Source organism: Galendromus occidentalis, unplaced genomic scaffold, assembly GCF_000255335.2.
Source record: "Galendromus occidentalis unplaced genomic scaffold, Mocc_1.1 scf7180000077431, whole genome shotgun sequence".
Classification (NCBI taxonomy): domain Eukaryota; kingdom Metazoa; phylum Arthropoda; class Arachnida; order Mesostigmata; family Phytoseiidae; genus Galendromus; species Galendromus occidentalis.
The window spans coordinates 619,318-691,216 of NW_003805419.1; the positions used below are offsets into that span (position 1 = coordinate 619,318).

Genomic DNA, 71,899 nt, shown 5'->3' on the forward strand with positions numbered 1-71,899 from the left:
GTTTGAGTCAACGATGTACATAACATCTTCCCTCAGGGATTTCTCACGGATCCGGTGAGGAAGCGCTAGGGAACACCTTGCGACGAATGGAGTACAGAGTATCCACAGTAGAGAACATTCGCGTAAACATATTTGTGAGACGGGGAAAATACTTCTTCGAGGATGGAGTCTGGTGGCGTTCTGGCATGGGAAACGAATGGAGGAGAAAACTTCTCGGCAGGAGTCTGAGAGCTCCGGGCAGGAGCATTCCCAGCATCATTTAGAGGAGGGTTTTCTTTACGATGAGAGGGCTCGGGGGCTTCCACGTAGTGTTTCGACTTCTTTCGGGTTTTGTTTGATACATGCCGAACCTTGGTTCCTGAATAAGTTCCCTGCATATTCAAATTTCCCTCGCTCGAGTATCGCCAGGGTTTCTCACAAGCACCGTTGGGGAGTTGAAACCCGTTCTCCTGCTCTCCGAATCTCCACGAGGGTTCGGCGAGTGAACAAACGAGATGGAGTTTCCCCTGTATTTCTTTTCTCGTGGAAGATGAGCATTGGGATGCTACCAATCTTCCCTGATATCAAACTTCAGTGTCGCATCTGCTTTCCGTAACTGCGGGGTTGCGAAGGCAAGCGGGGCTCGATCCGCAAACGCAGTAAATAAATGTCTCGTCCCAGATGTAGATGGAGCCGGGGAGCGATCTTTTCCAGTATACACAGGGAGGAAAACGGAAATTCATTTCCATTCTGAAGAGACTCCTCGAAAGACGTAACAGACATGAAGTGACCATGGACAAAATCAAAAGTGCAGGTTGAAGCGAAAGGGACCAGAGGGAGCGAAGGAAACGAGAGAATAAGAAAGACTGATGGTACACTGAAGACTTTTTTGCATTCTGCTCTTCCGGATGACAAGCTGCTATCGCCATCATCGTCGATGTACTTTTCGTATCATTCAATTTGGAGCGTTTTCTTCCGTCCCCTTACCGTTCACTCGATCGGTGGTCGTACCTCTCTCCTGGCTTCGTTCAATTTGGCTCTCCGAACACAAAATTGGCTTATTCGTCTTTTTTCGTTCCGTTCCTCGGCGAGCACTCATTCCTTTCTCGCAATCAGGCTCGCCCTCCATAAATCTCTTTCTTTCCCACTCCATTCTTCTCGGTTTCCCACTCTTTTGGCAACCTCCTCAGACCTGAAGATCTGTTTCAGGTGGTTCTCGTCTTTTTCATTTCATCGAGGATGAAGACGAAAACGTCACCGACGATCTCGGCGAGGGAAACAGTAAAAACGACACAGGGCTTTCGGAAGTGGTTTCGCAATGCGTGTTTCGTGATGCGTCGCGCATCACACCGCTGACGGAGAGTAATTCGGACGACACCGTCCAAGCGGAGTCCCACCGTCCGAGCGGAGTCCCACCACCGTCTCCCCACCACCTGGACGACTGCGTAAGCTTACGAAAGAAAGTATAAAACGGCGTCGGAGAGCGGATGGGAAGGGAAAAGAAAAAGGCGCATTTGCTCGCTCACTTGCCTGACTCACCGGCTCCGTGACCGCCCGAATCGCTGTGGGTCCCGACGTCCGCTGGCCTGCAAATATATTAGCAAGCTGTTGCCTTCCGGAAACTGACCCCCAGGAGCAGCAGCGGTGGCGGCGACGGCGTGGCGGTGACGGGCATGGCGAGAGCCCGTCAGGAGTACCCCTTCAAACCGATATAGTCCACGTCGAGCTGCGCGTAGGTATGGAGCGTTCGTCTGTCAGTCCGGCTGTCTACCCGCCCGACCTGCCCGCCCGACTAAATATGGATATGAATGCAAAAGGCTCTTTTTTTCGCGACGGTTTTCTTTTCTTATATGCGCCTCGTCCGTCGCCTGTTGAAGGCTGCATGTTGCCGTCCAGAAGGTCACACATCGCCGCGTCAGCTGGAATTCTTGAAAAGGAAAAAAATGGTATCAGTCCCTCCGAACGTTTCGCTCCGGAAGCTGGAGGAAACGCTTTGTGGCTTCATTGTGGTCGGAAAAAAACCCTCAGGGATCTCCGTTCTGTCTCAGCTTATCCGACAGCTCCATCAGACGCCGTGCCGCATGGTTCTGCTCTGCTGGACCGCCTTTGGGGGCAGACAGAGCGAAGCCGGACCGGGGGGGGGGAGGGCAGGAGGGGGGAGGGGGAGGATGGGCGAGTCGGGAGGACCTTCGTCCGTCAGTCTGCGCGTCTGTCGTTCCGTCAGTCTCTTCGCGTACCCGACTCGAGGAGCACTTTTAAGACGAATGATTCGAGGGAGCCCCCTCCTTTTCGGTGGCGCTAGTCTCATGTGACATAGTAAGATGTTGTGTCGGAAAGACGACAGTCGACACATTAATCAAAGCCGAACGTCTATCGAACGAGGAGAATTCTCCTCCCTTCAGAAGTGTTTGCTAACGGGTAGGGAAAACACTCTCACAGAGGGAACACGACAGACTCTCGAGAGGAGCTGACGCACTCCGTATTCATCGCGTAACTCGCCCGAATCACCAAACAGTACTCTTTTTCCCATCATTCCTGAGATAGCCTCGAAGGCAATCTCGAAAGTTCCATTAAAAACAGTTACGTGGACGATGGTATGCGGGTCTTCAGAGCCATGTTTCATGGGAGTTTCTGGGGCAAGATGGCTCGACTAACTCTTAGTAAGAAAAGAGAATACCGTTAGAAACTTGCTCGGCTGTGAAAGAACTCCACTGAGATTCGCTCGCCTCGTCGCTCGCTCGCTCGTCCGTTAGCTCCAAAAGCCCTTCTTGCCAACCGCAACAGGACCGCCAAAACTCCTTCTTGCTCCATAACCCGATAACACCCACCGGCAGCAGCGGCAGCATGCCGGAGACGCTGTAGCCGCGGGCGAATTTCCACTTTCGCGACAAGCAACACTTTCTCTGCTCTCTCACAACCCCGCTCATTTTCGACCTGCCGCCGCTCGACAAACGGAAACATTCTGTGCTTCTTCTCTCCGAGTGAGATCCTCGGCCACTGATAGTCGCTAGCTTGAGCGATCTACTTGGTGTCCGCTCAATGAGATCAAGGTCGGGCCGTCGAGTTTGTCTTCCCCTCCCCCTCATTCCTTCTTTTATCTCGACTGAAGTCGGTCGCAAGATTTCCTCGCGAAAATGTCTCGGGGTCGTCCGAACTCCATCCACTCTATGCCGACAGCTATGCCGTCCTCGGCAAGCTCAGTCCGCGAAGTCGAGCGTATTTTGTACGATCTCCGAGTTTCCGGGAGGAAATATCCCGAATGCTTCTCCGTGAGGATATTTCGACCTTGTTTGACCCTGGAGACATGTATTACGGGATTCGAGCGGTCGCAGCCATGGCCTGAACTGAGACAACAACAACAACAGGGCTAGACGTCGGCAAAACAGTGCGACGAGCTTGGCCCTAGGCGACTGTAGCGACCAACTGTTGTGATGTTTTCACTACTCACAATATAAACGAGCTCCATTACGGTCCGGTGCTCTACAAGCGAGCGTATGGAACGTCACTAGAATTCCGAGAGCAACGTAGTATTTATTAGTCCGCTGCTCCCCGGAGGGATAGCGGAGAGAAGCAATGATTCATTGGCAATCGACCTCCCTGAGCTCCATCTTTTCGCCCGTCGAATATCTATTCAGTTACTTGGAGCTACGTGATGAATTTCACCCGTTCTTCAACTCAGATTGCTTTCTGACGAATATCCTCTCAGAACATATCACTGGAGGAGTCGAGTATCGAGCCCAGGGTTGGAATCACGCCCCTCATCTAAAGGGCTTTACTCATCGGGAATTGGTCCTGGGAGCCACTCAAACATCAATGAAAGGTTTCCGCGATACATGCCGATCCACGGCGGGTGAAGAGAATGTTCTGGACTCATTGGATGAGGAAAGTTCTCCCAGCCTCGCCACGGGAGAGGTCGAGTGTTCGGCAGGCAGCTGACTAGTTGTCCGACTCAGTCTGAACCCTGAGCTGAGAACAATCTCCTTTTTCCGTATACTTTGTGTGCCGAATGTCTAAGGTTCATCTCCGGCCGAGAAAACGGCTCAGAGGAGCTAGAGAAAGAAAAGTAATTTATCGATCGACGGCGTGGCAGTGGAGAGAAGACGGGCCGACCGACCGACCGGCCGGCGATCTCGCAGCCATCCAGCTCGGGAGCTGAAACAAAGTCTCCGTTCTCAGTCCGCTGCAATGCTTCTTTCCCTCGAGTGTCCCCGTTGATCTCTGTGGAACGACTGCACGAGGACCGGCGACTGATTTCCCAATATAAAAAAAGAACACACAGAACAAAAACGTTCCGTTCGGAGCGTTGTCTTCGAGGGCAGAAAACACTGTTCGTACTAACTTCTAACGATGCAACAATAGCTTGCGTGGCCGTCCATTAGAGTGGAATCATGATGTCTCTCCAGCTCCGAGGCCCCCGCGGATAGATTGTCTTCATTCAAATCGTTCCTTGTCCGAGCTTGATTCCCTCGCCCGATGTATGTGAGGACGCGAAAGGTTCCGAAGTCTGAACAGGACGTTCCACCGTCACCGAATTCCTTCGTGAATTCATTCGGCGAGCTTGCAACCTACAGAACTCGCAACATAAAACTCAGCCCCCGATGAGGCGGCGGATATGCGCACCAATCACCAGTGACCTTCGGGGAACTTGGTCATCAACGAAAAATGACATCAAACAAGTCTTCGGAGAGTGTGTTGGGCTCTGGGAGCGTACTTGAAGCCTGCCTGAAGAATAGAAGGTTGAACCGGGATCTCCGAGAACATGGCGCCACCGCAGCCCGCCGCGCCTGGTCGGGCAGGAGGCATACGTGACTCCTTTCAGAGACGAATGGCGACCCGAGAGAGGGTAGTTCGGGTGCACGTCCCAAGATCTCCATTCGGAACTGTAACGAATTTCTCGCGAGGCCACCTGGAGCAAACTCTATTGATGAGCCACCAATAGAACTTGGGGTAGAGAGAGTCTCAATCAGAAGTCGATTATTTTTCCCGACGGAAAATGTTTCACGTGAAGTGCATCCGCTCCCAAATTCCTTCAGCTAGTGGGCTCGTGAAATTCCTCGAAGAGGCCTGCGGGGGAGATTCGGTTTTCAGTTTGCCTCAATGTGACCGGGCTTCCCGAGGGAGGGGAGGGGGAATATCAGAAGGATCAGAAGAACTCTGATGTCTCAGTGCTCACCTAGAAAGAATCTGACTCGCCTGACAATCCGCGACCTCAAGCTCCGATTCGAGCGATAGGACCCGTCCGGCGAACTAGAGACAAGTCATCGCCGGATTTCTCCAACCCTGAGATGACTCGCCCTTTATCGGAGTCTCTCTGCAAAACACAGCGGACGAAAGTAAGACCCAAGAGCCGGTGCAGATGTCCTCGACGAGTTGCGCAGAGTCCTGGAGTTTTCCGCTTTTATCCAAAACCGCGCGGGCAGAAATATCGAGAGCGCAACATCTTGTCAAGCTGGTGTGAAGTGATCCCGGCTTCCGACTATTCGACTTGCGAACTCTCTGACGAACGGAAACGATCGGCGTCCTTCTCCCCATCCGCTTCCATTGTCAGTCGAGAGTCAGAGATGTCTGGCATAGAACCCCACTGACCCAGCTTTGCCCCGGGGACGGTCGCGGTGCGCCCGTCGTGAAAGAAGTGGGTTACCTTTTTTCTACGAGCTCGATAGCCCCGACACGGTTTCTCGCCGGGAACATCGCGTGGAAAATTCTCTGAACATGGATTGCGCCCTCCGAGACCTTATTTCCTTCGCAGGGACGGTAATTCCACTGGACTCCCCGATGCTATAACTTGCAGCGTAAGGAGCGGGGTCCCCTAGGTTGATTTCTCGAGTCCTCGTTCGGGCCATTCCGCTTCACCGGGAAGATAACCGTCTGGAATAAGGCTCTGGCGAGAGACGTCCGAATATGATCCTCTCCCCTCAGGAATCCGCCGTGCGGGAAAGAATTTTCAGTCCGATCTCAGGAGTTTCTCCCGAGTCCATACTCCCAGGAACAGACCGAATCCCATCTGATTTTATTCTCAGCGTTCAAGGTGACAGCGACGGTTCTAGACGAAAGAACCCAGAATAGAAGGCGGGGGAGGCTAATGAGATATTCGTAAATAAATGTGTCTGCCAAGCTGGGTGCATTTGATGTCTAAAAGTTTTTTATTTCATAAGCTGAGTCCGGATGTTGAGGTCTCGGGTCTCGGGTCTCGGTCGTGTCAGCGTCAGATCGGCTCTTCCAGAACCCAACGAGCGCGTCATGAGCTCTGATCCGAGCTCAAAGTTCCTGATTTTTGTGTCTGTTTCATCACACATACTTGTGTCTGTTCCTCACTCACCGAGTCCCTGTTGGGATTTGTCCTCTACGTTGTCGTTCTAGAGCTGCGCCCTTACAGGCGGCAACGACGTTATAAGAGGACCGAGCGCGGAAATGTCCGCTCCTCCCAGTCCTTCGTTACTCTCCTTCGCCTCTTACTTTCTTTTTCTCTTCCTAACCACAGAACAATCCCTTAGGAAACAACTCGACTGTAACTTTTGGCTCCTCTTCAAACATCTCTACGTCCTCCATTCGGAGGGATGTACGTCCGATTTCGGAGCGAATATTAACTTGTGGTTGGAGATCCCATGTCTCTCTGAGTTCTGTTTCCCTCCATCACCGATTTTTCGTAGCATGGGGCATTTCGTAGGAATTTTCGTTCCGTCGTTTCTCCTCAATGCTGAGCGACGGGTGTATCGTTCTCCTTTCTTTCAACAAATCATCTGCAGCATTCCGGAACGTCTGGACGACCCGGAACGGGAGCAAATGGGATGTTGCGCAAGGAAAGTGATGGTTTCGGATAAACAATTCGGATAAGGCTCGCGTAGGGTTTCAATCAATCAGCTCCGACGATGGAAACTATTTCTCTAGCTACGAGTTCTTCGCTCACAACAGCTGCTCTGATAACAGCAAGCGGCTCGATTCGATCCGGTGCGAAACGCAGGAGAGAAACGGGAAGATGTTGAACTCGTTCGATGGACACCGTAGAATCTCGTTCGACGCTTGTACAGGGAACCTTGCCGGAGGGATTCGCGAAAGGAGGGAAAAATTCTCGGCGCCGCAGCCGATCTCGAGGCCCCGGAACCCCTTGTTGTAATGGAGTGTAAAAAATAACTCCTCGGGTTCCCGAGAACAGCGAGAGACCTCGGTAGTGGGAGCAATCAATTTCGAGCGGAAGTTCAGAAGCCGATCGGACATTTCCGTTGGCTTCACCATCGCCAGCGAAATAATTTCATCGCCCGTGGCCGTGCATCGACTAGGTAGGCAATCATTGTCGACAATGCTCAATAGCACGAATGGGAGCCATCACCATTTCGATTTTGAAGCGATACGGATGTCGTGAATCACTATTCGGGAGCGCCGACGGCAGTTGGTATGCGAACCGTATTACAGTGGGATGAATCCGAGAAAGTGATCCAGAGCAGGCCCGGTCCGGAGGTGGCCACAGTCGACAGAAAATAGCGGAAGAATTAGGAGGGGTAGGAATCCCTTAGCTTCAGATTTCCGGCCGATTCCTGATCGCCCATTTTTCTCTTCGAAGATCTCGATTATCGGCACATCTCTGAGCCTTTCTCTCACTCACTCGGAAGAGAGACTCGATCCGTCGCATATGCACCGACGACAGATCGCAGCTATTACGAGTACGCATGGAATTCCGAATGAGACGGTGACTCCACGTGCCCCTCCCTGCGCGTGTCCGGATCAGATGTCTCGTTCTTCACAAGTCGACGGTAGAACATCGCATGCGAGCATCTCTCACGCAGAAGCATGAGCATCCAGTGTTTGGGAGATTTCTTATGTCTGGCCATAGCAGAACTTCGCTAAGCGCGAAAAGAGTGGTGATCTATCTGGTTTCGGGCATGGACGCGCAGAGATTGCACAATGATCTGCATATCAATCCGAGAAGGGTGGGGAGACAGGGGCGCAAGCAATCCTGCGGACGCGCAAGAGTGCAGTGCCCGCCGATCCTCGCTCGACGACGATGACACAAGGAGGAAAGCTTTGGTGCTTCGCTGTTGTCATCATTGCGATCAAAGGAAACGGGACACACGGGCTTAACGGACGTATCCTCACATCACGAAGAGTAACCAAACGCGTGGAAGGACCACTCGATCCTATGTAAATAAGCTTTATATTGCTTCGTATGCGACTCGGGATCATCGTCGACGGCTCCGATGTCTGTTAGAATCCCTGAGAATAATAAGGGAGAGTGAAGGAATCATGCGACGAACGAGGTTGAGGCATGTATCGAGGAAGGTCGCGAGGCCATTCTGGAGACCCGGAAGCGCCAAGATCGGATGATGAGAATTTATTGGAAGAATTCGAATGCGCGTAGAAAATAGGAACCAAGAATATTTGTACCATGTGATTGTAACTCGGTCGCGTTCCCTAGCGGCTCAATCTTCTTTGGAGGTTTGGATCTCTCTGTCGTCGGCTGAAATCTGCATCTGCCGTACATCGTCATTTTCGATAAAGAGGCAAAACCGAGAATGCGAAAAAGTCGAAAACGAGTGTTGGCCACGGGGTCAAACACGGTTTGGGTATTGCGGAGGGAGGACGAGGAGCCTCCGGTGTGAGCTTCCACGTGCGGAGAAGTTCATATTCGGCTAGCTTCCGGCAGCATGAAGGGACCTCGCGTTTCGCGAGGGAGAAACCGCACGACGACGGCCAAGCAATCCATACGTCCTTGAGCTCGATTCCCTCGCTCGATTCGGCTCAGCATTCCCGACGCCGTACCGATTCTCATGCTCCTGCTGATGTACAACCACAAAATGGCTCAGAGACCTTGCCGAGAAACATCGATGATCCGGTTCTTTCATCCGACTTCTCTGGTCCGAGCAGAAGCGGCCAATCATGCATCGGCCAATTTCATCTTCGGCCAATTTTTATCCGCCCGGCCGAGTTGGAAGGTCGCACCAAGGCTCTGAGTGAAGATGAGCCGAAGCTGCGTCATAGCTCCTATCGAGGTGTCGATCATATCCCCGTTATACCGGGGGCACTCGCTTCCTCGTTGTCTTTGTAAACGGGAGGCTCATTCTAGCAGTGCATTTGCGAGGAGCCCAGGCTCTCCCTCGCTGCTACTACGCGATGAGCTCGATCACTCACTGCAAGCTTTCGCATTCCGCGTTTTTATCCTTGAGAGGTACAACGAGATCGCTAGCGTTCATGCAGAAGACTTTCTTGAAGTTCACTTGTTACAACTCGTGGCCTGTAACAACTCCTCATCGAGGGCAGGACCTCGGCGGATTTGGCTCGGACCGAGGAGGCATGAAGAACTTCTCCTAAAAGAGAGAGAAAAGTCACATTCTCAAATCGTCCTCGGGGTATGAATGGCAAGGGCAGAGTTTCCTTCGCGAGAATATTCTAAGATCTTTCGAGGCGACTTGGTCGCGTAACGCATTCACCGGAATCACAGAGTTTAGCGACGTTTCAGAACACGACTCAGGCCTGTATAATTACTTCAGACCGATGCTGATTGGGTTATTTGGAGCCTGCATTACGATGGTTCCGCTCCTCACCACGATATCCTCTTCTCAGCACATGGTGAAGATGGGACTTCCGTTATCCAACGTCGATTCTCGGTGGATCCTCCCCCGCACTCGGTAATGTCTCTATCGACCGCGGCAGACATGTTATTATTCATCGGCGTTTCCTCGGAGACGGCTCGATCCATGTCGGCTCCCATCCTGGTGTAGCTTCGGATGCTAGGAAATTATCGATTGTTCCCTTGGAGGCTTCGCTCGACTCATCTGCTACGGAATTCAATTTTTCTGCCCTTCCAAAGCTGCAGAGTAGCTCCGCTCGAACGAGGGGTACCTCTGATGGCTGGAAATGCCTAACATGGGAACGGTATCAATTTATTCCTTACATCTAGTCGCTTCGTCGTTACGGACCCCGATTGGCTCTCACATCGAGTCTGAGTTTCTACCTCGAGAGGAATCGACCGTGGAACCCTCCATCCCTAACACACCCAGCCGGCTGTTTCTTTTGAATCTCGATTTGAATACGAGGCGGCCGTGCGGTGGGAACCCGCTGCGAAGGTAGCAGCCATCGGTCTTCTGAACTCACTGATATGTAGGACTCATGACAAGGGCAAGGCCGTTCCGATGCATCGATGGAGACTTCAATGGCTGTCACTCGAAGGCAATCCTTAGATGTGTGTTGATTATTTACGCGGGCTCCCTTGCGAATTCCGTTTGTAGGCTGGGCTTTAACCTCGTTTTGTGTGTCGTACCAGAGCTTGCCAAGATTCGAAATTCTCGTAAATTAGATCATTCGTTGCGGGACGAAAATTCCGACGATCGCTTGGACTCGACTCTGGGAAGAATAATTCGAGAAACGTCGACCTACACGAAGGTCAAACCCAAGAGCAACGTCGTCGGCGGAACCATCGAGCAGGGAAGAGTATTCCATGAGCGCGGATAGCCATTACCTCGCTTCTGGAATAAATTGGGGAATAACTTGGACCCCAGTGTTCTCTCTCTCTTCGAACACAGCTTGGAGATCACCGCGGACGAATCTTTACCTTCCTCGTGAGCAGGGTTCATTGAGCGGAGCCCCCGACGGGTGACCCGAGTCTGTCGGAGCACGTAGCTTTGAGTGAGCATAATCCTGATTCAGAAGCTCAGAAAAAGCTCTCGAGGCTCGGTCCGCACGCGACTCATTGTTGCTCTTGCGATCATGATATACGTACGTACATATAAAGGAGCGTGGCTAGGAAACTCACCAATGAGAATGAGCGGCATTTGAGCTCCCCGGAACAAGTGAATATAGGCTGATGATTCCCAAGATCAGCGAGATCATTTTTTTGTTCGGTTCTCTAGCTGAGGTTTCCCTTACTCAGTAGTTCCCATCGTTTCGCAAAGCTCTGACGACCGCTGAGCCCAAAAGCCCGGATCAGACATCATCCGTTCCATTCTCATACTCGTGGCATCTTGAGGAGAGCTCCCCATGACTGTGAGCTGAATTTTATTCCTTACGTTCGTGTCGCGGGAGAAACGTCTCCAAGCTCAAGTGTCGGTCTTGTCTTCGGCAAGCGTCGAACTTGTTGTGCAACTTCAGCCCTACCGCGGATCGGGAGTATCGTGAGGTAGTTTCGAGACGATCCGGGAAGCCGTCCCGTGGAGGAAGTTCCTCCGTCACCCGGGAGTGCTCCATATTCGAAGAGGGAATTCGGCGAAGTCGGCTTTCCTATCCGATGGACTCTTCCGCGTTTCCAAAAAGCGGAAACGCGTAAAATGCTTCCGCGCGGCCGACGGAGCAACAAAGAGTTGGATAGATGATCAGTTGGCGCGACGACCCGTGAAATCACGGCTTGGTCAACTCCTAGGAACCGACTTTTCAATTATTGCGCAATTTCTCTCTCTATCTTTCTTCGGACCCGCTTTTCTTCTGATCGTTTAGGCGCCGACCACGCGACGTGTCCTCGCTAGTCGAGCAGAACATTGCTGTGGCTCACAGAGACCGCTCGATGACACCGCGCAGATAGCCTGCCTGCCGTAGCAGAATGAAATAGCGGTTTTGTCTCCTGCTCCCGCAGGCTCGGGCTCGATCGTTTCCAGAGTCATTTTCGGAAGATATTGGGGACCGTTCGACCGCGCCCAGAGGCATGGAGAGCTTCTGAGTAGATTAGAAAACATCTGGAGCCCTCTCGAGAACACTAAGCTACACGAGTCCACTAGTGGAGTCGCTGTCCGGCTACTTGACTTTCTAATTTCAACATTCTTGAGGTTTTTCGCGAAGAACCATCCCGAGGAAACATCTCCGAATCTCTCTGCGTTATAAGAACCGCAATCACTCACAGTCGTGGATTTGATCGTCCGCCGAGAACGTATAAGTCGGCATGGGATTCTGTTTCTCTTTGCATCGAGTGAACGACTCGGATCGGAACCCATGGGCTCGAGTTACGACCCGCTTGTAAATTGAGCGTGGACGAATGAATGTTGTCTTTGTGACCCACACCCACGTCTACACGTACGTTCCCTTACAAACCTACTCACACCAGTTAACGATTCACTAGCTCAGCGGACCGGAGCGCTGCAGGATCGTCCGGCTCGGATTAGGTTAGCGAGAGAATCGTTGATTCTATTCACAGTCGGCCCTCCATTATCGCACGACGAGATTACCAAAACTGAATAAATCGGATAGCTCCTTTCCTCCGTGGACGTTTTCCGCTCGGAGATGAATCGTGAGTCCCCTCGAGAGGTGCGTCGCATCCGAGGGCGCTGCTCCATCGTCACGATTACTGTTGGAATGTGAACCACCGTGAACAAGCGGTGAACAAGCAGTGTCAATCTCTTCTCTTCGTTATCTTCTCTAGATGGAATAGTATAATGGCGAAGTGCGGCGGGAAGATTCGTAGTGGTGCTGCGCACACCTTCCAACACTCCCCCTTGCGCAGAACCACGAAGATCCTTCGAAGTGGAGCGCGATCTCGAAGGCTCCCCCTTGCTTCAGAACCAGGGAGCTCATTCAAGGTGGATGAGGCACCCTCTAAGAAAATTCAACTTAGGTTCTACTTATCTGAAGTACTCCCATCGCTCGCGAAGTTCTCTGGCATTCCGCAGCACTCCGCGATCCAGTTTTGGTCTTGTATAATCGACGGGTAGTGTTCCGCTGACTTTGATCTCTGTCCTGACCCGGGCACGGTCGGATATTTCCTGTGCTCCCCGAGCCCCCATCCAGTTTTCTCGAATTCCCGACGCTTCCCGAGCAGCCTTTGTCCGCGCTCCGAGCGCTACTAACGCTCCCAGCATTCTCATCTACGCTCTTAGCGTCCTCAACGCTCCCAGCGTTTCCATCTGCGCTCCCAGCGCTCTCAACGACGCTTCCAGCGTTTCCGTCGGCGTTCCGAAAGAGGCTGGCGGGCAATTGAGCCGTGCCTCAGCCATCGCTCGATACTCCATTCCAACATGCCTCAAATGGCATTGGTCTCCCATTTCGACCCTTCAGCTGATCTGAACCTGCCACACATGGCACGTGTTCATCATCTCGACCGACCATCTCATCACGACCAATTCTCGACCCGCCACATTAGGCATTGGTCTTCCGTCGTCCCTGACCTGCCACACATGGCATCGGCCCCTCATCCTGACCTGCACCCATGGCATTGGTCCCCTCATCTCATCACCCGGACCCGCTACATCAAGCATCGGTCCACTCATCTCATCGCCCGGACCCGCTACATCAAGCATCGGTCCACTCATCTCATCGCCCGGACCCGCTACATCAAGCATCGGTCCACTCATCTCATCGCCCGGACCCGCTACATCAAGCATCGGTCCTCTCAAGCTGTCCACCGGACCCGCTACCTTAAGCCTCGGTCCTCCTTCAGATTCTTGCCAAATGATTGACGAAACCATGGTGTGCTCATCGAAGACAACAGTCAGAGCTCTCTCGATACGAGATCTGTCTTTAGCTCTCATCGAGTCCAGCAGCAACCATCATCGACACGCTCTCTTGAATATCGTGTCGATCGCTTTCCAGCTAGTCGTGCATTCACGCCATGTTCATTCTCGGGAGTCGTACATTCACAGTTCTACACTCCAGTAGATCTTTTCTGAACACATATCAACCCAACACAGGTCTTCCTCCACCTGTGTCTCTCTCCCGTTTCGCCTGTCGCGGTGTTTTCCTCAATAGTCACTTGTTGGAAGATGTACTCATCCTTCCTTGTCCTTGTTGACCATTCTCCCGCCGGGCTCCTTTCCGTCACCGCGGTTTAGGAAATTTCTTTTTTTCACTCGGTTCACTCCTATTGATTTCGCATAGGCACTCGCACAACCTTCGTCAACATTCTATCCTCAATGTTTCGACTCTTTCACACATGGTGGCCTGGGCCCATAACCTGTTGGAATGTGAACCACCGTGAACAAGCGGTGAACAAGCAGTGTCAATCTCTTCTCTTCGTTATCTTCTCTAGATGGAATAGTATAATGGCGAAGTGCGGCGGGAAGATTCGTAGTGGTGCTGCGCACACCTTCCAACAATTACAGACCAAGGACCAGCTGATTAGCCGTCTGATAGCTTGCTCGGTCTGGCTCGCGTCCCTCGGCTGTCGCAGGCTAAGATCGAACAGCCTCCTCGGCAGACATTCGCACTCAGTCGCGAATAGCTCGGGCATTATTAACCAGTAGCGCAATTTATTCACCACTGATGACCTCTGCTCCAGCAGTTCGCGAAAGAGTCAAATTTCAAACATCAGTTAATGCCAACGCCGACGGCATCACCGCTCCCGTCGATGTCCTCGCCGTCGCATTCAACCCTATCGACGCTCTCGTTCCGATCAGCTCCGGATTATTCCCTTCGACCGAGGTCGAAACTTTCGCATCTCGACCCTCCTCCGTTCGGTGTCGTTTCCAGGACCAGCTGGTCACGTATCCCAAGAAAGCTCTCAAATCCGATGGAGGTGGATTTATGTATTTTTCCGATGGTTCAAATGTAGATACCTTCAGTTCCACGTCACCGCAATATTCCCTATGGATTCGAATTACTGGAGGTCGAATCACAGGTTTCGATTCCTCCACGTCGAAATTCGGTGCCAGGGGACGGACCGAGAAAAAGAGAGGGAAAACGCACCGGATGTGTTCAATATGTAGTGGTGGGGAAGTGCTGGACAGGAAAGAATAAATCAGCGCGTTCAGGAGCCCTAGCACCATATCTCATGCAGGAACCTGATCCGACGTCTGGAACGATGGTATTCATTGTATATCACTATCATATTACATCATGTGTAGCGTCCGTGAAAATGCTCCGCCAAGTCATTGACATATCGTTGACAGACGCTTAGGATTTTCTCGGATCTACGGGGTCTCGATCACACATGGCTTCTTTCAGGAGAATTTCCAAGCCTCTTTTTCCCCGCGCGTATGGTACTGAATGAAGGAGAAGTGGATCGGCGCTTCGGTTGAAGGAAAATAATTTGCCTGGAGTTGGAAGCAACTCACTGCGGCAAAAACATCTCGAGGTCGTGCGCATCAATTTCCCTTCATCGAAAGCGGTTGGACTCCTTGACGTGGTGCGTCGGTTCAAGGGTATACCTTTAAGCTGTTACCGAGGCGACCGGTCGAAACTTTGCACCCGACATGGAAGGCTGATGGAGCGTGAATGTATGAGCACGGAGTCTGTGCTCGAGCACTGATCCGGGTCCGAAAGTATCTCCAACTTCGAAGAAAACATAAAATCCATCTTCGGATGTCCTTACCCCGCGGGCGAAAGTCTCCGCGAGCTATATTATATGAAGCTCCCCTATAACGAGGAACCCTCATAATTATCTCATGTTTTCTCGATGGAACGCGCGAAATTCGAAACACCTTCGGCTGCCTCGCTGTGTATGTAGCCAAATCGGAAGGGAACCAGCGGTCCATCGTAATTCTCTTAAAGTTCATCTCTCGAGATGACGAATATGCCCCCGGAAGAATCTCCCACTCTCGATCGTTTCCGAGCGTGGGAGAGGAGTAGTTCATCTCGCCGTCCGCCTGCTATGTGTACCCTTCGAGTGTCCTACGGGTAGCTCCTGCGTCGCTGGAATGTTATTATTTCGGGATCCTGACCCGTAGCCCAAACCGCGTGCTTGCGTCAATTCACTTATGAGAGGACTACATGAGCGGGCGAGCCGGAAACACGATACGAAGTTGACTCAACGCACGCTCTAGCAGACTCGTCAGAGTGAATCATCTCTCGAATGGCGACGACTGCGCGAGTTTCACAGCGGAAGAATCAACGAGGCATCGGAGGAATTTCCGGAGGCGGAGAAGTCTGACGTTTTTGAGGTTTGCAGGCCGGAGGGATAATTCGCGAGCTAATGTTCGCCACCATGCTGCTAGTGATCGTTACCGACAATCGAGCTCAAATATTCCTTAATTGACCAGTGCTCCACATGTTTGAGCAACTGGTGCTCCGAATACGGACGATGCCACTCAACACACAGTCGGGTCGGATACACTCGATACGACTTGGCTTACGACTCCGTATTGAGCGAACGCTCCAAGTCGTCGGTACGTAGGTACTCTGACACGTGGCCGGAATTCCACTATCGCCATCAGCAGCCTCGAGCGACCGAGTCAGACCGTGGTAATTGGAATTAGTGAAGGTCTATTCGTTCTGAAGGCTTCCACCGGCGCTACGTGGCCTCAGAGTTGCTCCACATACGTAGATAACGACCCTGAGTTCGCTCTCGTGCTCGATGCGCTTTAATCACACATTCTGTTGACCTTGAGCACTTCGCACCATGATCAGGCGCTCCAAAAATAAAGAACGCCATCGGGACGAATAGCCTCCACTTCCGCAACGCTTCCTGCGCCGAACTATAACGAACCGAGTCTCCGATTTCTTCAAAGGGCTCTAACGAAATGCGCAGACTTGCGCCTGAGTCTTGGTGAACGACCATAATCGATGCAATAATAATCTATCTATCTATCTATCTATCTATATATATAAAAACGTATGTCTGTCTGTTTGTCTGTATGTCCGGGGTACCCTATAGACTCGAAAACGGCTGAACCGATCGTCGTGAAAATTTAGGAGCATGTTCTGGGGGATCCAGCGGTGGTTATAGGGGGGTCGGTTCTCCGATGCGATGAGTCCTTCTACCTTAAAAAAATTATTTGAGTGCTCCACCCACGAAAATTCGAAAACTCGGAAAAAATTAAAAAATCCGATATTCGCAGAATTCACAAACGCCTGAACCGATCGCCGCAAAAATTCAGGGGTGGGTTCCCGGGAGCTTCAGGAAGGTCATGTGAGGGTCGTCGTTCTCATGTGATGGGTCCTCCCACCATAAAAAAATTATTTGAGAGGTCCTCTCATCGAGAATCAAAGATTTCATAAAGGGAAACACGTGAATTCGCAGGACTTTCAACGGCTGGAGCACTATGAGGGGGCGCATTCTCGGGAGCTCCTAAGAAGGCTATCGGGGGTTGCCGTCATCATTGGCCTCTGTCTTTCTACTAATGAATCTCGCTGAAAATTGCTGTAGCCGTGAAGGGTATAGATTTTCCGAAGAACATATGGAATAGAAGCGGGGGTACGGAGAGTGGGGGAACGGGGAAGCGGGGAAACGGGAAAGCGGGGAAACGGGGAAGTGGGGAACCGGGGAAGCGGGTTAACGGGAAAGCGGGGTAACGGGAAAGCTGGGGAACGGGAAAGCTGGGGAACGGGAAACCTGGGTAACGGGAAAGCTGGGGGGGAGGGAAAGCTGGGAAACGGGAAAGCGGGGATACGGGAAAGCTTGGAAACGGGAAAGCTGGGAGACGGGAAAGCTGGGAAAACGGGAAAGCTGGGAAACGGGACGGCTGAGAAACGGGACGGCTGAGAAACGGGAAAGCTGGGGAACAGGAAAGCTGGGAAATGGGAACGCTGGGAAACGGGAAAGCTGGGAAACGGGAAGGCGGGGAAACGGGACGCGCACCCACAGCTCAGGCGCCCAAACGCTCGGAGCCAGCGCACCCGGAGCCAGCGCACCCGGAGCCAGCGCACCCGGAGCCAGCGCACCCGGAGCCAGCGCACCCGGAGCCAGCGCACTCGGAGCCAGCGCACTCGGAGCTAGCGCATGTGTAGTGAGTCTAGCGATACCGAGTCGCCGCGAAGCGGCGACCGGGAGCGCTAGTAATATTAATAAAACCAGCGAATCGAATCAGGCAGGATGAGGTATCTCAGGCTATGGTTCAGGTTCCCTCTTCCGGGACTGATCCTTCGGCGAACCTCCCGCTCGAATGCGCGCAGTCTGTCGAACCCGCTGACCGCAAATACTGGAGAAAACGGATATTGGGGAGCTTTTCTAGATTCGCACTCTCTCGGAACGCCATCTCATCAACGTGGGACGAGAGGGAGACTCGATCGGGGAGGAGCGGATAAGGAAAATATTTCATGCTTAAAACCAAAACTCTGGTTATCGGAACAGAGCCGACTATTATATTTGGTTTCTCCTTCACAATGAATAATTCGTCCTATATCCCCGGGAGACTGTTCTGTTTCTGGTATTAGCCACTGCGCCACGGGTCCACAGGCGCTTTGCGGGCATCAATTAGCGTTTTGTTATCTGAACATGGATGTATTGCTTCAGTCTAAAAAAGTCATTCGCTCAAGCTGAACGAAGGAGTTGCAGTCGATTGCCAACAGCTTACGAAATTGAGCACTTCCCACTAATGAGCTCTGAAATCATCAGAGGCGGCACTGGGATGACAGATCTAAAGCTGTGATCTCAAGTCTCTGAAACATGATGAGGCGAGCCTCCTTCTCCTGTACCCGGACACGTGAGCCTAACGGGGGAGTGGCGTTCGCCGCAAATGTCCTGGCCCGTGAGGTATCAAGGAAGCCTCGAGACTTCTGAGAGGTCGGAAATTTTTATTCGGACGGAGCCAGTGGTTCATTGGAATCACTGCATAGATTCCCCTCGCTCCAGGGGTATCGTTCGCGCCGGAACGCGCGGTAACTTCTCGGCACATCGACGCCGACATTCGTCCACTGGGCGTATTGAGTCGAAAAAGAGAGTTTCTTTGGAAAGGAAAACGTTTATGTAGGCGTATACGCGGCAAACTGTTCTGGAAGCTCCCGAAGCGGTCAATAGGTCGAGAGTCGACGTCTTCCTTTCGCAGTCTGCAAGATTGTTTCAATTCAGAACCGTAGGCTCTGCAAGACTCTCGTTTCTCGCCGCGAGGTACTTTTGAAAGAGCTCATTCCACTTTGTCTTCTCGGGAACTGTATGGAACAGGAGGAGTTCCGGTCCGGCTTTGTGGCTTACAAAAGTTCAGGAGCGCCCTATCAAACGAACCGGGTAGGACGGCGAGCAAACGTTTGTTCTCGAAGAATCCAGCTTCCGCGTATGAACTCCCTTCCAGGCCAGTCGTGGTTGACTTTCTTCCAATCCGTGCCGACGTTTGCATTCCGCAGTCGGCCGACGTTCTGAGACTTGGACCACAACACTAACAAGCTGTTTGTCTCGAGGTATTAGTTCGACGAAAGCATCGGGTCTTTACGCATACTCGAACGCAGCCGCGATATCTCGAGGCTCGCATTGCGCATCCCTAGAACGCCCATTGAGAATCTCTTGGAGGACTGAATAGGGTCAGCGCGCGAAGCCGAATTTCCAGCGTGGACTCTGCCGACGTGGGGCCTTGGCCACGGAGTGTTTTTTAGCTTCCCGCATGGCGCCGTAACAAAATCTCCTCATCTGGAGAGAGACTCGGATGTCGTATGATTAGAGCGGTTTGGGTCGGAAATGGATACAAGGGAAGAAAAAGGAGAAAATTGCAGTGTCGTTGCCAAATGCCCGCAAGCTGATGACCGGCACTCATTCATCGCGGGATCGCCAAGTAGGCGCCGTGTCCACTTTACGCCGTCGAGACGGAATTATCCATGTTTCTGGCCTCTGATCAATTTGTCAACGGACATAAATCTTGTCACTAATAATCCAACAGCGCCAATCATTTCACACCGACGTAATTAGTTGTCCAGAAGCGATGAGCCGCTCCTCGATTCCGAGGCCACGCAGCCCTCGAGAAGCATTCACTGGGGTTGTCGCCGGGAGAACCTTTTCGAACGACTTCTCCAGATCCGTACCCCGAAGCTTCCGTCGACGTCGCGTCGTGGACTGGCAGCGGGACAGGACAAAGAGCCCTCCGACGGATAAATTTGGAGTTTCCGCGAAGGATCGGCGCGCGGAGGATGCGATTCGTCACTATGGAAGGAGAGCCAGAAGCTCCCGGGGCCCCTGAAGTTCAAGCCTCGAAAACCTTTTTCCTCCGCAAAAAAACAAAAAACATGAGAAACGAATTGGACCGACATAACGATGTCGCTCGTAGACGTCCAGCGAACGAGCGATATTTCGAGAAGCGAAGTGAAAGCGAGCCACCTACGCCTACTCGAACATATCTGCCTGGGTTGTCAGCATTCGATTCGAAAAACGGAAGGATTGTACGGCATCAATGCCGCTCCTGCTTTTCCGACCTGCGGCAGCGGTCGTATTCCGATAGATGAGGCAGGACCAATGACTCGGCGCTACAGATGCCGACTCCGCCGGAAGAGTCTCGCTCGATAGCTGAGCCAGGGCTTCTTGTCTTACACCAGATCGGTTCTGTGATCGTGGAAGACAGTATTCCCGTGGATCCACAGCATTCCTCGAAAAAAGCGAGCCCCCTCCGACAATACTCCGTTCAAGTAGTGTATCCTCTTTCATCCGTAATCTAAATCTTCTTTTCGAAGGGGGCGGGGGACATGCACGACGTCGAGTCAGTGTAAGGGCAGATAAATATCTGCGGCGGGGACGCCGCAAAGATAAGGCAGAGGTGAATCAGGATGAAGTGATTCATATTACGAACGTTCTAATCTATCGTGCCGAATATCGCCCGTTGCCGGAGGCATCTGAGGAATGTGGTATTGACTCTCGTATCGACATCTGTCCGAGCGTTGCCGACGGCCGGCGCAGAGGCAACTACACGACGGGGAGCTTCGTGCTTGTATGGCAATCTGGACAACGCTACACGAGGGGACCTGAATCGTCGGCGATATCTACCCCATCGGAGAGGCCTTCATTCCGCTCCACGGAAATATGCGCTTGGCGGGTCCATAGCGGGAGTCACTCCTCAGGACTACGATTTTGAACGTCTGTGGGAACCCTCGAGCCTCCGTCGGCGTCGTTCGACCCACCATGCTACTCAGGAATGACCGTGCCATCGAGTCTCGCTCTACATGTAGTACGGAGTAAATTCTGGATGGAAAAATTACAATCCAGGCTCCCGCGAGTAGACCGCTCTGGCTCCTATGGGGGCAGCTGGAGTGACCTCTCGACGCGTGACACGGTTCCGCTAACGGCATTCGGCATCAGCTCAGAACGGCAATCTGCGCGGAAAGTTTTATCATCTACTTAATGAGATGTCCTTCCCGCTATCTCTGTCAACTGCTCATAAGCGTGAGAGTGGTTTCGGAAAACAAAGTTTTCGCTGTCGCATATCCCCATGTGATGGACAGTCTCCGGAGTACCGCAAGCGCGCGCTCCCTCAAAAAACATCGTCCCACCGTTCTACCTGATTAGGATCGTCATACACAGGACACAAAAGACTTATTTCTGTCCCGGCGAGACTTCGACGACTGCTATCGATAGACCGGACTAACCTGTCTGCGGATTCTGCTTCTGTGGACACAGATCTTGTGGATCTCTCCTGAATATTCTCCCAGAGATCCCGAAGCCGTGACTGGAGACGGCGCGACGCCCGCGGCTGGCTTTCCACTGTACATGATTTCATTTTCTCGTTCTCCGCTCGTTGTCGCCGAGCGACTGGGAATTGACATCCGAGCAAGCAGACGCAATGGAGCATCGCAGCCTAATGATGAACGATGTCGAAATGAGCTGCGGATTTTTCCACCCGCGAGTCGAAAGCGTGTCTGACCTTGTTGGCGTGCTCCGTTTAGCTACTTTGACCCGTCAGACTGCGTGAGTGAGTGCAGCGATCGGGAGGCTCCGAGGCTGTGAGTTTATCTATTTCCTGTGCATGTCTGGGGAAAATGTTGTGCTCGATCCGGTGTTTGGTCGTTCATCGTTCCATGAGACGTGATCTCATTTCGAGCTGATAAACGCGTCGTCGCTGAGCATGGTGAAGAGTGATATGATCACTGATGACGGCTCGATGGCGATGTTTATGTACATGTACCGCGACTCGATGGCTCCTGCTCGTTATTGGCTCGGACGAAGTCATTCGTTTTTTAGTGATTCCAACGAGCGCCGCTTAGAGTGACGGTCCCCACGGAACCTGTCAATCCGAGCCGCATTCCGCTTTGATGCGCGGAAACTCATAAATGGCTCAGCGATGAAATTGGATAGCAAGTACCGATGGACAGGTAGCAACTTGTAGCGGCTCACACGGTGAAGTTTATTCGAAAGTACTGCCGGATTTACGGCTCGGGCCACGTTGGGAAAAGACTCGGTGGATTCCGCATCGCACGCGATGCGGAATCACCAGCGGAACTCGGATTCGGCTGGGAGGAAAGGTCCTGAGCTGCCACCCGAGTCACCGAACTTCATAAATCATCCAACTCTCGCGAGAAGAGCGTGACCACGCCTACGATGTCTAACATTCCATTTTCGACTCACTGATTTCCTGAGATACAACCCTCGGTACGAGTTTAATCCGCCAACGACTCCTGCCCGTTGGCCTTAGCGTGTCAGAGAACGTAACCTCGGTCGGAAGACTGATCTCGTCGATATGTGGCAGGAAGTCGGAACCGTGATATTCCTAAGCTCGTCCGGCCGATGAATGTAGAGAGATTTCCGACGGATATTTTAGGAACACCCTCGGAGCCCCCGCAGTCCGAAATTCCTCCGGAGAGATGTCAGAGACGTGATCGGAGATCGTTGAGTATGAGGGGATGGAGCTTCTCGCAAGACCGTATCTTTCACTGATTTTCTAGCTCCTTCATATTCGCTATGATTCATCCGGGATTCAAATACTTTTCCGGATCATCTTGGTGTCGACCGAGTTGTATCGAGTCTCAGATTTCGGAATTTCCGTCCGATCATTGATCCATCCATTCGGGCAGATCAGAACTACGAAAACTGAATCCTACCTCGATCGAGAAGTCGCGTTCGAGGAATCTGTGAGCCAGGGGTCCAAAATGATGAGGCACCCTGTAGTCATGCATTGCGAAAAAAAACTTTTTCGGGGGAAAGAGGGCAGGCCCCCCTCGCCCCCCTGGATACGTCTCTCTCAATGAGGAATCAACAAGGCTCACGCTTCCATTAAAACGCCGCGCCTCATAGTTTTTTCTCCTCATGCTTGCAAAACCTGCCCAAGCCGCTTCCCACGTACGGATTCTCACGAAATGAGAATGAAAGGAGCTTGGGAATTATTCGTCAGAGGCACACTTCGGAAAGCAAGTTCCTTCCGCTGCCAAGGTTGATGATTAATTCCGAATACCGATTAGTGCATCGAGCCTCGAATCCAAGCGGAGCGTCGTCGTCGCAGGAACAAAGTCGGAATCAATCGGAGGGAATTCGCGCCCTCCGCTGTTAGTCTCGCTTCTATTCGCTGGAATGAAGTGATTTCTGCATCCACGCATGATTGGAATGAGGAAAAGCAGACCCTCGAGAGCTGTAAGTATTCCAGATAAGTCGGTGAGATACGGAGAATATTTTTGTTGGTGTCTCGGCTTGCCGAACTTCCGATAAGCGATGTTGCGAAGCCGACTTGCAAGTGACGATGTGTTTGAGTGCTCGGAAGCAGACAAGGCTACTTCTGCGGTCGTAACAGTAGTACTTCTCTCGCGGACAGGTTTTGCGCGGAATGGCGCTCCGACCTACAACATGTACAATGCTGGAACGGTTAGCGAGCTCGCAGCGTCTTAAACCTCTCGCCCTGAGATAAGAAGTGCGGAGCAACACACGAGTCCGCGGGGAATAATTTGTATCCTTCTCCCCTTGAGGAAGCAGAAGCGAGGAGTTTTCAAAAGAATGTACGACCCTGTGTTTAACCTTATTGTGTCCGAAAAATAAGCCTCCATCGGCCTGTAGAGGAAAGCAGCGTAGTCCCTGGAATAATGGGAGACAGGAAGGAAAGCTTCCGATGTACCTGGTTCTTAGTGAGCCACCGAAGTTCTGGAACTCGGACCTCTTCATACCGCATTTTCCACGCCCAACTTTCACTTTTGAGACTTTGAGTTATCGCATTAATTCGCAATGAGACCCGGACAGACTCCTTGCGTTGAATCAGCGAACGCGGAACGGAAAAACACGACAACGAGGCGAAAGTCGCCGGGTAGAAAAAGTTTTCGTAATTACTCAAACAGCAGTGCGTACTGGGAATCGATTGTTCTGTGTAGTTTACAGAGCTTTGGGTAGATGTTTGCGCTCCGCGTAGGAATTCGACTTAGGAGGCAATTCATCTCGAGCACTGTAGCGGAGAGCGCTTGCGAAGAAGCCGGATAGACGGGTGAGAAAACGAGGCAGTGAGCGGGCGGGCGGATCGAGAGACTGGCTACCGTCGATGAGGCGTGGCCGTTATAAAGAATAATCCATCAATGGCGGAAACTTCACACGACTGTATCGATCGATAAGCTCAACTACTCTTTGCGGTACGGACTACGAACACCTGGATCGGTATCCGTTATTCCCACAGACGCTCCCTAGTCGAGCGACTAGATAATTTTCGGAGTCTCAGCTTCCCGAACTTTCGACTACCTAGTCGCCGCGCCGACGGTCATCGTCGGGTCATGGACGGACGTCCTAAAACCATGTCCGGGAATATATTGCCCCATTCGCGGCGAACCGCATTTAATGGCTCCTCCTAGCACGGGAGAACGTTTTTCCCCCTCGTGTGGATTCCCACTAATCGGTGTGACCAGAGCTATGAAATTCCCTGTCTGAGCGCAGTTATAGGTTGGTACGTAGCTTCTCAAGTTAACGCAATTCTATATTTGATTTCCATCCGATTCAACAATTCAATCAAGCGGAGGAAGACTCGATCCGAGGACTCTGCGCACGAATAACAGCGCGAATATTCACTTTCCCGAGCCCATAATCTGACTCTATAACCGACTCCGGTTATGCCAGAGCAGGAAACGCTCCGATTCGTCTCGAATTTCTTCGCGAGAGCATTTTTCTCTATCGAATAACTGCACACCGAGGAGATCCGACGAGCACACCTTAGGAGCTTCCCTCGCACTCCGAACTTTTCTCACGAGATTGGGGAAGTTCGACCGAACATATTAGAACGATCCCCCGCGACCGCTGACGCTCGATTCCTTTCTTTGGAATCGATTCCTAAGGCAGATTAGCAGCTCCCACCCCCTCCCTCGGCGGTCGGTTTGAACTATTGTCGCCTCGATATTGCATCCTCCCCTTCATTCTCTTGACTCAGAAGTTGAAATTCCCTGCGGCGACATAGACCACACCGGTGTAGCCCCATCAGGCTCACGGCGAGTGGCATGAAGATGAAGCCAAATAAAACGAATGGGGAGAATCTCCATGCTGGCGCTGTCGGCACAAGAGAGCAGACAAGAACGAAACTGCAGCGTCTCGCGTAAGACAGACCCAAATATTAAACTGTCGGTCTGCTGAGAGTCCATTATGCCGGGGAATGGATTGAGGCAGAGGAAGCGAGCGAGAAACATCTGGTCTCTGCGAGCGGTTCGCCATCAGCTGACTCTCGACAACTCGGCTCTCGAGTCGTCCAGGCCTCCCTGTCGCTCATTCCCTTGATGTCCGCCGTAAGTTCATTTCTCCGGCTGGAGCGCGTTCCGTCGCGCATCCAGCTCTGATGGAGGGATCGACTCGATTAATCTGTGGAATTCGAGCTATCAGCTCGGGTTTGTTGTGTTTTTAAGTTGCAAATCGATGACGAACGCGCGACCTGTGCGAATGGCTTTCTCGCGATCTCGGTTCGACGGCGAACCGAGCTTCGTCCGTTATTTGAATCGCTTGCATTCATCACCTCGGTCGGTCACCTGTCGTTCAATCAGGCCGAGCGATCGACTGATCCACGCACGAGGATCCGATTACGGACGTCCTGAGCCCAAGACGAGCTCTGGTTGGACTCTTCCCTTCGAAGCAATAGAGAAGAAGGGACGCTGTAGACTCATTACCATGCGTCAATATTGTCGTAGATATTCTCTTCCACAAACGCGTCAAGCGAGATGTGGCAAGTGAGAGGACGCCTCTTCTTGATGGAGTACACCGAGGAATCTGACGACGTCTAGAAAGTTCGGAAATATCGTTATCCTGTCCTAAGAGGAAAGATTGAATGATCTCCGCGTGACCGGATGCCTCATTTGAGTGCGAACTCCATCTCCCCGGGGCTTTCGCGATCTCAGTCCGTGTCAAGACTCGAGACGCGTGAATGGGCGGAACGCCATAGGCTCGTCGTTTGTCGAGAATGAACTCGGCTGTCAGCGTGGATCCTCTGTCCGGTCATCTGACGAGCGACTGGACCAGAATCGTGAGCAGGCTTCAGTTTGTCGAAGGATCGTCTATCGAGAGCATGATATATATTCGTTCCACGGCTGATATGTTGTGTCTAGCCGACGTTCTCGCCTCTGATCTAGCCCAATATTGCAGCCTTTGTGGTAAACGAGGAAGGATGAGCGAGCAGCAAGCGTGCTAAGCTCGCCGAGAGATCTGCCGAAGGTCTCGATGAAGGTTCGGGCCTCGTATCGGATTTACGGTGACTCATGAGTTATGACAATAACTCTAGGCTCTAGGGACTCTAGGGAATGGGTATCGAGGTTGACGAATTTCCGAAAGCAGCCCTCGTGAAGTCGTGACCGACACTTCTCTGAGTGAGCCGCGACCCCATCTCCAATGTCCTCGAGGAAAACATGACTTCCTTGCGTACGTTGCGCTCGCATAAAGAGAAATGAATCGCTCCATGCGTTAGTTCTTGACTCTATGCATAAAACTCCCGAGCTTACGAAAGACTTGGCAAAGAGCTCCAGCCGGAGCTCAGGTAGCGGCACGTCAAGCGGGACGTGTCAGACGTCGTTCGTTCCAGCCGAGACGGAAAGGGGCCATCGGAGAGCGGGGTCAAAGTTAGCCTGGGCAGCCGAGCGGAGAATGATGGGCCGGGAAAAGCTGAAAATAAGCTTGAGAACGGTTTCTCCGACATGAAGCTTCGACAAATAATGGTTTGTGAGATGTGCTCTCCTTCGCTCTCAGAACTCGGTCCATCGACGTAGGGCACTCAGTATATCGAGTAGTTCTCGACAGTATCGATTTTTCCGTCAGATTTTCCGGGCGGGTCCCCGCAAGCGATTAGCTGCGATGTGCCTACGGAAGACGGCGTCAGCGAAAACTCCGTCGCGGGCAGACCTTGCTTCGCAATCGTTCCCTGACTACATCGTTCTGATTTTTCCAATTCTCCTAGGAGGTGATGAACCCTGTAATATGAGCTGTCCGACAAAGGTGGATCTCACGGCGGATCCGGTGAGGTGGATCTGCACGGTCCTGACGGGCTGAGCTCATTACTCCGAATTTGCTCTCGGAAGGCGATAATCCCGGATGATTCGCGTTGAAAGATCGCCAGCGGCGGCTCCGGACAATCGAGGAAGTTTTCATTATGATCGCACGGCTCTCCTCCTCTCCGGGAATCCTCCCTCCCGGGGTCGGAATGCGACGCGTAGTTTCCTCGGTTGCCAGCTTCGAGTCGTTTTGCTCCTTCCGGAGCTGCTGCAGCTGCTGGGGCTGTCGCTTGTTATCTGCCGTTTCCACGAATGAGTAGATAGCGGAACAGCGATGTTCCCCAGATTCATCTTTGATTCAAGGGGTGGAGGGGAAGACGCATAAGCGAACGGAGAGGGAGATAGACGTTGCTAAAGGAAGAAAATGTCAATTGGTGATTGCAGTCAAGAGAGCAACACAACGCATCGAATTCTCCCGAAAGAGAATACCGCTGAACAGTTCTCTCTTCTCCGTACCGAGGTCCCTCGAGTTCCCGCGACCCAGCTGCTCGGACGAGACCAAAAGTTGAATCGAGTCTGGAAAGTCCGGCGTCTGATTTAGTCACGAGGATCCGGTTAGTGACCTCACTGCCCAGAGCAAACGCAATCTGCTCGCTCACTTTGCTGAGGGCTCTCTCGAGAAGTCCATTCGTTTGCCCATTTGTGGGCGGTATCCAAAAGGAAGCTGTCTGGCCTCGACTAGCATTGTTAGCTTCTCTCCGAATTTGAATACGTCAGCCCTGACCCTGATCTTGATGGGGCAAACAAGAGACGGAGAAGGAAGCAAGGGAACGGAGACGAAGAGAACGCTCTTCCCCCTCCCGAAACTTACCGGCTCCTCATCACGCGACAAAGGACTCGGCTCGACGACCTTCACCAGCCTCCTTACTGCGAACGAGCCTGACGAGAAGCTAGCGGGCTCAAAAATCAGTGCTGCAATGATCTGAGCGAGCTACTCCATACAATGTGTTTATGCCCGAACGGAGGGAAGGAACAAGAGGTCCTGAGACAGATCTGCGCATTGAATATCTAACGGAGGCCGAGAAGCCGGTTTCGAAGTCAAAGATTGAAGGTCACTCCTTATTTGTCCCGGAACGACCGTGTATAATAGGTACATACATAGATCCCGAGCGATCCCGTGCCCCTCGTTACTCGGAGCGGTAGTGTTTTATTACAGGTTTTCACTCCCTTGATGAGTCCCCTCTGCCTATGGGTTCAATGAATCCTTAAAAAGCCCACGTCCGCTTTCGGAGCCGCTCAGACGACCAGAAGCAGGTCGGGAGAGATCAGAGCCGGGGCGATAGGCACAGGAACGCTGAGGGGGGGGGAGGGGTCTGCTGTTCGAGAAAATCAGACGTCGCCATATAGTGTCAGACGTGATGTTCCACGGATCTAAATTAGATTAATCGCGGGCCAATAAGTGGCTCCGATTCGACCCCTCCGTCCGCCGACGCTTGGCCTGGAAATCTAACTAACACGCCCACGATTCTCCTCGTCCATAGCCCGAACGGTATCGCTCTCGGAGGCCTGTCCTGCTCTCCTCCAGCTCCCGGAGACCATCTAGTGTACGGTCAGCAATGAGTTGTTCCTGGAAGTTCCCCGACATTTTTATTCCACCAAAAGGGTCCTCACAATTTCAAAATCCTCTTCTGCTCGTCCTTCGCAGACGTGTCGCTCATAATTTCCTAAATGAAATCGGGCTGCCGGCTGGTTCGCGACCGACCACAGCGACAGGAAGCGCTCGATTCATCGCTCTCAAAACACGCGGTTTCCACTCCTGCACCGTCAGAAAGAAGGCTCGTGTATGGTGAAACCTCAAATAATTTATTCCGTAACATTCTCCGGTTCAAGTGGATCACACTTTCGATATACACAGCTCGTATATTATGAAAATCCTTCCAACATGTACACACACTGTTATTGTACAAATACGTACAGCTGAGCAAGATTGCTTTGCCTCGTTGGATGCTTGCGCTTCACTCAATCCCCTTCTCATTTGTTCTCGTTCTCATAATTCTCATGAAGGAGGTGGAGATCGCTATTTTTCGTGGACCTAAGAAACTTTGAGAGAAAAAAGGTATATTCACAGAATTTACACAGCCGGGCTCGCACTTCAGACCCACGCTTTCGAACAAATAATCTGTGTCGCGGTCCGACAACACAAAACCTTCCTGCGAGTATCACACCGATCGCTCGCATTGCCCCTACGAATCATTCGAGCCACTCGGCATCGAAACTGAACAGAGGTGGAGAATCCCGCGGGCGAACCCGGGTCTGATTTTCCTCTTGTCGAGCGGTGTTGGCAGAGAGTTTCTGAGGAATGGGTCAAGAAGGAGACAGGAGACCAGGAGGCTCCGTCTGGAGCTGAGGTCGCCGCTTTGATTTGTCCTTAAAAGTCCTGAGGCGCAGCCCGCTTATCGCCTACCCTCGGGGTGTTTGAGTTGCTGCGAAGGAATCCATGAGGATTGCTTCCGCTTCCCTCGAAGCGCTCCATCGTCTCACATTCATGATGAGGTCAACAGACAAAGCTCGCTATACAGTTGATTCAATGCCGTTGTTCGACTCTATTGCCATGCTGGGATCGATGTCGCCAACGATGGGATATGCAGAGTGGTCCTCGGCGGCGAGCAGGTGCTGACCTGGCACCGGTCGCAGGGTCCGATGGAAGTCGATCCGGGCGAATTCCGTCGGCGGTAGTTTTCCGCGTCTACCCAAAGTTCCCCCGATGGGAGCCGTCTGTGCACTGGTCACCACGGGCAGAGGATCCGGTTGGCCCGGAGGTGGTAGGGCCACGATACTCCTCGCGAAAACCAACTCGGAATAGTCTGCGTTGAGACCGGGATTCGAGGGCCCGCATATCATGTCCTGCGTCTGGAACGGATAATGAACAGAGCGCTTGATACATAGTCGCTGCCGCGACTCCGCGCAGAAAGCGCGACACCTTAGACGGGCCCGTGACGGGACACCGTCCTCGATTCCGTCTAAGGGGTGATAACGTGCCGCTCGCGAGATACTTCATGACACCTATCGATCTTGGATAAAGGCACTCGATAAAGACACTCTGCCTGTTCCGCCTGCGCTTGAGTGAACGTCACGACGAGGAGCCTTCCGTACGAACAACAAACAAAAGGAGCAAAGCCGCAAGTCATTAGCAAACAGTGGCCTTTGTCTCCATGTCAACTCCAAGAAAGAGCGCTTACCAGTTGACTACTGTGTAATGCGGCATCGACACTCGAACGACCAGGGAGGATTGTCGAGTAACGCTCAACCGGGAGAGCGCCCCTTTCGAGATTCACGTAATCTGCAAGAACGTGAGAAGGTTTGCCTCCGTCGTTCGACTGCTGGAACAGCTCCTCGCTGCTGCCCACCACCGACCGTGCGGGAGGAGATTACCCGGTCGCTCGGTCGGTGGTCGGACGACTGATCGAGGAGTCGAATACGACGGCGGAGCGTCTAGTGAATTTATACGTTCGAACTAAAAGCGGAAGCGCGACGTACAGCAGTTACCTTGAAGGCCCTTGTTCGAACTCCCGCGGATCGGGATGATATCGGGGCCTTTACACTCAAGATCGAGTGTTTCACTAATCATGGGATCCTTCTTCAGAAGCACGGCCAGAGGCTTCTCGTCGGGACAAGTTCCCGAGCTCATAACATTGTCCTTCTCGCTGGTTTGCGTCGCAGCTGCAATACGTTCAGTTGTTAGAGGAGGGCACCCGAGAGAACTCCATACAACGACGGACCTTCGAGCAAGAGTCGGGCGTACGGTCACACACACACACACAGAGACGACTTCCTACTAGCTAGTAGCTGCCAGCAGAAGAGTTCCCACCAAACAAAAGACGCCCGCTGTCTAGGACGTGCCGCGGCACGCGCATTTCTGCTGCTGCTGCTGCTGCCGCCGCCGCCGCTGCCGCCGCTACTCCATCAGGATTACACTTCTTCAGGCTCGCGCCGAAGGCTTTATTTTCAGAGCCTGTCCCCGCTGCTGTGGCAGCAGCAGCAGCAGCACATGCAGCACTCGTGAGTACTTCTGTCCGGCGAGCAGCTGCTGCTTGATCTCTGTCTCGGACATGGCGATTGTTTTCAGAAAGACCCGGGTCGTGACTTTCAAATGGCTCGGTGTCTGCTCACGTTTGTGCTTGTTGAGTCCTGTTCGCCGGCAGCGGAGAGCAACGATGAGGCCAACCGTGGTGATGATGAGCGCGATCGCTACTCCGACTATGATTCCGACCAGGGGCCTGAACGCCAGCATGGCGGCGCCGTCAGCTGCAAGAGAAAGAAAATATCCGGTGGCATTCGGTAAACCATTAAATTCTCATCAGAGCGAGCTACAGCCCAGCTACCCGGAGCCACGACCGACCGACCGACCCAAGGACGACCGTCAGCACTCGAAGCAGGCGAGCAAAGGGGAAAATGAGCGATGGAGCCGAGCGACCAATCCGCAATAGTGCGAGGGAACAGGAAAGAGAGAGAAAGCAGACCCCTATGCAAACAGGAAAAGGTCGACCAGTCAACCGACACCCCGACAGCTTCAGCGCTAACGATAAACACGGTCGAGGAATACATGACCACCTTTGATCAGAAGTCACCTCTGAGCCGCTGCAACTTCGTTCGCCAGGAGCGAACGCGGAGCACCGGGACCGGAATGTCGGGAAGAGGATCAGGGAACAAAGGGGGAAGCCGGAGCAGGATCGCTGACGGAGGGCGCTTCGCGGCTCGCGTCTCGTCATATCACCTACCTGTGTATTTTTCGGCGGGTCTCGGCGTTTGAGCCATGACAATGAACTGAGGGCTTCGACCCTTCGCATTGCTGGCTGTGATGACGACCCGAAAACTTTGTCCTCCTGGGATTCCTTTGATGACGAACAGTGGGAGACCTGGAGCGAAAAACCGAAATTATCCATTACACGGCTCCGCTGCGTGAGATCTCTAATCAGGGATCCGCCTCGTCCAGCGAGTCAGGAGAACAAATATCGACTGTGTGTATGCGTAGCAGTAACACGTCGAACGCGTTCGGTGCACCGCTGCCGTAACGGATGCCCGGCGTGAACGCCCGGGCGGAGCGGGACACAGCTTGTTGAGCCATCGACAACTCTGGGCTGATCGTTGAAAGAGGAGCGAAGCAACAGACAGCAGGGATGCGTATTATTAACCGCTTCCCATGCACCGCCGAATAATAATGATGTGCCGTTCGCGTATATGCCACCAAGTCTGGGCTTAGCGAATTGATCGTTGTCATTCGGTCTGAGTGAGTGAGTGAGTGAAAGAGCGGACGGACGGACGACCGAGCAAACGTCCGTCCGTCCGCCGGCCCGTTAGCCCGAACGAATGAGCGGACGATCCCATAAAGCAGCCAGAGACTAAATCAAAACTGGCTGGCTGATTCGAGGGCGGCAGTCACCGAGGTGGCTGATTGAGGGGAGCGAGTGGGTGGACGGACGAATGAATGAATGACTTACCGTGTGTCGTAACGTTCGCAACCGGACCTCTACCGGATCCCTCCGCCTCATAAACTTCGGCCACAAACACAGGATTTGAAAGACCTCCGTCCCAGAGACCTTCCGCGCATTCAATCGCCATTCCGTCCTCGGTCGCGTTCACTTGCGTGCAATTCTGGACAGCGTCTGGCGGTCCTAAAAGTGATGCTATTTAGTTTTAATAGCAAATGCAAAACCGTTTCCACGGAAACACCTCTCGCGGGCGAAGCCCCGCTTCGCGAAAGTTCCCAAAACCTTTTCCAACTCCAAATTATTCTTCCCGTCCGGCTGGCCGGGGAGGGCCACGGCGAGCGGTGAGCCAAAGAGGATCCGCCTGTGCGGGACGATGAAACGAATTTTACCTGCGGTGATGATGGTGTACGGGCACGGATGCCTCTGTATGCCAACAGAATTCGTGGCCCAGCAGAGGAGTTGGCCGTAATCTTCGTCGGAGAGGGGTCGATAAACGAGCGTGCTCTTTCCTCCCGAAGATGTCGTGAAACCTTCGGTGATCTCCTTGAGCTTCCCGTCGCTAGTGTTAAATGCCCATCTGAAAGACACCTGCTCCGGATCCGAATCTACCTGACAATGGATCGCGACGCTTTCGTGCTTCGACACTCCGTACACAAAACGTTGCGGATCCTTGCAAACCGGAGCGACTGGAAATACGTGAAAAAATTCGAGTAAGAACCGATGTTCACGGTCCGGGACAGGATCCCCGAGGGCTCTGACCCTCGGACCGACCCGTAGCCGGCGATTATCTGAGCCTGAATTGAAGCCAGGACACTCACACTTAATCCTAAGGTTGAATTCGGACGAAATGCCTTTGCCTTCTTTGTTGGTCGCGTGGCAGGCATACTTCCCTCTATGAGCTCGAGTCACGCGTTGAAGTACCAACGACTGACTGGATACGATCACTCCCGACGTCTGATTGGAGGAAAGTTCCTCGCCTGCGAAAAGATTCCATGTCGGCAACTTGTTAGCGCAGCGATGCCCAATCTCGTTCACGCTCGTCCGCCGCGATTGCTTTACGACCGGGACACATTCCCACCGCAATGGCGGACCGCGGAATGGGACCGATTCGCCGGAGGGAAAAAGACTGATCTCTGAATATTGCCGTCGCTATCACTGCACATGGGAGTAACATGCATAAAGCTCGAATCGTATGGTGTTCGGAGATGAAGAATTCCCTTTCGCGCTGGCAGACATTCTTAGGGACATGTTCTTCCCGAGACATGCACACACACACTCAGCCGGCTCTTCATGGCGGGCGGTAGTCATCGCTGTCGCCGGAAACATGAAGCAAACAATACGAGGCAACGGGAAACTGAGCGTCGTGTATTTCCCCGGAGAGATTAAATGAAAAAACGCGAGACCGTATTGTCAACTGGCACGGAAACAGACAGCCAGGGACAAGATGCTCTCGACGAACAAACATATATTGCGCTCGAAGACGTTCTCATCGCCCTATTCCCGATCTCGCAAGTTGTTCGCGACACGGCTCCACCGGCGCGCGGGAACGCAAGCGCAGCCGAGCCCACAATCGCACGCTCCCGAGCAGAGCATGGGACATACGGACAGTCGAGCAAGCTCGCAAGAACGCACGCACGCACGCAGGAACGCGGTCAGACATACAGACGTGCAGTAGGAGTGAGGCGGATTTTTTCGGTCGTCTCGTGCCGCTTAGCGACTTTCCGTGAAACGAATCGACGACCGAGTTTTTCTGCGCGGGACTGGAAGCTGCCGATATGGCTGTCCATGCTCTTCCTTCGGTGCCTTTTTTCCCTCTCCTGCAGCTGCCGCGATGCGGAGTGAATTCGGCGTCCATCCAACCGAAGACTTCGTTTCGCAAGGAGGCACCGGGATCGACACGGTCCACTTTCGAGCGTAGTAAGTGTTTGCGAACCCGCGTGCATGCGTAGGTGGGTGAATGAATGCGGTGGCGATTCTGCAGATGTATAGGTGTGTAGCCTCCGTGCGGCCATTCACCCAGTCGCCCGGCCGGCAGAAGGAAAGCACGGATGCTTGGTTGGTCTCTTTTGATGCTGTCAACCAAATAGCCGAACAGGCATCGATCTAAGCACGCAAGCAAACGAGTGAGAGGGAAGAGAGAGGGTGGGAATTCGGAGCAACGACTGACCGGACCGATCCCGGCAGAGCGAGCTCCTGGAAGCACTAAAGGAAAGCTTACGTAGCACGTACCATTGAACAACCATCCAACGTCGTTCGTATACGGATTCGATTGAACCTTGCAATCGAGGTAGACATCTTTCCCTTCTTGTATTTCGTCCAGCTTCAAGCTCCCCCCGAGCTGGAGACTAGACTGCGGCGCATCTGGAAAACAAAGGAAACGCTTTGATCGGGCTCCCGTTCGGATGCGATGTATTTCGTCAAGTACGCGAGCATGTGAGACGTCTTCCAACAGCAGCAACACCAACGACGACGACGACAACAACAACAACAACAACAACAACAAAGGTGCCGAACCGTCTTTGAGCGGCGACAGGGTAAGGAAATAAGCTCCAGAATGAACGTGGCTTCCTTCCTAATGTCGGCGAAACAAGGGTTTTGAGTTGAGACTCCTCCAAGTTTTCAGGGCAGAGTTCAGGTGGAAACGACTTCTCGACTTCGTAGCTCTCAACTAGCCGAGAGCCGAGCTCAACTCGAGCTCCGAACGCTTGTTTCAACGAGACAAGGCGAATGCGCCATCGAACGCAGCTGTCGGAAGGCTCCTGGACTATTAGACTAGGAGACCGTTTTCCTCCGAGACCTGCGAATTCGTGCGTAAGCTCGCGATGAGAAAACTCTACGACTACGACGACGTACAGTGAACATCGAGTTTCCAGGCTTGTTCGAGAGCACTGCCGGGAATGGCCTTGTTTTCTGCTCGGCACGCCAAAATCCGATTGTTGTCATCGATTCCGGGTGTGAACGTGAGAATACTGGTGCTAGTCGAGAGGCCTCCTTTGGAGTCCTCTTCGCGAGTAGTCCTGAAAAATAGCGCAGGGTCGGATTAGTTCCCGACCAGCGAGGGAATCCGCTCCATGTCCCGAGTCGCAGAATACGTCTGGACATCGGCTTATCACCGATGTATTCCGTCATAAACGTTGGCCCCACAGCAAGCAGCGATGCGAAATGTCCAACGGAAGAGAGAATTTCCGGCTCACAGCCATTGATATATCTTGCCATCTTGAATGGCGACACTCGGAACATGCGTACTTAGGCGTGAATCATAGACATCTTCTCGCTGGCGGCTTCCCTTCTGACACCCGGTAAGGACACGTCACGGTGACAGACGGAGGAATTACGGAAACGGTATCTACAGAAAAGGTTTCGAAATAGACAAGTTGTCGGTATACACACTTGATTTGTTGATTGCCTCTCCACCATGAGAGTGTCGCTGGCGGTCGGGATCCCGTTGACGTACAGACCAATTCGACTTCTTTGTTAGCCGACAATGGCCTCTCCACCGGTTGAATTGTGACGTCCAAGGGTTTCACTAGAGAATCGTGGTCATTAGAATCGTTCTAGCCTAGCTCCGCTGCCCTCGATCGGACAATCAAGCCTTTCATAGGCCTAGAAAAACCCTGGAATCTTTTGATAGCGGCTCATTTGTGAGTATTCTTTGGAGCGAGGGTCCGCTACGAGGATGTTGAGAATAGAATTCGACGCTTCCCAATTTGGAGAAGTTCCATAGCGGAGAGTAAAGAGCTTCCCCGGTATGGCGGAATGTCGTAAGATAGAATTTCGAGCTGGAGACCTCAAATCCTCTGCTATTTCTCCGCGGCTCTTTCTCACTCAGATAATAATCGAGATGTGCTCGAGAACGATGCAGCGCAGTCTGCGTCTGCACTCTACTTATACTCCGTTGAGGAAGCCACACGCCACTCAGGAGGTTCCTAAAAACATCGGATCGGAAGTCTCCATGGGAGCTGCTTGACTGCAAAAACTCGGCGGTGAGCCGTAAAAAAGCCGCGCCAAAAAGCTCATCACTCACAATTAAGGTCAAGAGTAATTTGACTGGGAGTAGGTACGGTGATGTTATTGTTTGACGCCTGGCAAACGAGAACGGCGAGGAGGTCGTTCCTCGTGAGTGCCTTCAGGTCCAATTGGTTTTTGACAACCGCGCCGTCCTGATCGAACACGTACGAGTCGTCAATCAAACGGTAATCCTTCCACCAGGTGACAGCCGGTCGCGGTTTGCCTGTTTGAATAGAACAACAATCTTTCGCACATCGGTCTTCACTCAGATAAAATATGACGTCGTATTAGGGACCGTCGAGCTATTTGCAGAGCCTTAAAACGTACCGTGTTCTGCTTGACATGTCAACTTCAGCGGCTCGCCTTCATTGTACGGTCCCACGAGACCGCGAAGCCTTTTACCGTCGCTGTCCACTATCATGGGCTCTCCCGGGGGCACTGCAAGATGGGCGAAAGGAATTCACGTCAAGATACGTGTACGCTCAGTTTCACCGACGCTCTCTACGTCACGTAGCATCACTGCGGAAATCGGAAGACAGTCTGTCTGTACACACATTGTGTGTGAGGGAATATGAACGACGGGAATACTACGTGTTCAAACTGCCAAAATTGGAGTGAGATTCATCGACCTCCGCCCGCTCAACCCGCCCGAGCGGGAAGCGATAAGATCGCGCGCTAAGAACTTCGGTGAGCGCCCCGAGGCGCCTGCTGTCACAGTCGCCGGTGGGCCCCGCCGCCGCGCCGACAGGTTCCGGGGAAACAATTATTGTCTTATCTCAACTCACCGATCACTCGCAGATTGATGACCGTGTTGATGGATCGAGCTTTCTTGAAATCGACCCGGCATCGGTATTCCCCGGCGTCGGACTCCTGCACGGGGTCGAGTTGGAGAAACGCGGGCCGATTTGCCATATTGAAATAGGCCCGACTACCCAACTCCGATAGCGCCGCCTGTTTGGCACGGTCGAGATTTCCTTTCCGGGCGTCGAGGGTGAATATGGGCGCTGGCGTTTCGTCTTTGTACCACAGCACAAGAACGACTTCGTCATCCTTAGCGGGCGGCTCAATGTTGCACGGCAGCGCTACCTTACCACGAACCACGGCTGTGTAGATTATCGAAGCTGAAAAGACAGAGGAATAAGGACATTAGTAAAATTGCCGTATACCGAAGGATGTCCGATGACGTACGCTTGACTTGATTTTTGAGGAAGAGGGCTAAGACCCTTCGATTGGACTATGGACCTTCGAGCCACCGTCCCGCCCGCCCGGCTGGCGGCCGGAAGGACCTTCTCGACTCTGTCGACGAGCTCTTCGACTTGACCGACCGACCGACGGACCGAGTGAGTGGGTCTCATCAGATAGAAAACGTCTGTACTCTTTTCTCGGTGAATCCAGAAGTATCACGGGAGAACAAAGGACAACGTCAACGGAGGAGATATAGGAGTTAGACTTTGCGACACCGCAGAGGAGACGCAGACGAACGGGAAAAAATGTTGACGTAGGGCCTCCTTCGAGCCGGGCCGCAGTAACCGCAGGTCTGGCCAACCATCAGGCCAGCCTGTCTGATCGCCGATCTCGACTGGGAACCGAGGTGGATAGTCGACGAGGGAGACGAAATCCACAAAAGGAATAAGATGTCGACGGTTTGAGACTCGGTGCGGCCGGCGTCTTCCTCCCAGCTTCCCCGCTCGGGACGGGGAATGAGGGAACGCGGGCGGGGAGAGAGAGATAGACGCGACGAAAAGAAAAACTGACAACGACTGGCATCGGAGGGAACGAAGTAGATCTTGTTCTCGAGGGTTGCAATCTTGTCGACCGGGAGGGTTTCGACTTTCGACATTTTCGTTCGCCGCCACCGCTGCCCTCAATGCGGCGATTCAGCACTTCTCTTCAAGTCGACCATTCCGCCGATAGCTAGATCACGGAGCTGTCTGAGTTGCGCGTGTGCTCGTTTTACGAGGGAAGGTACCGAGTAATCATTTCAAGTTGCGAGGAAGCCTCTGAGCGATCTGACAGAGCGAGTGAAAAGCGAGGGAACGTCGTGTACTGTTCTCTGAGAGTCAATCGCCTCGATATGGGAGATACAAGTGAGCGGATCCGCGGCTCGCGCAACTCCGTCGAAGTCTTCCTCGAAGCTTCCGGTGACCGGGTCTATCGGGTAATGATTGGTAATTCGATGGCTATCGGCCCGATCAACGACGCTCAGTCGGTCGGAGGTCATAGGCGACAATCCATCCCATTCCTTCGAAATCATTCCGCAAGAACGGGCCCGCGTGGCTCGATATTGCGAATCCAATTGCGTTCCGGGACGGCTAGATGTGTTCGCGTGTTCGATCCCTCTCTGTCCTGGCTAGCCGTGCAGCGCGATGACGCGGGGAAAGTTCGAGATTCGGGAGGCTCCGCAAACAGCTTTTTGTTCTTTGTCTCCAACAATAGACAGTCTTTTCTTCCGTGAGAGCAAACTTCGACCTCGCAAGAGGCTCGGAGCCGTTCCGCAATAGCGCGACGAGACGGACCTTGGATGAGCTTGACACAGCTTGTCATATTGTCGCCCCCTATGGGATAAAATCGTTCTGAGCGAGCGAGAGAGAGAAAGAGAGGCGAGCGTGGGAAAGAGAGGCGCCAGAGAGCGATCACACCGGACAGATATTCATTGAGTCGGGCCGATCGTCTCCGAGCTCACCGCGATCAGGAATTTTCTCAAAGTTTCTGTCGCAATGACCCGCCGCCGATGGGAAGTGGCAGGAATATCCCCAAACGAGGTGGGATCCGTCTGGGAACCTCCTTCGTCTGCTCAGCCCGTTAATCTCTTCCCGTCCGATTCGACGCTCGTGAATTCCGATATACGCATTGCAGTGGGACTGGCGAGACTCCAGAGACAGTTGAATTCCGGCAACGCCTGGATTTGATCAATAGATCCCGATTCCGAGGCTTCTGGAGCTGCGCGAAGTTTTTCCCCGAGTGTCGCCTGTCACCGTCTACTGGAATCTCTCCGACAGCGGAAACAGCAACAATGAACCAGGGCTTTTCCTTTCTGAATGTTAACGTTCCTTTGTGACAATACTTCATCCATCTCCACCGCCAGGCCGTTCACTCGAGCGTCTAAGAATGCCGGTTTGGCTTTCTACCCGTCGACGAGCGTGGAAAACCTCTGAAAACGTTGATCTACGAGTGCACACGTCAGACGTGTTAGCGCCCGGTCCGGAGTTCCTCTCTCTGCCGCTTGGGACTTGGACTACCTTTATACGATAGTTAGTTTCGGAGGGTTCCTGTTTCCCCGGATTCAACGTCCGGATCTAATAACGACATTAGTTGTCAGCTCTGCCGAGAGAGATAGCTTACGTACCGTAGGATCGTTCCACATAATTTTTTCCTAACGAGCGCTTTGTTTAAAATCGTTTAGCGATTCTCGCGCGCATTGAGCTTATACGAGCGTCGATGTAGTACGTTCGTACGTAGATTTCCCGCTGAATTCGCTTCGGGGTCGGACACTTGTTCGTTGCCGAGAGCGGTTTTGCTCGCCCCGCTTTCGACCAAAAAAATGCAATCATTCAAAACGGTATGCCAGAGACGATGATGATGATTATTATCATTGCCATTATCGGAGTTCGCTCAATCTCTCCCTCCAATCAGAAACATCGGCAGCCCAGAGTTCAAACTTTGAAGCCTCTCCGCTCCCGAACGATCTCAGTTTACACGTCGGTCGTATCTATTGATTCTCGTTTCCACTCGACCCGGATGAAACTCGGACATTTTGCCCGGCTGCCGCCGCCCCGATGCGCAGTCCACCACAAAAAACTCAGCTGATGGAAGAAAAACGGACGGTCGCCCCACGCTAAACTTTTGTGCCGTCGTCGTCGCACCGACATGAGCCCGGAACGGCTGTTTCTGATGATGATCTGCGAGAGATACAACGATCCAGCGGGACGCTTCGCACGGATTGCTTTCGATATCGTTACGGCCGCGTGACGCCGGCCCTCGTCGGAAGAGGTTGCCGGCTTAGTCACCGAATATGGGTCTGTGTAGGCAAACGCGCAAAATCCAAGATTAGCCCACTTAATTCGCTACCGGGAGATTCACATTTGGCGGGAGACGGCTGAATGTGGCAGCGATCCTCTCGTCCTGAGCTCTTCAGGCGCGGAGACTTCCGCGGTGCGGCCGGCGGCGTAGTGAATTCCATCAAGGAGGTTCGTTGGCCTCGCGACCCATCTCCGTCTAGAGTTCATCCAATGAACTTCATTGTCCGCGTCGGATACCTACGTGAGCGTGAGCTCCATTCCGAGCATGGCCAGTCTCCTGGCGCTGATGTCCAGAGGAAGCCGGTGACGCAGACCCGATTCCTGAGAGCTCCTGCCCTTCAGTAAAACTCCGTCCCACTGAGTTTTATCGCTTGATAGCAGCCGGAGAATGAGTCGGCAGTAGTCAAGAGCGTACAACGGTGGGAGAGGTCGGAGTTCCAACGACCGAGACAGACGGTAGACGGTTCGGCTGTGCACCCGTACAGCCTTCAATGGCTGTGTTAATGGGTCCGATATGGTCGCGACGACAGAAGTTTCCGGCAGCGTTGTGAAACATGTGTACGCACTGCTGCTCTTGACGCACTAACTTGTCGATGTTGACGCAGCCAGCCGATGTCGCGCCGTCGTCGTCACTCGCATGCAGCGGCGACTGCAAAACCTACTTACTGTGACATATGACCGCGGATGTTCGCTGTGACGCCGATGGGCCGAGACTCGCGATCGTTTGGCAACCGGTTCCATTAGAAAATTCACTGCCGACGGCGAATTCGGCGCCACGGCACGCTCTCGCCCCCGACCGGGATTGAGCTATTTTGCGCGTTCGATCCACCTATCCACGGGTAGGGAGATACTTCATTGAAGCCGTGGTGAATTTCCCCGGGGAGTCGTCATGCCCCGCTCTGGAGTGATTGTCGCTGATTGTCAACCTCAAAGTGGCCGCTTCCATTACCCAGGATACGCGATCAAGGTACGGGATCGTCATTCTCGCGAATTCCCGAAGTTTCCCATGGTCGACATATTGCTCGGGCCTCATACCAATACTTCTGGCCATATTTTTCTACTTGGGAAATCTCCCCGAGTCCGCCGGGGGCTTCGGCTGTCAGCTGATGGCTCCGAAATGCCTCGGAGCTATCTCCTTTGCTTCGCGCCCTAAACGCTTCTCTATCGGCCCGTTGTTTGATCGGGGCGGACGGCTATCTATGTGTTTCTTGTATTGCCGCCATTAACGTGTATCCCTCTTCCTTCCTTTGAGGAGGGTCGCCCTCAACGCGTTCGGTCTCGCTATATAATGAGGACCTGTTACGTGGGGCTCGGGTATGCTTGCGGGCGGTATCGTCGTCTACTGGCCCCGGGCGCTTCTATTGAGGCTTCATCCACCATAGATTGGCGATGATCAGTCTGAGCTTCAGCGACGGAAATCGTTAGGTCATGACCGTGGCTCTCCGGCGACGACTGTCGTCCTACCATGGAGGAAGAATAGATGAACGTTCGATTAGACAATTCATGGCGTCATTGACTGCGAGACGTCGGACGTTTAGCTTGATGGCCGAAGACGACAACATCGAGAGCAAGTAAACCTTACGCCGTCTGCGTGGCCGCGCCAATCCGTTTTTCTGTCACGGCTCGCCGAGCTCGAGCGCTAATAGAACTCTTCATCATTCGGCTGAGCACGTCACTTCAAGATGATGTTTCATCTCGAATATCGCTCGCGAGGTGCTCGAGTCTCACCACCATGACGTCGTGTCGTCGTTCCCCAGCAAGGCGGACGTCGACAGCGACGTTCTTTGTTCCTCGATTCCGACCGAGCCCACGTATTCACGGGAGCGTTGAAGACGGATCTGCTCTATTTGTTCATTCCCGTCCGCAATCTTCGATTTGGCCGCGGATCGGTCGCGCGGAGCGCCCCTCGTTGCGAATTCACAAGCGGGCGGTGAAATATCTCCGTCGGGCTACGCGCCGTTTCCGACGATCCGGGACGCAGCTTCGTCCCTTTGGAGAACAGAGATGGGAGTTGTGCTCCCGCTCCGCGGCTCAATAAGTCTGTTTGCATTTGTTTAATAGGGGCTTCCGCCAAGGGATAAATGAGCATTCTGAGCGATGCGCTCGACTGCACTGAGTGAGCTGTTCACAAAGTAGCTGCTATTCAAGTCCTCCGCACGGAATCAGTCGGACGACATTCGTTCTCGAACTTCGATACTCTCCGGAGCTGCACTTCTCGGGTCGCGGCTTGATTATCGCTCGAGAGAGAGAGGCGCTAACCCCCTCCCCCGTCACGAGCAATTCATTCTTATTTGTGAATGGGAAGGAAACGCCAAGAGTGATTGTACTGTGATTGGAAAAAGAAATTAAATTGGGGATTCCGGAACGGGAGCCGAGTGGCGGGCAGATGCCCAGCATAGGGGGAGGGACACGCTCTTCAGGAAAACAATCCCCGGGAAAGTTACGCCAATCGAGACGAGGATCGGGTTGGGGATGGGATGGAAGCGAAGATGGAGTCCGATCCCATCAACACGACGCTCGCGTACCGCCTGAAGCTAGAAATTCGCTAAAAGCGTGAAATGCTGAGACTCTAGACCTCCTGAAATCCTGCATCCCGACCCCAACCGGAAGGGGTCGTTCAAACGCGGGCGAGCTGCCCTAAACGAGATGCAATAAGAATATTTGCATACATTTTCTACTTGGCTCGCAGAGTCGCTTTTGAATTTCAATATCTTCTTTCCGTAAATTGTTTCTGTGTATCGCCGTGTATCTGCAGAAGGCATTCAGCGTCTCCGACTGGAAAGAGCTCATGTCAAGAACTCCGTGCGAATAGATGCCGGAAAGCAAATACGCGGTTCAAGATTCCAGACAGATTCTAGCGTCGCCGACGTGTCACGCTCCTGACAACTCAGTCTCTTTTCAATGCTCTAAATGGATTCGTAAAAAGGGGGAGCTCGCATAAAGTCGCCTGGAACTTCAGCAGCGATTGATCTACGTCTGTATGAACTTTCGCCCGGACAGGGCGTTGCTTATCTCGTTCGGATTGACGAGAGCCGGCTCTACCTGGTGGAGCGGTGGAGCGGACGCACTAATGCTATCATCAATTCTCGGGAATGATTCATGCTTGCGGAGTCATCCCAATTAGCTCGGAGTCATCTAGATACGATCGCAGCCGTCGGAAAAGCATTGGTCACGGCCAGCAAACGAGGCAAGGGAGCGAGTTTGATACTTCGATATGAATCACCATGATTTAGCCCTCCCCTTTCGGCCGCCATCTCCAGTGCTGCTGCTACCGCGGACTGCTGCTGTACCACGATGTTCGGTGGTCTAGCCGGGAACGTTCAGGGTCCATCGAATCGGCATCAGGGCACGCCCACAACAGGACCACCAGTCGAATAGGCATGGTTGGACAAGACCGGTGACGGCTTGACCGGGACAAGCAGTCAAGTAATTGAGAGCAAGAAAAAGGTCTCCAGCCCTAGCATCCCCCAAGATCAGAGGATACAGAACTATCCGAACGGGGACCTCACGTCGGCTTGGCGTCCAACAGATTCGGTCGACCTATTCACAAGAAGTCGACAAGAGCGAGCTTGTGGAATCCTTGCGCTCACTAACGATTCTCGAGTCACTCGATTCTCTGTGTCTCAACAGTCATTTACAGTTTTGTTCAAGCGAGTTTTGAGAGCCTGGGTTTCGGTCGGGCGACGTCCTTGAACGCACCGTTGAGAAGAGCCGTCTCCGGGCAACATTTGCCAAAGTGACCGCCCCTCGGCTCCAAATGACCAAACTTGTGGAGAGTCAGTCCACGGCAGCTCATCCCTTCCGAGAGGAGCTCGGGCACTTCCGAGGTAGCGTCCGAGCGCGTCACCATCAACGCTGGCGCGGCGTCCAGAAAACACGGGCTCCGGGCCACAAAGATCTGTTTTTAGCAAAGCCCGTTGTTTTTCTCGATGACAAATGTAGCGTATCGCGGCTCGCCCGACTGCTCGCTTATTCCCTCTTTGTACAATCTTCTGGTTGTCCTGCATCGTGGAACGGTGACTCGGGCAAAGAAACTGGAAAGACGGAAACCAGCTCCTGCTCACCGAACCGAATTCTCCCCACTCACAGAACAAGCCCGCATGCACGCACTCCCGTGCACACACTCATTCCGGAAAAAAACGAATTTGGTCAAACACTTTTGATCCGAGAAACTGAGCGCACCGGAAACAAGTACTCAAGTGCGTTTCCCCTCGAGTGAGTATACTACCGCACAAATATACATATTTTTCCTCTCTCCCTCGCGAGCGACGGGACAGCGTGGATTCTGACTGAAGGCTCCTGCAGCTAATGACGACTCTCGTCTTCTGAGTATCCACTTCTCTAATCTGGCGCGAATGCATGTACGAGCATGATGGTCCGGTCGTTGACAACAGATAAGTTATACTGTCTCCCAATAAATTCCCATGCTCGCATCGGGGCGACTCTCGCATCGATCAGACCAACGCTCGAGTGGATATTTCCGTCGTTGCGGGATCAACGGCAGCAGCATCCGAATGAGCAGCTCTCGACGGAAGCGTCGAACGAATGTCACCGGTAGGAGCCACAACTCTAGACGCCCAGGTATCCTGTCCGGGACTCGAGCGTATCGGAGATTCGCAGGGTCCGAGCCGAACCGGAGTTGCGTCGCGATGCGCGAGACAACGAGGCACGCCATGTGCCACACGGCTGATGTCAACCAATCCAAAAAATCCGAATACGTCTGAACCCACAGTGCAAAACGTGTATTTCCAATCGGATACCGACCGTATGGAAGTCTGATCACTGGCTGGCCCAGGGCAAGCGCGGGCTCTCGATCCTCCCCGCCCCTTCATGGCAAAAAGTCGAAAGACTGTCGGGAAGGAGGTGGCCGTGTGAGGGACCCAGGAGGCGGTGAGTGCGGGAACTGGGCACGACTGCCGACGGAAGTCAAACGACCACCGATCAGGCTCAGCGGAGGGACCGACCGGCCGGCTGGGTGGTAATCGGTGAATGTGATTCCACAACCGGTAGCTGCCACATCCTCTCTCTCCTGAATCCTTAACGATGCGAAGCGAACCGCTGTGAGCGAAGCGAGGAAAAATGACAAACTTGGTGCTTAGTGTAATGAATGACGATCATGGAAACGGAGATGAGTATGGCGGCGCTTGCGGCGATTAGAAAGGAAAAGCTTAAAGGGTGAACGAGCATTTTTTCCGCTTGCTCAGCCGACCCGTAGCGCAAATCCTCACGTCGCGTCGGAACTCGTACGTACGTCGTCACGTAGTCTGCGTGTCCACTCGTTTCCAGGGCGGACGGGCGTGATTAAACAGACCGAGCAAAGAGAAGATTGTCTTCGCGTCTGTCCTCTCCCGTTCTTTTTGTGCTTACTCTATCTCTCATTTTATCTCGTTTATTATCAGTAGAGAATGTGCGTAGTCGACTGCCGTTCCTCCTAGGCAGCCGTGACACGTAAAGTAATGAGTGAGAAGATTGTTCACAGACTTGCAGCTCACAGACCGACCGACTGGCTGTAGGACAGATACACGGACAGACGCGCTCGGACACTCCTCATATCCACCGAGAGTGGGCGGGGGGAGTGCGTCCGTTCGTCCGTCGAGGGACCGTAGGGAAATGACGAGCAGTCAGAGCCGTAAACCAGAGGACGACCGACCGGCTAGCTGGTCGAACAGCTGGCGAGTCGGCTGGGAGCTCGTTCATTTTTAGGTTTGAATCAGCTGTGGTCGGCTGAAGCACCAAACACGAATAACTTTCACTCATTAGCTAAAAAGGACAGCCGTCTGCTGAAGCAGCCCGTCTTCGGTTGTGCCCAGCCAGAGACGGCTCGCGCTTGCGACAGAATGACTCGCCCTTCGAACACTGCCCAGGTCCCTCACTCGGTGCATGGCCACGTTCGGAACGGGGTCCACGTCAAAGTAATTTCTCATTTTCTGAGTGACGGTCGTCGCTCTGTTCGTCGAAGTCTCTCCGTCCGTCGAGCCGGTGACGATCGGTGCATTGGTCGTCCGAGGACCGTCGACCAGTTAATCTCAACGTTCACGAGCTCGTGGGCTCGTTGTTTCGCTCGTACGCGACGCTTTTCGCCACCAAACACATACCTAATGAAGTTGAAGCTTAAAAATGTTAAATTGAGGTAAAGTATCCCGGATGACGGTAATGGCATTGCTTCATGGCTGTCGTCGACGTGACAGGAGCAGATAAGCCGCTTCTGCTGCTCTTCGCGCCTTCGTGTCACAGGGTAGCCGCAGGGGCGCAAGTCTGCTCTGCCCCGCCGCCGCGAGTAGACATGAGCATATTTCATCCTAAACAGCGACATGACGGCGTGTGAGCTCCTCGAGCTACTCATCGAGAATTGCGAGCCTGCTTCATAGAGCTCAGTACATACAACAATATGTACTATCCGACAATTAGTTTGGGTCATGCATTTAATCACACGTCAAATGAGCTGCTCGTAGACGGACCGTTCGTCTCCCGGCTATTTTTCGTGCCACTCAAATTAACGAGTCATCCGTGTACACAAGTTTTTCGGCACGGCGAGCCTACGGAGAAAAAATGAATGGGAAGACTAATGGACCTCCTCGTCTGATATTTATACGCATAGGAGAAGAATACAGATCCCGACGACCAACTCGGAAGCAATGCAGCTAATTCGGACCGGGACTGTGGACTGACGGCTCCACGAAGATACAACGTCGTCGTTCGACGGGGCGGAGGAAACCTCTCTCCTGAAGAACAGTAACGAGCCGGGAGGCGAGGGGACCGGGACAGCGACTTCCACCGTAGCCCGATCAAAACTATCCTCGCTCTCCCACCGCGGAGAATGAGACGGAATGGGATTTACTCGAAGCTTGGAGGGCTCTAGTGCCGCTCTGTCTAAGTGATGATAAACTGAAAAAGCGTACGTCTCCTCAAGACGTAACCCTCTTGTCTGCTCGGAACAACGTCGTCGTCGTCGAAGGCGGTCAACCGGTGCTGATGAGCTGAAGGGGCGACTCGTTCCCATGATCATTATCATTGGGATACGCACATGAGTTGCTTGTCCTCAGCCGGGCCGCTGTTGAGGCGGCTCGTCCGGAGCTCCCTTCATTTTCCAAATAGAATTTTCCGGGCACGTTCCGGTGAGGACGACCGAGACGAGGGAGATTAATATGTTGCTGGCGACCGGCATCTCTCAAAATCGCCCCGGCTCTCGAGACATTTCCATTCACTCCTCGACATTGTTACCCGCGCGGAAAACACGTGCCCAGCCACGGGGAACGCGATGACGCTCGCTCGCGCAGGAGGGACCGAATCGAATTCGATCGAGTCGGAAGCCCTGAACGCGCGGACTACCAATCACGTCGCGCGGAGCCAAGACGTGGCAAAAATTAAATTCCGCCCGTCTTAGAGAGTTACTACTGATTCCGTTTTCAAGTGTTCCGCGGGGGACGAGCTCACGATTTTGCGAAAACGATATTAAACTCCACGTCATCGGAATTCACTTCGACACCGGAATAAAGCGCTGAAATAAATCGCGGGACCGCTAGCTAAGCTGAAAAGCCAACGAAGACAGCTGCGGCATCGAGAACGTAACGGCTCATTTCTCATTTCAGTTCACCACCGTCTTGATCCCGGCGGGGAAGGGCAGAGAAACCGGTGAGCGCACGGTAGGGATTGCAGGAGAGGCAAGACGCACGATCACGATTTTGACGGTCGAGCTTCGTCTGTGTCTCCGTTAGGCCGATTCTTCTTTAGGATCATGCTTCAAGTCATGTGGGCGAGGCAAATCTTCTTCTTTTCCGCCTTCCGTTGTTCCTCTCTCGAATTATTGATTTGAACGCAAGTCGAGCGAGAATCGATTTGAGTTTCCGACTGACGGGAGTCTCCGTTTGGAGCGCAGCAAAACAAATCGACTGAGATAATAAGCGGGTCCACGTCGGAGAACCACCGATCAAAGAGTGTTCGACTCTCGAGCCGGCATTCCGAGAGGGGCTCTGAACAACAAGTCAATTCGTTGGTGTTCCACACTGTTCGCTGCCAAAGATCTCTCGGATTTGAAAACTATACGACCACAAGCGAACGGAGAGATAATTATTATCTCGAACCAACACATGCTTACCATGCATGAGAAGTTTCCTTTTTCTTAGATGGACGCCTATTCGTTGCCCGTCTCACTTCCGGCGTTCCTGTGTACACATTACAGAAATGCCCTCACACGGTCCATCCGTACAGCCCTCCGAAATACCCGCCGACAGTCGGGCCCTCAGTCGGAACTCCCCGACTGACCAACTGACTGACTGACTCACGGACTTGCTGACGAAGTGATTGAGTGGCCCGCTGGTCGATCGGTCGCTCAGCCGCGTCCTGTCTGTACCCAGGACGTCAGACGTAATCGAATGACCCCCGCAACCGTTGCACACCGAAAACTTTGTACCGACGCTCAGAGGTAATGTTCGTGCCGAAATTTCCGAAAACAAAGCCCTAGGATTCTCCGCTCCATCTCGAGCTCATCCTTCCCGATCCGATACTGAGGATGAATATCTTCGGCTTCTGTTCGACAATACCGTCTCCCGTAGAGAGGGAAGTTTCCGTCTGGATCCTCCTTTCGACACACCCGGAGACCATACGAGACGTGGAACATGTTGACATGGATGTCGGAAGACGTTTCGAACAACAACGCCGATCACTTGACGTGTATCGATATTTTGTTCGGCGAAGCTACGCTGTCCTCCGAACGATGACAGGCTTGCTTTGCTTTCCAAGTGTCCAAGAGGGATCGTGAAAGAGGTCGAAGAATCGAGCATGCGGGCCGACATGAAGGACGCGGAGACTTCGGATGCTTAGTCTCAGAAAAGAAGATGAAAAGCGGAGAAGAGAGCAAGCGAAGAGAAAGACATGGAGAGTTTGTTCCTTGTACAACATGTCGACATTCATTGGCTCATTCTTGTTGCCAAATAAACGAGCTCTCTTATTTTTGCTCCGGACCGTAGATTGATATCTTCCGGTGGTCTTTCTGCCAAGCGATGCGGCAGCGCGGTCTTCCGACGGGCTTTCGGAGTGCCACGACTGATTCTCTGCAAATCTTTGCGTCGCATGGAAAATGGACAGGAAATCTGCCGCCGAGATATGTCGGCGGACGTCCCGCAACAGATCGATGGCTGTTTTTCAATGGGGGGGCTGTTTCTGATCTCCGAATTCATTAGGCTAGACGCCGCGGACGGTTTAATCATTCCCTTGCTTGCCTCCGCAACTTATAACGACGGCGTCGAATTGCACTCGAGCCGAACGATCAGCCTTTTCGAGAACAAGATCCTGGAACAACAATCGGATTAAGCTGCGGAGACGTGGAAATACACGCGTATCTCGGCGAGCGAGCGGGCGGGTGCTCCAGCGACCGCGGCCTCCGGCCGGTACGGAGCTTCTCCACGCACGCCGGTGTTTGCACTCGGCGCGGATGATCCGAGTCGGAGGAATTCGGAAACCGATCGCATGAAAGGAATTGATGTGAAGATTCGAGTCTATATCCGCTCAGCTCTGAGAGCGACAGGCATGCTACACGGAATCGAGCCTGTGCAGACTCGACTCGGGTCCGACATTAAAAAGTCAGATCGAGATGAGCGGGGCGCCGCGCCGATAGCAGGAAAAATCACCAGATGAATAGATTTAATGAACGGAATACGCAAGACGGAGGATCTGGCAGACAACCGGGCCGGCTTGCCGGCAGGCAGGCGAACGAGAACCCGGGCGGGCGAGCGGACAAGCGAGCGACGGCAACCATCAATCATTACTTGATCGATTCGGTCCAAAAAATCAAAACCTTGTGAAGCCGAAACGCCTCCCGTGGCCTTCAAACCTATTTCTTGTTCCGACGGTGGGTCAAGAGGGAGGAAAGTTGTTGTAGACGTGCGATCACACTGCGTGAAACGAATATTTCTACATGCCGTCTGCACGGCCCGATCGATCATATCGGGGAGGATCCCAGCAGGGGAACAACGCTATTTCAGAATGGTCAGAGCTTTCCTCCTGGCGGTTGTTTTTTCCACGTATCCACTGCGGTCCCGGGAGCTCGGGCGCGAAAATGATCATTTGTCTGAGATTGCTCCCGACGACATTTTTCCCGGTCGCTTGAACCAGTGACTCCTCCCCCATACGCACATCACCTCGACCCTTAGGCCTTGCACGCCGACGGGTCGCTACTCCAGGACAAGACGAGTGGCCGAACAACGGGTCCTGTATTATTCGAGCAAATACATACGTACCCAGAATCATCGACAAGGTCCCTGGTGACTCTGCCCGGATAGCATCTGGCCCCGACCTCTGTGAAGTCGAGACGGACACCTCCGAGACCTTGAACGGTCCTCGCCTTCTCCATCGGGGAGCCATAATCGTAGACTCCACTCGCTCGGATTAGAATTGATTACAAGGAGAGTGGTACGATTCGGAGGCTAATGTCCCGAGAAAGAATTCGCTGAGGATCCGAATTCCTTCAATGTGTCGACGGTCGACAACATTCGATGTCGGTGGCGTTCGTCTATTTGTTCCTATGAAGATACTGCTTCCGCCTCCCACTGAAGTGGGCAACCGGTCATTCACAGGACGAGCAGAGCAGCACAGCTAGGCATGGGAATCGAAAGGACTCGATTCGCTGCATAAGTAAACATACCTACAACCTGCCACGAAGCTTTCCCGGACAGCCGGCCAAGCTGACTGGGACGCTGAGTCCGCTACAGAACTGGGAAGAAGGAACGCAGAACGTGTCGAGAATAATTCGTAACGCTACGTCTATCTGGTCAAAGGTTTGCCCAAATTCAGAAGCAGCTTTCGATTCGTGTTTCTCTCTTCGTTTAAACTATCCCCATAAAATTCGGCTTCTCGTTGACCAGACCTGGGATTCCTCTCCTGTGAGCCGGAGCCGAGACGAGATCGCTCCGCAGCGAAGGGAAACATCCTCCGTACGTACGGGTTTTCAGTTCGAGGAAAATACGCTCGTTACGCGCTCAGGGAGGGCGAGAATCCATTTTTTCCTTCTCGCCGATCCCGTCATGGTCGACGCTGTCCCGTGCTGGTTGCGGATCTTGTGAGCGATCCTGCGGGCTAAGACCGTGTCAATAGCACGGACGTACATTGTATCATCCACGGGTGGTCCATGCTGTCGGCCAGCGTAGGAATTCGATTTGTCGATCCCTCTCGGATCAAGACCTCACAATGGAGTCGGATCGAGTCGGATTGCGTCGGGCAGGCGGAGTCTATGCCCCGGTCTAAGCGCCGCAGCTCCACCGAACGGATACTTGAACGAAAGATGATCTCGATGAAGCCTTTTCGGAACGAGAAGAAGGATGACACGAATCGTTGTCCTTGTGTCGTTGTCTCTGAACTTGCTCTGCGGAAACCCCTTTGTAAATGAGATGGATGGCATCCCGAGGTCTACGCCCATCCGACCCTCCTGCTTTCCATTACAAGGACCGCCGAAACAACTGTCTTCACGATTGTGACCGCGCTTGAATGCCGCCGTCTTCATCGGTGATACGGATCGTCGACGGAATGAACAAAATCGGAGGAGGTTCCAAGTTGGCGACCTTCCTCCGATACTCGGCTCGGGGTCGAATTGAATTTGAACGCATCCATCTGCGTTTCTCGGTCCGACCTCCCGAAACGCGTACCTCGTTCAAGGACTGTGCGTGTTCGTCGAGGCGACGCCGGCCGACGGCGACGCCAGCCCTGTCGATCGATGCCTACGTCTACGCTGATCTTTCCGACTCGCAATCTCTCATAATGCCTGTTATTCAATCATTTCTGCTCTCTTTGTTCTTGGTGTCAACGACTCCGCTCGACCTTTGACTCGAAATGAGCGCGTCGTCGACGTCGAACGGAAATAAGCACGTCGACCCTCGTCGAGGATTTGATTTTCCACAGATCGACCAGACCGGCATCGCAGGAGGAGTTCTGGAGTCGTCGAACCTTCTGGAGAACGATCATGTACGAAACGCTCATCAATACCCACTCCGCGGCGGCTCCACACGAGAAAGTAAGCATGCCCAGAAACTGCTTGAAATCGGAGGAGCCGAGGCGCTGCGCTGGCATCCTGGAAAACTTCATTCCCGCAGCACCGGGACGGTCGCGTACTATGCATCTCAATATGTCTTGAGAACACTCTCTGAGGGAGCCGAGACCTCTTCTTTTTTCCTATCCGCTCGGAGGTTAGCGTCGCATCCCACGAATTCCGTGAATGGCTCCACTCATACATTCTCAAGTCTGCGTTAGGAGATAACCTAAATGTGCAAACTTGACTCCGAACGACCTGACAGGTCCAAAGAGTTGCAGCTGTCGCCCGTCTGACGGCTTGCCGCTCCGGCCGCTCTCCCGTGTTTCGGAACGATTCGTACATACTTTGAGCGTTCTCGCGAATTTCCCCAAGAGCTTTGGGACTGTCATAAAACGCACACTCGCATCGCACGGCGGCGACGAATTCGCGCGTTGCTCTGCGACCCAGCGAAGCTTCGCATCATTCGAATGAACGACAGAACACGATGGGATGTAGGTACAGACCCTCCGTCTCTCACTCCGCTCTAAGCGGCGCGGCGTTGTCGTTCCCGAACTTACCCAAAAATTATCAAGGACGACCTGAGCCTCTCGCGGCGAGAAGTTCGTCGGATAATGATCTCCGGACGTCTTCCGACTCGCGATCGGAGTTATTAAGATATTTAATAGCTGTAGCGGTGTTTCTCTCCCGGGTGTTTTATATGTTTGTTGTTCCCACATCGAATATTCATTACAATTTCCCTCGAGCGTGGAGCGTCCTGCTCATGTTGCATTCATCTCTTTGTGCCGCTTTTATGACCCGGTTCTGGTTTTTATCAAGAGCTGGTGGCGGGAGCGTTTAAAGTCCCTTTCAGAACAGAACTCTTTAGACTAGGAGCGTCGCGGACGCATACAGGGCGTCGTTCAATGTGCTCCGGGCCAGCTGGATTCCGTAGTTTAATGTGTCCCGATTTGAAGAATCTCCCTTCGGACAATACCATTCAGGGATCGCGGAACATTTTCTTGAAGTGGACATAAACAGCCCGCTTGGGCGCGAGTCCCCGGAGGCGAATAGTAATGGCGGAGGGAAGGGGGGTTCGGATTCTGAGCGCGTCGTCCCTCTGGCAGCGCGATCACCACAGAAATGTAGGAGCGAAGGTCACTCTATTAATAATGCTCCTTCATCTGTGGGCAAATGAATCATATGATGAATATACTATAACCTGTACAAAATCGATACGTGACAGACGTGTCACGGACCGCACCTCCTCCCGTGACGGATGAGGTTTCAAAATGCTCGGAAGGATGTTTGCACGAACGTCGTGAATGGACCTCTTTCCGTCTACTCATCCTTGGACGAGGTCAGGTTGACGACGTACCTTTGGTGTCGAGAAGCGTGGTGCCGGACACGTTCCGCTCCGATAGAAGCACAACAACTGACAGCCAAATGGTTGAAAGAGTATCGGCCTTCATCGTGCCGGTTCTTTTCGCGCGGTACGGTAAAACTTATCCGGGAACAACAGAGAGCACTGCATGCCGCCACCACTGACGATGACAAAGCTTGCCAACGACCACAAGTCAGTTTGACTCGGCGAAACTTTTCACAAACTCGAAACAACTTCTAATCTCGATTCCCCGACTCCTTGAAGGGTCTCCGACGGCCGTCATTCGAGTTCATCGCGGGGAAAACCGTGTCAATCCATTAGTGTCGAATAGGAAAACACATTCTCCCTGCTGATTGCTTCTGAACGGGATCGGTCTTCGGTTTATGCACGAAATGCACGGCGTCAAAAGTTCGGTATCTTCTAGGATAAACTCGCTATGTGAGCGCGGTTCTCAGACTCTGGGAAAGGGTCGAATCCTCTCTCCCAGACTACCCTCCTCCTCCTCCTCCATCTAGTGGAGCCCCTCCTTCGAGCACCATGAGGAGATTCTGCCGTTTCCCGTGAAATTTCTTGGCGCGATTTCTTTGGGACCCTGTTCTGCCTTGAAGTCCTTTCAAAGCTGATTCCGATTTCTCCGCTCACTCGTGATCCAGGATTAAGTCGGGACGACCCCATAAAGTTTCCTGTCCGCCGTAATGTTGTTCCAAATACGAGATCACACCAGTCTGAAAAACTGCATTTCCGCTGAGACACTGAGAACGTTCTGGTCGTACATCCCAAAGGATATCCCTGCTTCGTGTCTATCTCGACAGGACATGCTCAAACATATGCCCGTTGTTCGCAGAGTATTTAAGCTGCCGACGCCATGTAGGCGTCGCCGCCGCCAACGCTGTCGTTCGGCCCGGACCGAGACGCGGCCGCGATCCTGCGAACATTTTTCTTGTTCAGTCGGCGGAAAACATTACGCTCTGTTTTAGCTATTCTTCCAGCCCTTGGAGATTTCTCACAACGACCGGTAGCTCAGCACGCCTCCCTCGGAGTCACTGTCACGGGGCGGCAGCGACGGTTCACTCACTCAGAGTCTGGCTCGAGCAAGCTTGGAAAACAGTTGGAACGCCGTCAGGGAGGGTGACATATTTCCAAAGGATTGGCGCTGCGTTGAGCACTATTATCTCCGGCGGCGAGAGGCTTACAAAGCCTCCATTTTTTCTCTACCCGCCCAGCGTTCCGGGGAGAAAGACTGTTGAATCTCATGGCACGGGGACGGCTCTCCCGGGTCGGCTCGAAAATTTCGCAGGACCGCGCATGGGCAAATAGACAGCAATTCGTTCGCATGGGAACTCGGACGGAAATCCAACGGAGACGGTCCCGGGACTTCCTCATAAGTATCCCCCTACTCGAAGCGAATCGAATATTATACCGCGAAGCCTCCCCCAATTAGAATATGATTACCGGATGCCTCTCCCAATCGAATGTCATTCCGGATAACCTCACTCAACAGGTCCAGGAGCCTGGACCTCGGTAAGGTGCCATTGGAATCACCGGATATTCCCAATCGCTGAGGGGCCATACACCCAGGAGAGATAGTTCCCGCTCCGATTGGGATTCATTCATATCGTGCGAAGCTCTAGTCGCATCCTCTGCCCTGGGGCCTAAGACAAGACAATACTCCCTCCCGTCAGGGAAGACAGGTTTGCCGTGTGAGCGAGCGGACAAACGGGTGAACGGTTGGACGGACGAGTGAACAGACGAATGGACGAAGAAACGGATGGAAGTGGGCTCGCTAGCTGGCTGGGTCGTTGCTTGACTTGGCTACTTGCTCAGCCAGCCGGTCCGTCCGTCCATAGCTCGGTCATCGGTTGGTCGAGTGAGCTGCTGGTAGGTAGCCAGGACGTTCGGAAGCCTTTCTTCTCGTTGTGATTAGGTGAGAGAGCGAAGCACAGCGGGATTAAGAAAGGACGCATCCGGTCTATTCTGTCTTCCTGGAGAGGAGATCTATGTGATCCGACCATCGATCACTAACGTGGCATACTCCCAAGATACTTGCACGTACACTCCCAGCAGCTCTCCATGACGACAGGACGTCCGTCCTCGTTCCAAGAAGCGCTCACCTTCGCTCTCACACTCGCCAGACAATGGATGGACAGACGATCGCCGGCGGAGGCGATGGATGCACTAGTGACTTGAGTGATTCGGTGCGGGATGAAAAGCCCATGTTTGTCTCCGTGATGAATCGAGCAATCTGTTTTCGTGGTATCGGCGAAAATGAGGAACACGATAAATCGATAGCCAACAACTGGACCGCCCCCGACGGCGCACTCTCTATCTACGGGAGGAAAAAAACAATCTGTGTTAGAGAATGGGAATTCTCGCTGATCGAATGCTCCGAGGAGTCTGAAGTTTTCCCAAGAGCCGAGTTTTCGAGTAGACACTTCTGAGAAACGGGAGGCGGCCGGGAACAAAGCGTCAGCTCGAGGAGTTTGGGAACTGACGGCAATAGGCATAGGCTTCCTTTTATTATGTTTCTCGGTTTCGCGGGATGAAACATATTCAGACTTCTCAGACAGACGAGTGAGTGGAAGGGAGACTCCGCGGCCCGCGGTGACCGAGAGCCAGATTTCGTTTTCGATCCTTTTCCTGTTCTCCCAACCTCGGCGTTTCCGTTTCTCCACTCGTCCGTCGGTCTGCGCGTTTGTTTATCCGCCGCCGTCACCGTGGTCGTCGCTCGAACTCAGTCAAGTTTTCGCTATTTTCTTCGGGGTCATTTACGACGCCTGGACACGACTGGTTGTCTGTCATAAATAAAAAATGACCTCTGCTTCCCTCGTCCGACTTGGATCCACCCACGCCCTCTGTCGTTCTTCAGGGCGGCCGGCCCGCACGGATGGCCCGCTGCCGACGGGCGATAGGCGCGGCGACCGGCAAGACAGAACCCCGGAGCTGCACCCTGGACACCCCGCCTGCTCGGCTGTAAGTCCATGCCGCCGAGGAAGAGAGAGTTTCTCCACGGATAGTAGAGGCGGAACGACTCTGGACGAATGATTTCACTAGTCGTCGCCCGGTCGTTGCTTTCGCGATGCCGTCGTCTACAACATAACCGTGGGGAATTACTCAACGCTCCTTAACCACGAGTTTTGCGGAGACGGAGCCCACCCCTGTAGACTGCGTAGAGGGCGGATGACAGAATGGTAAACAAGCCACCGCGATCCTCAGAGCTCTTCAGCTGATCGCTCGTCTCCTTCGGCAATCACGAGCATTTTCACGTGATGCGGCGCGGCGTGGACGGGGATCCTTGGTTGCTCGCGCGTGGTCCTTTTCGATTCCTCGGGGATCTCACCCGACCCCTCCCGGGAGAACCTTCTGCTCGGCTCCATCAGAAGCCTCTGATTGCAATACAGACGTCCAGAAGGAAGATGCCTGCTTTTCCGCAAACGCCCGGAAATCACGCACAAGGACACGTGCTCGCTCGATTCGAGGGCTTTCGGAGGATATCGGCCGGAGGCGTTTGCATTCTGTTTGGAGGCTTGGCCGCTCGTGCCGGAAGTTGTGGAGACACGCGCTGTCCCGAGACGCTTTTTCCGTGAGTGCGGACGAATATCTCCGAAAAACAACCGTGAAGCAATAAATGGGTTCTGATCGGGGGCTGGGCTACGCGCTTGTTTTCCCTCTAAGCTATTCCAAGGGAGAACAATGCTGACGAGAAACGATTCCAGAGCTCCAAAAGATTTTCAACCCCGTGACATCCCGGACGGAATATTTCGACACTATCAGGGAGCTCTCTTGTCAGGGGAGCGCACCAGGAATGAATGCCCCACAAATCTCTCGCAGGGCCCAGGTCGAACAGCGAAAAAATCTATCATCAACGGAGTACCGCACTGGAAGTCTTTTCAGAGCTGCAAATGAATTCTCGGGAGAGAGATTCTCGCAACTTCAGAGTCTTCGCTCCCCACCGCCGGTTTGTACAAGAAGCAATTTGCCGTTCCAAGTTGTTTCCATTGGCTGTATCTCTTTCCTGTTCCTTTAACCGACAGACGGTCGAACCTCTTTCCTAATCCAAGATCATCCAACTTTTGTGGGTTGGAAATGCGGTGCGCGACTGTGTGAGCTTTGCTGTGTCTCTGGAGAGTGTTGAAGCGATCGTCTCTCAAGGCTCGATGAAGATTACTCGGGAGGTATCTACGATTCCTCACTACCGCTTGTCGTAGCTTCTCGTTCTCAGCGCTCCCGGAGGATAGAAGTCGGCGGAGAAGTGGAGGAGCGACAGATCTAGCACCTGTGTCTTTTTTCCGGGCCGGGAAGAGACGCTGGAGCCTGCTCACCTGGTTTTCCTGCAAGGATCGAAAACGAAAAGTTTAGTGTTGGTCGAAGTAGATTCCGTGAGTTGGAAGTTCCAACCTTTGCGGTTCTCTGGATCGATGTGCGTTTCCTCAGCGTTCCAACACACGAACGACTCTCCCCACGCTAGTTCCGGACGCTCTCCCAAGATACATGTTCATAGGCCCTAATCATCGAGGACCATCCGATTAGATCTTCAGCGGGCGAGCGAAGTTTCTGGGCGAAAATTCATTCCTTTTCGGGAAGCCAGAGGGCGAAATACCCGAGCGCCTCAGCCCAGTGGGTCAGAGGACTGGAGATGGAATTTCCGCGAACGATCGCTTCGGCAGGATATCTGAGAGCGCCGAAGGTGTGTGAATAGCAGTTCCCTGAAGGAGAGCACCGCTAGCCGCCCGGGCGCCTTTATGGTCTAGTCGCTCGTTCGCTCGTCCGTTTGCCCGGCCGGCCCGCCTGTTCCCGCTCCCATTGAGAAGGGTGGCGGGATAGAAGGAAGCGGACGACTTCGTGTGGCAAGCGAGAAAAATCACGCTGCATAAATTTACAGCGCACTCGTCCTCCGTTCCTCAGGAGGCTGCCGCCGCTCAAGCCAACAGCAAGTGATGGCGGCGCGGCGGCGGCGTTGGTGACGACGGTGGCCGTCAAGACCCGCGTCCTTTCGGTGTGGGACGACCGGCCGCCAAAGAGCTTCGTGGAGCAGAATCGCTCCAGCTCCTTTCTGAGTGGGCGCAAGCCACAGACCGCAAGCTAGACAACGGCCGCAGCGGCGCGGCGGCGGCAAAACAACGCTTGCAGACTGAGCTCGCCAGTCAAGCAGGGCGCCGTTGACGGCGACGCGATGGCCGCGGTCTTGACGGTGGTCAGAGGCGCTCTTGTCGCTGAAACGAGTGGTGCAAAGCCATAGGGAGTCAATGTTGCAAAAGAGGACATTTTCTCTCTGCTTCTCAAACACGTCTTGCCGCACCGAAACTTTTCGTCGCAACAACAATGAGTGTGGGATGTGTGCGAAGTTCACAAGCGGCTTCACCATGCGCGAGCTCCGCTCGTTCACTTCTCGAAATTTCTATAGAGTCCTACAAGATGAGAGAAGAGTATCCTTATCAGTCAGCCGGCTTAAAGTCTCATCAAGAGAGGCCGGCCACAAATAGTCAGGAGGGTGCTCGAACCCGAGAGAGAGGCCTCGACCCTTATCTCATCTGCCGGAGATGTATCCTATTCTTCCGTTTTATCCTTAGTCTCTCTTTTCTTGTCCTTTGGCCCCATTCGATCCTCTGCTCTTCCAATCTATCCTCTTCCCATCATCTTTTATCTCGGCCCCGCATTCTTCTCCTTTCCGTTGCCCCCCCTCGCTGCCTTGTTCCAAAATACGATTTCTTGTATTTCCGGCTCCTCCTCTCCCTCGACTTCCTCACCGACGCTGACAACAATAGTCGGAGACTCCGGTTACCGAGCAAGTGACTCTACACAAGCGGAAACTTATTGCGGAAATGCGGTCGCCTAAAAACCGAAACAACATCTCCAGCCCCTGTCGTTGAGCGACAGCGCTTGTGAATCACTCCGAAGCTTGCAGGCAGACTAGACCACATCATGTGAGACGAGCGAGACTGCGTTCCCTGCCGCACTTTCAGCTGTTTTTTCCCGTCATCAGCACAATTATTACTACGCGCGGCTCCCTAGAACGTGCGCAGACTAGTAGGAACGCTTGAACGCGTTGTTACGGCGGCGCGTCGTCGTCCCCCATTGATAGCAGGCCGTTAGAGAGCCATCCGATGAGAGCGTGACTGAATTCCTCTCGATGAGATCCCGCTCCTCGCGACAGAGGGTCGAGCATCAGCGGTCGCCCTTCAATAAACTCATGCGAAATGCGCTCCGAAAAATTTGACCCTAATTTCTCGGGACGTTCAGAGTTTGTTGCCTGTCTCCTCCAATATCGAAACACAGCTTGTCGTACCTCGCTCGCCCGCGTACGCTCCCGCAGAGCTCGCTCCATTTAATTACGATCCAGTGGCGGAATGAACAGACAGCCAACGCAGCAGACGACGACGACTGTTTCTCCTCGGCCGTGTCGCATTCCATAAGTGTCCCAGGAAGGTGCTCACCATCCTATGTACTCTGGAATATCAGCGGTCTCTCATCGGAAGGTTTCGAAATTGCGGGATCCGTGACTTGCGGTCGAGTTCCTCTCGACATGAGGCAAGTTGGACGGATGGGGTCCTCCGGAATTGCGCGACCGTTGAAGCTCATCAGCGGACTCTCACACGTAGAGGCTTGACGACAATCGTATCGCGAGGTGGGAACGTCATTGTCTCGATTCGCCGCAGATTAGTTTGCCGTCCCGCGGTCTCCGCACCATTGGATCTTCGTTCGCAATTAATCTCCTCAAACATACAGAGGTCAAACATATCATCGCTCCGAAACAGTCGATTTATCCGTGGTGTTTGCTCAGCGAGCACGTGGGGTCACGCGGTCCCTTCCCGAACCCGGCCCTAGTCATTTGGTTGCAGAGATAATTTGATGAAGTAGTGCTCGCGCAGGGCAACATTGAGTCTCTGAAATGCGGCATGTTGCCTGTGGGCAGGAGCACCGCTCGATGTAAGAACACGCTCGGTAGGCGGGATAGAACAACACTCTCCAGTTGCCTAATGGTGTTTGACGGCGCATTTTTGTCCGAGGCAACAGAGGACGGGCGAGCGGGTGCGCCGAGCCACTAAAGTGAGTGCACCGTAATCGTTCAGTAAAATATGATCATAAAACTCTCACAATCGGCGAAGTGGCCCACCGCTCAGTCACTTTCCCCTCTCACAATTTACTTCACGGCTCACCGGTACATCCATGGAAACACTGGCCGCAGATGGACGCACGAATGGCGAAAGAAAGAAACGAGCGGAGTGCCGACGGTTGGGCTGGTCGATCGGATGCGGAGGAATAATAATCGTTGGCGATGAGCGGCCATCGGAAGAACGAACCGCACGGCACGGACCCATCCCGGTTCCGCTAGGGAAATTCCGTGGTCGTCACAATAGGTTCCCATATCATACAGCTCTCGGTTTTATTCTTTTCCGATGAGACGATTGCCATCAGACACATTGACCGTATACTGTGATTTGACGGAGATGGAGCGAACTTCAGCGTGGCGTTGGCCGACGCCGTATTCGAGACTCTGCTGAGTTTTGATCGTTTTCCAAGGAATAGTGATCTCTAAGCAAGGACGGGTGAAGATGAAACGCGATGGAGAATCTCCGGGGCCTTCGACGACGGACCTTCGAGGCTCAGCGTCATCGACTATAGTCAGCTCACTCCGACTTTGAGGAGACTCCGGAAGTCGACTTCGGGAATTCCCCCCCCTTCCCAAGATTCCCCCATCAGCCCATCATTGAGACTACGAGGACAAGTCACTCGTATTGCTTCACGGGGTGTCATCGTCGACGAGCATCGTGCTTCTCAATTAAAGCGAAGTTTTGCCTTCGCTACTTTGAAGGTCTTCGCGAATCCTCACGCCCGAGCTCCGAGGTCCGTATCTCGAACGTCTTCCGCTTCTTTTCGTTTCTCGGCTGCTCCTCGTCCCGCTCCTCAGTGTCTCAGCCTCAAACAATTTCATCTCCTCTAAATCCGACCTCCGCTACCCCCTCTTGTGGATGCTTTCTTCCTCCCCCCTTACGCCTCACTCTGTTGGTTTTCTGCCTCTACCACGTCTCACCAACCGCGCTCGTTCTTGTTCCTGATTGTTCTGGCCTGGCTCTTTCCATGTTTCCCTCCCATTCTGCCTCCACATCGAAGGCTCCCCATCTCTCCCCTCTTCCTCCTGTTTTACCTCAACCTCTCCCACTCCTTGAATTCTGCTCCGAGCTTGTCCAGTCCTGAAGTTCTCCACCGACACTCCTTGATGCTCGATCTTCCCTTCAGCATAGCCCGTCCTTCGCTCTCTCCTCATTTCAACCCCTCCCCCTTACGTCGTTCTGTCACCTTTACTTTCGCTACTCATTCCCCTATTCATCTCTCTTTCCGACTATCCTCTTAATTCTTCCCTGCCCCGTCTTGGGAGTGGAGTTCTTCTCCATGCTTCCGGTCCTAGTTCGCGGAGGATCCTCGGGATATCTGAGCGAAACAAGTCCGGCAACCCCAGTATTGGAAGAGTCACCGAGGTAGGCGAGGGTGGGAAATCGAGGATGAGTCCGTCTGGCCCACTCGTACTGAGATAATCCGGCCAGATTCACCGTGGTCGTTCTCAGAAAGCCAAAGGTCCTCTCCCGCGAGCTGTCAGACCTTCGCGTGAGCACCGAACATTCCAGTTTCCTCGACAGTTTCTCAGATTCTCGTTGATTCTCACAATTAATGTAAGCCTGCGCGCCTTTCCCCTTCAATCAAATCACTTCTTCTCCCTCTATCAGAGTCGGCTACGACCTTCAAGCTTGACATGTGTGCGTGTTTCAACGGACGCACAGACGTACACTGTAGGATTAGGATATCACTGTTCTCTTCCCGTTGCCGGACAAGACTCGATGTCCATTCTCATACGACTTAGTGATTCGCTTCGTATCGGAGCCCGTAGCCGGCGAGCGGAGAAGAGGATTCTCTTGATTGTGTGATGATCACTCCTCGACGTGTCTGCAGCCGAGGATCTGGGGCTTCGTTCGAGTCGCGAGAAGCCGACTCGCCGAGAATTCTCTTCTCTGAAGTTATCAGAACGTCAGCAGATTCTGAAGAGTTGACAGTCTGATTCCTCCGAGTATCATTCTTTCTGGCGAAATATTCCGCGTTTTGAGCTTTTCCCGAAGCCATTGCGGCGATCCGGCCTCCCTCCCGGTCCTGATGAGCCGACGTGTCCGAGACTCTCGGGAGAAATCCTCAGACATCTTCGTCCGACGAAGGTATGCATGTACGCGTTTCTGACTCCCTTGGAGACCCAATAAACCCTAGGTCAAACGATCGATGCTAAACTCTGCGTCAGGTCACTCTCTTCTGCTGTATCATGAGTTTCAGTGAGCTGACACTTTCGCTGATGCATTTTTCCCCGACACTTTCCGTACGTCTACTCAGTCTCCGCTGCGTGCGTCTGCTCGCGGCGGAACGAGCTTGCGGAATCCGTAAATCCAAAACATCCCAACATTTCTCAGATTTCAGTGACGTCTGGCTTTCGGATATTTCTTCCTGTCGCAACAGCTCGGCTCATGGCCAGAGCCAGGAATATCTCATTCGAAGTTGACAAAACGAATTTTGTTTCGCTGGTGGCTCGTCGACAGGACCTCCTTCACGCGACCAGCTCCGAGGGAAAAAAATCGGCCTGACAACGATTTTCCACGCTGCCTGTGCTGGAGCTAAAGAAAATCGATCGTGCCCATCGTACTCCGCAGCGAGATCTTTCCCCAATTGGATTCCGAGGGAGGCGGTCGGGAAACGTTTCGTATGCTGCTTTTTTGCGCGAGATTCCTATCCAACGAGTGTATCCTGACCGTTCGATGTGGACTCCAAGAGCTCTTTTCGGAATCGACGGCCAATTTCGATGGAGACGATTTCCAAGTTCGGAAATCCTTTAACCAGATTTCAATTCGAGGCAGAGGCACAAATCAGCGAAGTGATCCCATAGCTCGTACTCGACGGAAATAGCTCACGATCAGTCAGAGCTCTCTACTCACTTAGGGCGGGAACGGCGTTCTTTGCACGCGCTTAAGTTTCAACAGAGACTAGACACAAATGAGATCAGCCGGAAACTCAGAGTTGGGAGCGAGCGGGCGAGCCCCTTCAGGTCGGACATTCATTAAGCGGAGAGTTAACGCCGGCCGCCGTCCGTCGGCGTCACAGTGCGAAGAGCGCGCCGCTCGTCGTTGCGCCTGGTGAACACGCGAATGAACGTCCAACGTAACGTGTGTTACGCCAGCAGGACGTTGTCGCAGGTACTTCTAGATCCTCTTGTCTTGTGTTCATTTTCATTTTCGTCGAGACTAAACATCGGCGGTGCTCCCAATTGTTTCCGCCCATAGTAATTAATGCATACAGCCTCTGAGAGTCTAGACTCGAGACTTTAGAATGAGCCGCTGACCACCTTCCGACGTTCGGTGCGATTTGTCGTCCTTCGATTTCGGACCGGAGGCTCCTTTCATCAGAAGTTTGCGTTCTCTGCACATTCGGTCAACGACGACTATATTGGCTGATCGAACAGAATCCCGGCTCGGATATTCGAAAGTCTCGGTAGGAGTAGGCACGGCGACCTCAGCGCTCCGGATGTATCCTCAGGGTCTAATGGAATCGTTGGTGCACCATCGTCCACCATGCTCGACAATCAGATCGACAGACCAGTGTTCAACAGAGCGTTCGGATAATTTGGTGCTGCGATGGACATTGGCCACTGCTCGACAAACGAGGATCATTCGATGCTAACATCCTGAACAATAACAATCTTTCGACAAGCAAATTAACAATGCCCGATCTTCCTCGGTACGTTTGTTATATCGAGCGTGTTGAGGCTTCGGTCGCTGCCACGAGGAAGAATCGACAACATTCGATCGAGACACAAGTAACGGCAAACGGAATCTTCGGGAGTATAGTCTCGTGTTTTCCGCGGGCCAGAACGACGTCATTGCCGGCGGTCGTCCACTTGTTTGATTAGGAACCCTTTGCTTGTACTCCAGCAGCAGACTATTACATGTAGACACGGCACCGAACATGGAATTAATCACCTGAGGTTATTCCCGTAAATAGTTTCCTTCGTTCGATGCGAGCGTCGATAGGCGAGCTCTTTCTCTCTCGACGGCTCGATACAGCACTTGATTCGTATGATTCTATTTTTTGCTTTCCACCGCCATTGAGCCGTAAATCCGTGTCGAGCCGCAGGTCCGACAGGTCGATAGATCTGTTCCCGTAGAGGAGAACCTCCTACCCACGTATTGTAACAACTCAAGGCTCCACGGATCCCACAAACGTCCCATCCGACTCCACGTCGTGCTCCACTCCCAAGGCCTTCTCAATAACATGGCTCAATCCAAAAGTCAGCTGGTCGTGTAGCGAAGCCACGTCCACCATAGCGAAAAGAGCGGTTCTCAGCTTGGCTCAATTTGGCTGCCTCGTTCGAAATTGAATGACGAAAGCCCGCTCCCTCTTATGGCTTCCCCGCACGTTCCTCCTCCACCCGGTACCGCTTGCTCTGTACAAAAAGTGCTCAACGCTCCCGTCGGTCTGTAGGTTTCTTCGAGCGTTCGAAATCTACGGATCGAGCACCGCTTTCTCGCTCGCCAATACGAATCCGCCCGGCCAAGCAAAATAGTTTTTCCTCTTCTTCCGTCTCCGCCGTCGCCTTCCACCAATTCGAGTCGTTCATCGATTCGTGCCGAGTGAAATCGAATTAAACCACATGGTCATACAGAGTGAATTAGAGCTGTGTGTGCCGTTTGCTCGGAGTCGGTCGGAAGTCATGGACGACGAAGCAAATGCTCAGGGCTGAGTGTTCTGAATTTTTTGAGTGTTCCGACTGGAATAGGAAACAAAGATTCCCTTCCCTTCATTCGTCCGTCGGAAGAGGAAGCCGCTCCGTTCCCAGGAGACTTGAGATAATTAAGGAGAATGGATAAATGAAGGAGACTAGCGAAGATCGCCGCCCCAGAAGGAGCCAGACAGGCAAAGCTCCGGCAACGACAACATTAGCAACCACAGCTTTCCGTTATCAAACGCGAGCATTCCGAGGAGCTGGAATCACGGGAACGGGGAAACGACCACGAGTGCTCTGCGGCCGCGCGAGACAGATCAAGCCCGCCAGCTAACCAACCAACGCGACTGACCCACCGAAAGACGCCGTCAGAGGAATCGAAATGAACCACGGAGCTCCTCACGTTGGCTCGTGGCAAAGAAAGGATCGTGAACCCAGTGCGCTCTTTCTCCCAAGGGTCTCGCGGTCTTTGCTCCGAAGTTCAGTGAGAAGAGTCAGGAGGGCAACGTCGCGTCATCGCACAAGCGGGGAAAATATTTTTCCGGCTCTCGAAGAGGCGGCACGGTGCCGACCCCGTGATCGTGTGCCCTTATTCTACCTCATCGTCGATCCTCGATTCTGACATGCTTCGGTATCGGATGGCGTCGACGAGGCTGGACGAAGGTCAGGTGGCGCCCTCTATCAAAGCGGGGAGCAGGACGTCCAGAATGACGTCTGGCCCATATCATTGCCGGCAGTGTCGGCGGCTCGCGATGTGAACACGGAGAAGGATTCGAGAGCCCTCTCGTGACTTCAAGCGGAAGCTTCACCGGTCCAGGAGCAGACGACTGCGTACCAGTTAGTATTAGACTCACCGCGGGGCGCCACTGGTTCAAGTGATTCGCCCTCGACCTCCACGCCGCCAAAAACGAAACTCGGCCAGGCGCTTCCAGAGGAAGTCGCAGAACAGGTCTGGCCGACGCAAAATCACATATTTACGGCAAGCGGACGATCCCTGGAAACTCTGACGGGAACGCCCGTGGCTCGCACCGTTCTGGCTCGATCGAAATCCGCTCTCGGAAATGACTTACGACGCGGAATCCTTGTTCCGCAGGCGGACGAGGAACTCCTGTCCACCCTTCCGTCGGTCAGGTAATGATACCAAGAAGGAGTATCCGCTGCTCGAGACAAGCAAGGACGAATCGCTCGTTAGAAAGATCCACGTCTGGCTCCGAGTCCTCTTGAAACGGTCGGAGACTTCGCGATTGCCCTCGTTGACACGGCGACTCAGGCGGCCTTCCGAGCGGCTTGTCTTCCTCCGGTTTAGGACCCCACGGCTCTTGGGGGAGTTGGAGACTGGCCGCATTGTTGGCTGCCTCGTCGAGTCGTTCGTCGGCCCGTCCGCTTGCCGAAGGCTGTAGCTGACTGATGCCGGGCGTATCCTCACAAAAACGTTCGCCGGTTCCAGCAGGCCTGCCTGCCGGCTGGTCTGGCGCTCCGACTGCTCGGTTGGCTGACTGCTCCAAGCCGGCTCCGGCCGCGTAGAAGCAGCGATAGCTAAACCAGCACCGAGACAAAAACTGCTCGGAGCCTCTTCTCTCGTTGATGACTCTGTCGACCACGCGTTTAGTTGAGCTGTCAGATGTGAAAGAACCCGTGTTGTCGCTCTCCTCCCTGGAATTTTATTATCAATTCAACTGACTGAAGCATTTACATGCGCTGCGCCGCCATGGGAAAGCATTCCGCGCAAGGTCACGTAAGACCTCCGAATGTCTCTCGTCTGGTAGGTCGCTCCTCATAACAGCGTCAGCGCACGGATGCACCTGGTTCCCCCCGTCTCCGCGCAGGCGGGCGGGCGTGTTTGGGGAGCGCAAAGTGGAATAAGAAAGCCCGAACGGGATGAACAGCGAGTCGTGTTCGCAGTCGGTGACAAGCCGACACACAAAGGAACAGCGGGGAGCAACACGTGAAACGTCGCGTATGCCGTGTCAGGCCATGCGTGCGCGTGGAAGGAACTACGGTAAGGGAGGAGGAGAGTAACGGAGAGTATGTCGAACAGCGCTCAAAAATCTCGCATCGCTGGTCAGAGCGTTTTTATGTGATGATTCCCACCGAGCTGAAGAAGTGAACGCCGACACCTTAAGAAGTATTTAATGCAGTTTCCTGTCAATACATCACCCTCCGAATCGTTCTTTGTTCCGGACTCGTGACAGTGTCCTCGGATGTTCAGCATCGATCCGACTCGACTCTTTACTCTATCCCAAGTTCGGTTCCGATGCCGGTCTTGTTTTTCATCGGTTTCCATTGCTGTCTAGCGGGATTTCTCCTCGGTTGAGCGCTCTCCCGCAGTCGATTAATCGAGCAATCCAGAATTATCGTTTTGCGATAGCCTGTCATGATTTCCCGCGGTGGATTCGCTCATCGCGCTTCAGCCCTCTGTACTCTGCCCAGGGACGGCTGGAGGGCCCTGACTCGCTCACATGAAGGTCCTCGATTCCTTCACTCACCTCGACCTGGAAAGAGAAAGGAACATTTTAGACGTCCGAAGGCCATCCTCGAAGCAAGGCGCCGTATTTCTCCCCTTCGTGCTGGGGGGCTTCGTCTGTAGCGATTTCCTTTTTTTCGCGTCCTCTCCCCCAGGGTCCTGCAGAGTACCGGGGTCTCTGACGGCTTTGAAGTACGGTCTTGACCTGCGGACGCTGAAGCTCAATCGGCTAAGGTCTGTTCGGCTCTCCGACGGGGCACAGAGTTCCGAATAGAATATTCTGCAGCGAGGACGTCCAACGAGACCTAGCTACATCTGATCCCCTCTCTTCTCTCTCGCAAGGCCTCTGTTCCATTCATTCCGCGACAACTTCGTCGCTGTAGACCACAGAATTGCCACTTGTGTGTACAATAGTTGTGCGAGATGACAGAGTACTGTGCTGTCAGCGCGGAGCTCCGTATTTTTTTGTTGCACATCCAGTTGCTCTTAATTACTAAACGGTCTACTGCGATAAGAACGGAACAACGGAGGAGCCTCATCATTCATGGGAAAAGCATGCTGCGATCCAGTGTCGGTCGCCGCCTGCTCACAAAAGCTCTCTCGCCAGCGACAGTCGGACCAACTGTGAAAGCGTTGAGTTCCGCGGCGTACCATTTCTTATTCTCGTCTCAATCTCTTTCCGCGCCCGAATGAATCCCGTCGATTTCATACAGACTCACCAGAATGAGGAGAAACGAACGTTTCGCTTCTCGCGTTTTTAGAAACGGGACGGAAACGCGTGGACGAGGACGAGTACAAGAAGCCTCTCGGCGGAGCGAGACCTACTACGTCAACGCTCCGAGCGTCCAGACGATCAGCCGCAAATACGTCGTTGTTTGGCTCGCCAAACGGGACGGTAGGCTGCCCATTTGAGTCTCACAGTCTCCTACGCTCATGACGGCTCATAATTTCCAGGCCGGTATGCGACGTGGGCGGTGTCGTTTCAGCGCGGCGGGGATCGGCTTAGGACCCGAAGGTTCAATCATCTCCGCGAGGAAGTGAGCGTGACCTCCCTCCCAATCAACGTTTTCGTCAACAGTAATGAAACCCGCTAAGGCAATGATCGGAGCGGGGACGGATCCTCTCTACTGGTGGGTATCAAAGCCGCATATCCGCGAGCGATAAGTCCCAGACCGGGGTTCGCAATTCGGTCTCGCCCCGTCAGGAGTTTCCGCCGACTGCTCGAGATTCCGATGGCGTCTCGCACGCGCTCCCCACGTATCGAGCTCTTGGGCATGATGCGCGGAGTATGAGGAATAATAATCATCATTTATAAGAAGCGTTCGACTCATTGAACGATAAGCGGGCGGCTTGCCAATCTTTCGAAAGGTCGTCGGATTGAAAACGTCGAGATTTTTCCGAACCGTCCGGCAGTTTGTCTTCGGCGCCCGAGGACGAGCGTTGCTGGGGAAAGTAGAGGGCGGCAGCAACAGAGAGGGGCAAGAGAACAAGTGTTCGCGCAGGAGCGAACGGGAAAGCTCTCACGCTGTCTGTACCCCCCCCCCCTCACAAGCCCCTCGTGTCCCGTCCTCGCAAGTGTAAGAAGGGTTAGCGAACAAGCGGGGCGAGAGCTATTTGCATTCTAATGTGATTATTCGGTCGGGTACACAGCTTTGTGTTGTTCTCGTTTTACACTCTACATCGTCGTTGGATTGACTGACTGACTGAATGACAAACTGAAGGTCGCTTCGACGGCCGTGCGTACGGGAGGGAGGGAGTTCAGACTGGCATCCGACTGCGTTCGCGTCGGGATTTCGACCACGACCATGAAGACATTCGCGCGCGAGAAGGGATCGGAGGGAAGCGCGTTCCACTCTCGGCTGATTGGTTTTGAAATGTGGGAGAAACTCTGACCGACAGCAAATTTAAAGCTTTACAAATCTTCTCGGGGGCGTCTTACGTCTCCGATCGCCTCTGCGGGTCTCGTCTGGGAACGTTGGCCTCCGGCACCCTTCGATCTCCCCGTCGTCGTCAAATGGAATCCACTCGTTATCTTTCCGTCGTCATACCTGGGGAAGTGTCTGCGCAGTACTCGTTGTCGGAAGGACGATTGCGCCCGACTCGGTTACTAAACTTGCCGCTGAATCATCTGGCTCCGAACGGGAGCCCTCGAAACTTTGTTTCAATTCATCTCTTCCTCTCAAAACTCTTCGGCGCGTAGTTGCGCGCCCATCGTCAAAGTTTTTCAAGAAAAGCCTGATCATCGAGAACTTAATCAAGTGCTCCGGCGGCCGAGTACAGCACCCCCCCCCCTTTTCCTCGTCGTAACTCACTAGAATGAGTGGAGTCGCAATAAAAAAGTTCTCCAATGAGATGTTTCTTCCTGCGCGATCGAAGATGCCGCGTAAGCGGAAACCATGGACAGGTCATCCCACGGTATTCCTCACCGACAACGCAAGCTTCAGCTTCACGTTGGAGATGCGCGGAACCCACCTCAGTCAGTCAGTGGCCGTGAGCTTTCGAGTCCGACTATGGGTTTGTCTTGCGCGCTCGGCCATCCGTCCCTCAGCCGGCTGTATGGCTGCCCTCGAATCTTTTTCAGCAGCTCGGGGTCGTCCATTAAATATGCAAATTACCGTCATTACCACCCTTCGTCTGTTTCGTGACTCGTGGGATTGCTATCTCTTCCTTCGTTACTCATCAGCCATTGCAGCTATCGCCCCGCACAAGAAACTCTGCCGCTGCTGCTGCTGCAAGACAAACCCCAATTATGTGCGTTCCTCAATAGGACATTGTCTCGCAAGCAGTCTATCAAAACAAAAAAAAAGGCTCCGAAGCGCTCAGACAGCAACAGTCCCGAATCGTTCTGGAGCTGAAGCAGCAGATCGAGGAGTTCTCCAAATGACTCGATGATCCGGCCGCGATGGGAACTCTGACTGAGAGTTTTCCGAGCTCCGTGTCCCTGTTCGCTTGCGGCACAGCAAACGCCGGGAGCCCCGACCGTCCTCGGTCGAGGTTCCCGGATCGTGGCAAGCTCAACCCGGTTACTATACATGTACGAATATGTACTTTATTGCACGAGGAACAGACAATAATATTTCTAAATCATGTCGACCCCGTAGGTGCGCCTCTCTGGGCATGGGTCCAAGCCGGAAGGCGAACAGATCGCGAACCGTAGGGAAAGGGGGCAATACTCCTACCATATATTTCTCAGATGAAGAATCCATGCGTTCCCATGCCTGCTTGCCGGATAATGATATCTAATATGGGCGAACGTCTGAACCGTGGTCCGTGGACACGACTGCTCGGCTTACCGCCACATTTTGGATCAAGCTAGCGAGACAGCCCATTCAAATGAAGGGTTCGGAGCCCACGTCCAGACAGCCGACCGCGGCGACCGTTCACTTTGTCTCTCCTCCCACCCCCCATCAGACAACCCGGTTTGTCCGGGTGGCCCGAAGTAGCGGCAGGCAGGCAGGCGGGCAGAGGGTCGGGCAGCCGAGCGGCTAAACTCTCTTGACTCTCGAGGGCATTGGAAGAGAGCAATATTGCTTTAATGCCGCTAAACCCGCTTACTGAGCGCCAGGCTGCCGCATATTACCGCCGCGTCGTGGAGAGTCTTCGCAAGGATTGCCAGGGCGAAAGAAAGCCTGACTTACTAGCGATATGCCCGCCCGTCTTCCCGCCAGCCGACTCGGCCGTCCGACCGGTCGCGTTTGCTTCGCTACAGATGCATGAGCTCGAGCGAACTCGAGCCGGGACCCCCGCTTTCAATCACCATCTATCCGCGCGACCTTGTCGAATGAGTCACGGAAGCCGCCCGAGCCGGGCGTTAATTATGAATGCAACGCTCTTCAATGAGGATTTTGAAACTCAGAACTTTGTCGTCCGCGATCCCGAAACGAATGGAGACGTCGCGGAATTTCGCAGACCAA

General features: G+C 53.3%; 1 protein-coding gene across 1 annotated transcript; it reads right to left on the reverse strand.

Annotated features, from left to right (window-relative positions):
- Positions 1–29,022: 29,022 nt before the first annotated feature.
- Positions 29,023–37,499, reverse strand: LOC100901919 (nephrin; the record flags this gene model as incomplete). Its single annotated transcript, XM_029111324.1, has 14 exons — positions 29,023–29,787; positions 30,117–30,217; positions 30,415–30,597; positions 31,048–31,182; positions 31,656–31,793; positions 32,376–32,549; positions 32,756–33,052; positions 33,185–33,343; positions 34,596–34,727; positions 35,220–35,383; positions 35,757–35,892; positions 36,391–36,597; positions 36,702–36,812; positions 37,160–37,499. Coding segments are annotated over 14 exons (2,616 nt in total), but the record flags the coding sequence as incomplete, so codon positions are not given.
- Positions 37,500–71,899: the final 34,400 nt, after the last annotated feature.